Source organism: Chiloscyllium plagiosum, unplaced genomic scaffold (genome assembly GCF_037043375.1).
Source record: "Chiloscyllium plagiosum isolate Xiang-an unplaced genomic scaffold, Cpla_swu_hap1 HiC_scaffold_32, whole genome shotgun sequence".
NCBI lineage: Eukaryota > Metazoa > Chordata > Chondrichthyes > Orectolobiformes > Hemiscylliidae > Chiloscyllium > Chiloscyllium plagiosum.
The window spans coordinates 50819780-50891868 of record NW_028270170.1 but is presented as its reverse complement, the minus strand read 5'-3'; the positions used below and the strand labels follow the sequence as shown (position 1 = coordinate 50891868).

The 72089-nt window shown below is 45.1% G+C and overlaps 1 protein-coding gene across 2 annotated transcripts; it reads right to left on the bottom strand.

The window, feature by feature from the left end:
• Positions 1–25926: 25926 nt before the first annotated feature.
• Positions 25927–57275, bottom strand: cyb561 (cytochrome b561). Of its 2 annotated transcripts, none has more exons than XM_043694650.2 (6): positions 56972–57275; positions 41787–42025; positions 37048–37146; positions 36294–36397; positions 35764–35921; positions 25927–28801 (listed from the first exon to the last, which is right to left on the bottom strand). In XM_043694650.2, the coding sequence occupies exons 2-6, from the start codon at positions 41992–41994 to the stop codon at positions 28600–28602; spliced, it is 771 nt and encodes a 256-aa protein (XP_043550585.1). In that variant the 5' UTR covers positions 41995–42025; positions 56972–57275; the 3' UTR covers positions 25927–28599. The 2 variants fall into 2 exon arrangements, with proteins under 2 accessions (XP_043550585.1, XP_087834118.1); XM_087977992.1 differs by lacking the exon at positions 56972–57275 and adding an exon at positions 42677–42771.
• Positions 57276–72089: the final 14814 nt, after the last annotated feature.

Below are 72089 nucleotides of genomic sequence, written 5' to 3'. Positions count from 1 at the left end.
ATCAAAACAACACACACCGGCAAATATACTAATATCAACACACACAGGCAAATATACTAATATCAGCACTCACCGGCAAGTATACTAATATCAACACACACCGGCAAATATACTAATATCAACACTCACCGGCAAATCCACTAATATCAGCAGTCACCGGCAAAAATAATAATATCAACACACACCGGCAAATATACTAATATCAACACTCAATGACAAATATACTAATATCAACACACACCAGCAAATATACTAATATCAACACACACCAGCAAATATACTAATATCAACTCTCACCGGCAAATGCACTAATATCAGCAGTCACCGGCAAAAATAATAATATCAACACACACCGACAAATATACAAATATCAGCAATCACCGGAAAATATACTAATATCAACACTCACCGGCAAACATACGAATATCAACACTCACCGGCAAATATACTCATATCAACACTCACCGCCAAATATACGAATATCAACACTCACCGCCAAATATACTAATATCAACACACACCGACAAATATACTAATATCAACACTCACCGGCAAATATACTAATATCAACACACACCAGCAAATATACTAATATCAACACACACCGGCTATTATACTAATATCAACGCACACCGGCAAATGCACTAATATCAGCAATCACCGGAAAATATACTAATATCAACACTCACCGGCAAATATACGAATATCAACACTCACCAGCAAATATACAAATATCAACACACACAGGCAAATATACTAATATCAGCACTCACCGGCAAGTATACTAATATCAACACACACCGGGAAATATACTAATATCAACACTCAATGACAAATATACTAATATCAACACACACCAGCAAATATACTAATATCAACACACACCGGCAAATATACTAATATCAACTCTCACCGGCAAATGCACTAATATCAGCAGTCACCGGCAAAAATAATAATATCAACACACACCGACAAATATACTAATATCAGCAATCACCGGAAAATATACTAATATCAACACTCACCGGCAAACATACGAATATCAACACTCACCGGCAAATATACTAATATCAACACTCACCGGCAAATATACGAATATCAACACTCACCGCCAAATATACTAATATCAACATACACCGACAAATATACTAATATCAACACTCACCGGCAAATATACTAATATCAACACACACCAGCAAATATACTAATATCAACACTCACTGGCAAATGCACTAATATCAGCAGTCACCGGCAAAAATAATAATATCAACACACACCGACAAATATACTAATATCAGCAATCACTGGAAAATATACTAATATCAACACTCACCGGCAAATATACGAATATCAACACTCACCAGCAAATATACTAATATCAACACACACCAGCAAATATACTAATATTAACACACACCGGCAAACATAATCAAAACAACACAAACCGGCAAATATAGTAATATCAACATACATAGACAAATATACTAATATCAACGCACACCGGCAAATATACTAATATCAACACACACCGGAAAATATACTCATTCAAACACACACCGGCAAGTATACTAATACCAACACACACCGACAAATGTACTAATATCAACACACACCGGCAAATATACTGATATCAGCACTCACCGGCAAATACACTGATACCAACACACACCGGCAAATATAATAATATCAACACACACCGGCAAATTTACTAATACCAACACACACCGACAAATATACTAATATCAACACTCACCGGCAAATATACGAATATCAACACTCACCAGCAAATATACTAATATCAACACTCACCGCCAAATATACTAATATCAACACACACCGACAAATATACTAATATCAACACTCACCGGCAAATATACTAATATCAACACACACCAGCAAATATACTAATATCAACACACACCGGCTATTATACTAATATCAACGCACACCGGCAAATGCAGTAATATCAGCAGTCACCGGCAAAAATAATAATATCAACACACACCGACAAATATACTAATATCAGCAATCACCGGAAAATATACTAATATCAACACTCACCGGCAAATATACGAATATCAACACTCACCAGCAAATATACTAATATCAACACACACAGGCAAATATACTAATATCAGCACTCACCGGCAAGTATACTAATATCAACACACACCGGGAAATATACTAATATCAACACTCAATGACAAATATACTAATATCAACACACACCAGCAAATATACTAATATCAACACACACCGGCAAATATACTAATATCAACTCTCACCGGCAAATGCACTAATATCAGCAGTCACCGGCAAAAATAATAATATCAACACACACCGACAAATATACTAATATCAGCAATCACCGGAAAATATACTAATATTAACACTCACCGGCAAACATACGAATATCAACACTCACCGGCAAATATACTAATATCAACACTCACCGGCAAATATACGAATATCAACACTCACCGGCAAATATACGAATATCAACACTCACCGCCAAATATACTAATATCAACATACACCGACAAATATACTAATATCAACACTCACCGGCAAATATACTAATATCAACACACACCAGCAAATATACTAATATCAACACACACCGGCAAATATACTAATATCAACACTCATCGGCAAATGCACTAATATCAGCAGTCACCGGCAAAAATAATAATATCAACACACACCGACAAATATACTAATATCAGCAATCACCGGAAAATATACTAATATCAACACTCACCGGCAAACATACGAATATCAACACTCACCGGCAAATATACTAATATCAACACTCACCGGCAAATATACGAATATCAACACTCACCGCCAAATATACTAATATCAACATACACCGACAAATATACTAATATCAACACTCACCGGCAAATATACTAATATCAACACACACCAGCAAATATACTAATATCAACACTCACTGGCAAATGCACTAATATCAGCAGTCACCGGCAAAAATAATAATATCAACACACACCGACAAATATACTAATATCAGCAATCACTGGAAAATATACTAATATCAACACTCACCGGCAAATATACGAATATCAACACTCACCAGCAAATATACTAATATCAACACACACCAGCAAATATACTAATATTAACACACACCGGCAAACATAATCAAAACAACACAAACCGGCAAATATAGTAATATCAACATACATAGACAAATATACTAATATCAACGCACACCGGCAAATATACTAATATCAACACACACCGGAAAATATACTCATTCAAACACACACCGGCAAGTATACTAATACCAACACACACCGACAAATGTACTAATATCAACACACACCGGCAAATATACTGATATCAGCACTCACCGGCAAATACACTGATACCAACACACACCGGCAAATATAATAATATCAACACACACCGGCAAATTTACTAATACCAACACACACCGACAAATATACTAATATCAACACTCACCGGCAAATATACGAATATCAACACTCACCAGCAAATATACTAATATCAACACTCACCGCCAAATATACTAATATCAACACACACCGACAAATATACTAATATCAACACTCACCGGCAAATATACTAATATCAACACACACCAGCAAATATACTAATATCAACACACACCGGCTATTATACTAATATCAACGCACACCGGCAAATGCAGTAATATCAGCAGTCACCGGCAAAAATAATAATATCAACACACACCGACAAATATACTAATATCAGCAATCACCGGAAAATATACTAATATCAACACTCACCGGCAAATATACGAATATCAACACTCACCAGCAAATATACTAATATCAACACACACAGGCAAATATACTAATATCAGCACTCACCGGCAAGTATACTAATATCAACACACACCGGGAAATATACTAATATCAACACTCAATGACAAATATACTAATATCAACACACACCAGCAAATATACTAATATCAACACACACCGGCAAATATACTAATATCAACTCTCACCGGCAAATGCACTAATATCAGCAGTCACCGGCAAAAATAATAATATCAACACACACCGACAAATATACTAATATCAGCAATCACCGGAAAATATACTAATATTAACACTCACCGGCAAACATACGAATATCAACACTCACCGGCAAATATACGAATATCAACACTCACCGGCAAATATACGAATATCAACACTCACCGCCAAATATACTAATATCAACATACACCGACAAATATACTAATATCAACACTCACCGGCAAATATACTAATATCAACACACACCAGCAAATATACTAATATCAACACACACCGGCAAATATACTAATATCAACACTCATCGGCAAATGCACTAATATCAGCAGTCACCGGCAAAAATAATAATATCAACACACACCGACAAATATACTAATATCAGCAATCACCGGAAAATATACTAATATCAACACTCACCGGCAAATATACGAATATCAACACTCACCAGCTAATATACTAATATCAACACACACCAGCAAATATACTAATATTAACACACACCGGCAAACATAATCAAAACAACACAAACCGGCAAATATAGTAATATCAACACACATAGACAAATATACTAATATCAACGCACACCGGCAAATATACTAATATCAACACACACCGGAAAATATACTCATTCAAACACACACCGGCAAGTATACTAATACCAACACACACCGACAAATGTACTAATATCAACACACACCGGCAAATATACTGATATCAGCACTCACCGGCAAATACACTGATACCAACACACACCGGCAAATATACTAATATCAGCACACACCGACAAATATATGAATATCAACACTCACCAGCAAATATACTAATATCAACACACACCAGCAAATATACTAATATTAACACACACCGGCAAACATAATCAAAACAACACACACCGGCAAATTTACTAATATCAGCACTCACCGACAAATAAACTAACATCAACACACACCGACAAATACACTAATACCAACGCACCCCGGCAAATATTCTAATATCAAAACACACTGACAAAAATGCTAATATCAACACTCACCGGCAAATACACTAATATCAACACACACCGGCAAATATACTAAAATCAACACACACGGGCAAATATAATAATATCAACACTCACCGGAAAATATACTAATGTCAACACACACCGACAAATACACTAATATCAACACACAGCAGCAAATATACTAATATCAACACTCACCGGCAAATATATTAATATCAACACACACCAGCAAATGTACTAATATCAAGACACACCGACAAATATACTGATATCAACACACACTGGCAAATATACTAATATCAACTCTCACCGACAAATATACTGATATCAACACACACCGGCAAATACACTACTATCAACACACACCGACAAATGTTCTAATATCAGCACACACCAGCAATTATACTAATATCAACACAAACTGGCAAATATACTAATATCAACACTCACCGGCAAATATACTAATATCAACACTCACCGCCAAATGTTCTAATATCAGCACACACCAGCAATTATACTAATATCAACACACACCGGCAAATATACTAATATCAACACTCACCGACAAATGTTCTAATATCAGCACACACGGGCAATTATACTAATATCAACACACACCGGCAAATATACTAATATCAACACTCACCGGTAAATATACTAATATCAACACACACCGACAAATAACCTAATATCAACACTCACCGGCAATTATACTAATATCAACACATACCGGCAAATGTACTAATATCAACACTCACTGGCAAATATAATAATATCAACACGCACCGACATTTATACTAATATCAACACTCACCGGCAACTATACTAATATCAACACACACCGGCAAATACACTAATATCAGTACACACCGACAAATACACTAATAGCAACACACACCGGCAAATTTAATAATATCGGCACACATACGCAAATATACTAATATCAACACACACCGGCAAATACACTAATATCAACACACACCGGCAAATATAATAATATCAACACTCACCGGTAAATATAATAATATCAACACTCACCAACTAATATAATAATATCAACGCACACCTGCAAATACACTAACATCAACACTCACCGGCAAATACACTAATATCAACACACACCGGCAAATATACTCATCTCAACACACACCGGTAAATAGACTAATATCAACACTCACCGACTAATATACTAATATCAACACACTCCGGCAAATATACTAATATCAACACAAACCGGAAAATACACTAATATAAACACTCACCGGCAAATATACTAATATCAACACTCATCGACAAATGTTCTAATATCAGCACACACCGGCAATTATACTAATATCAACACAAACCGGCAAATATACTAATATCAACACTCATCGACAAATGTTCTCATATCAGCACACATGGGCAACTTTACTAATATCAACACACACCGGCAAATATACTAACATCAACACTCACGGCAAATATACTAATATCAACACACACTGACAAATGTTCTAATATCAGCACACACCGGCAATTATACTAATATCACACACACCGGCAAATATACTAATATCAACACTCACTGGCAAATATAATAATATCAACACACACCGGCACATATACTATTATCAACACACACCGGCAAATATACTAATATCAACTCTCTCCGGCAAATATACTATCAACACTCACCGGCAAATACACAAATATCAACACACACCGACAAATATACTAATATCAGCACACACCGGCAAATATACTAATATCAGCACACACCGGCAAATATACTAATATAAACACGCACCCACCAATATACTAATATCAACACACACTGATAAATATACTAACAGCAACACTCACTGGCAAATACACTAATATCAACACTCACCAGCAAATATACTAATATCAGAACACACCGACAATTATACTAATATCAACACACACCGGCAAAAACACTAATATCAGCACTCTCCGGCAAATATACTAATATCAGCACACACTGGCAAATATATGAATATCAACACACACTGACAAATATACTACTATCAACACACACCGGCAAAAACAGTAAAATCAACACTCTCTGGCAAATAAACTAATACCAACACACACCGGCAGATATAATAATATCAACACACACCGGGAAATATACTAATATCAACACACACCGACAAATATACTAATATCAACACACACCGGCAAATACTCTAATATCAACACACACCGGCAAATATACTAATATCAACACATACCAACAAATACACTAATATCAGCACACACCAGCAAATATACGAATATCAGCACTCACCGGCAAATATACTAATATCAACACACACCGGCAAATACACTAATATCAGCACACGCCGGCAAATATACTAATATCAACACACACCAACAAATATACTAATATCAAAACACACCGGCAAATATACTAATATCAGCACTCACCGGCAAATATACTAATATCAACACACCCCGGCAAATATACTAATATCAGCACTCACCGGCAACTATACTAATATCAACACACACCGGCAAATACACTAATATCAGTACACACCGACAAATACACTAATAGCAACACACACCGGCAAATTTAATAATATCAGCTCACATACGCAAATATACTAATATCAACACTCACCGGCAAATACACTAATATCAACACACACCGGCAAATATAATAATATCAACACTCACCGGTAAATATAATAATATCAACACTCACCAACTAATATAATAATATCAACGCACACCTGCAAATACACTAACATCAACACTCATCGGCAAATACACTAATATCAACACACACCGGCAAATATTCTCATCTCAACACACACCGGTAAATAGACTAATATCAACATTCACCGACTAATATACTAATATCAACACACTCCGGCAAATATACTAATATCAACACAAACCGGCAAATATACTAATATCAACACTCACCGGCAAATATACTAATATCAACACATATCGACAAATGTTCTAATATCAGCACACACCGGCAATTATACGAATATCAACACAAACCGGCAAATATACTAATATCAACACTCATCGACAAATGTTCTCATATCAGCACACACGGGCAACTTTACTAATATCAACACACACCGGCAAATATACTAACATCAACACTCACAGCAAATATACTAATATCAACACACACTGACAAATGTTCTAATATCAGCACACACCGGCAATTATACTAATATCAACACACACCGGCAAATATACTAATATCAACACTCACTGGCAAATATAATAATATCAACACACACCGGCAAATACACTGATATCAATACACACCGGCAAATATACTAATATCAACTCTCTCCGGCAAATATACTATCAACACTCACCGGCAAATACACAAATATCAACACACACCGACAAATATACTAATATCAGCACACACCGGCAAATATACTAATATCAGCACACACCGGCAAATATACTAATATAAACACGCACCCACCAATATACTAATATCAACACACACTGACAAATATACTAACAGCAACACTCACTGGCAAATACACTAATATCAACACTCACCAGCAAATATACTAATATCAGAACACACCGACAAATATACTAATATCAAAACACACCGGCAAATATACTAATATCAGCACTCACCGGCAAATATACTAATATCAACACACCCCGGCAAATATACTAATATCAGCACTCACCGGCAACTATACTAATATCAACACACACCGGCAAATACACTAATATCAGTACACACCGACAAATACACTAATAGCAACACACACCGGCAAATTTAATAATATCAGCTCACATACGCAAATATACTAATATCAACACTCACCGGCAAATACACTAATATCAACACACACCGGCAAATATAATAATATCAACAATCACCGGTAAATATAATAATATCAACACTCACCAACTAATATAATAATATCAACGCACACCTGCAAATACACTAACATCAACACTCATCGGCAAATACACTAATATCAACACACACCGGCAAATATTCTCATCTCAACACACACCGGTAAATAGACTAATATCAACATTCACCGACTAATATACTAATATCAACACTCACGGCAAATATACTAATATCAACACACACTGACAAATGTTCTAATATCAGCACACACCGGCACTTATACGAATATCAACACAAACCGGCAAATATACTAATATCAACACTCATCGACAAATGTTCTCATATCAGCACACACGGGCAACTTTACTAATATCAACACACACCGGCAAATATACTAACATCAACACTCACGGCAAATATACTAATATCAACACACACTGACAAATGTTCTAATATCAGCACACACCGGCAATTATACTAATATCAACACACACCGGCAATTATACTAATATCAACACACACCGGCAAATATACTAATATCAACACTCACTGGCAAATATAATAATATCAACACACACCGGCAAATACACTGATATCAATACACACCGGCAAATATACTAATATCAACTCTCTCCGGCAAATATACTATCAACACTCACCGGCAAATACACAAATATCAACACACACCGACAAATATACTAATATCAGCACACACCGGCAAATATACTAATATCAGCACACACCGGCAAATATACTAATATAAACACGCACCCACCAATATACTAATATCAACACACACTGACAAATATACTAACAGCAACACTCACTGGCAAATACACTAATATCAACACTCACCAGCAAATATACTAATATCAGAACACACCGACAAATATACTAATATCAACACACACTGGCAAAAACACTAATATCAGCACTCTCCGGCAAATATACTAATATCAGCACTCTCCGGCAAATACACTAATATCAGCACACACTGGCAAATATATGAATATCAACACACACTGACAAATATACTACTATCAACACACACCGGCAAAAACAGTAAAATCAACACTCTCTGGCAAATAAACTAATACCAACACACACCGGCAGATATAATAATATCAACACACACCGACAAATATACTAATATCAACACATACCGGCAAATACTCTAATATCAAAACACACCGGCAAATATACTAATATCAACACATACCAACAAATACACTAATATCAGCACACACCAGCAAATATACGAATATCAGCACTCACCGGCAAATATACTAATATCAACGCACACCGGCAAATACACTAATATCAGCACACGCCGGCAAATATACTAATATCAACACACACCAACAAATATACTAATATCAAAACACACCGGCAAATATAATAATATCAGCACTCACCGGCAAATATACTAATATCAACACACCCCAGCAAATATACTAATATCAGCACTCACCGGCAACTATACTAATATCAACACTCACCGGCAAATATACTAATATCACCACACTCCGGCAAATATACTAATATCAACGCACACCGGCAAATACACTAATATCAGCACACGCCGGCAAATATACTAATATCAACACACACCAACAAATATACTAATATCAAAACACACCGGCAACTATACTAATATCAGCACACACCGACATATTTACTAATATCAACACACACCGATAAATATACTAATACCAACACAGACCAACAAATACACTAATATCAGCACACGCCGGCAAATATACTAATATCAACACACACCAGCAAATATACTAATATTAACATATACCGGCAAATATACTAATATCAACACACACCGAAAAATATACTAATATCAACACACCCCAGCAAATATACTAATATCAGCACTCACCGGCAACTATACTAATATCAACACTCACCGGCAAATATACTAATATCACCACACTCCGGCAAATATACTAATATCAACGCACACCGGCAAATACACTAATATCAGCACACGCCGGCAAATATACTAATATCAACACACACCAACAAATATACTAATATCAAAACACACCGGCAACTATACTAATATCAGCACACACCGACATATTTACTAATATCAACACACACCGATAAATATACTAATACCAACACAGACCAACAAATACACTAATATCAGCACACGCCGGCAAATATACTAATATCAACACACACCAGCAAATATACTAATATTAACATATACCGGCAAATATACTAATATCAACACACACCGAAAAATACACTAATATCAACACAAACCGGCAAATATACTAATATCAACACTCATCGACAAATGTTCTCATATCAGCACACACGGGCAACTTTACTAATATCAACACACACCGGCAAATATACTAACATCAACACTCACGGCAAATATACTAATATCAACACACACCGGCAAATATACTAATATCAACACTCACTGGCAAATATAATAATATCAACACACACCGGCACATATACTATTATCAACACACACCGGCAAATATACTAATATCAACTCTCTCCGGCAAATATACTATCAACACTCACCGGCAAATACACAAATATCAACACACACCGACAAATATACTAATATCAGCACACACCGGCAAATATACTAATATCAGCACACACCGGCAAATATACTAATATAAACACGCACCCACCAATATACTAATATCAACACACACTGACAAATATACTAACAGCAACACTCACTGGCAAATACACTAATATCAACACTCACCAGCAAATATACTAATATCAGAACACACCGACAATTATACTAATATCAACACACACCGGCAAAAACACTAATATCAGCACTCTCCGGCAAATATACTAATATCAGCACACACTGGCAAATATATGAATATCAACACACACTGACAAATATACTACTATCAACACACACCGGCAAAAACAGTAAAATCAACACTCTCTGGCAAATAAACTAATACCAACACACACCGGCAGATATAATAATATCAACACACACCGGGAAATATACTAATATCAACACACACCGACAAATATACTAATATCAACACACACCGGCAAATACTCTAATATCAACACACACCGGCAAATATACTAATATCAACACATACCAACAAATACACTAATATCAGCACACACCAGCAAATATACGAATATCAGCACTCACCGGCAAATATACTAATATCAACGCACACCGGCAAATACACTAATATCAGCACACGCCGGCAAATATACTAATATCAACACACACCAACAAATATACTAATATCAAAACACACCGGCAAATATACTAATATCAGCACTCACCGACATATTTACTAATATCAACACACCCCGGCAAATATACTAATATCAGCACTCACCGGCAACTATACTAATATCAACACACACCGGCAAATACACTAATATCAGTACACACCGACAAATACACTAATAGCAACACACACCGGCAAATTTAATAATATCAGCTCACATACGCAAATATACTAATATCAACACACACCGGCAAATTTAATAATATCAGCTCACATACGCAAATATACTAATATCAACACACACCGGCAAATACACTAATATCAACACACACCGGCAAATATACTAATATCAGCACACACCGGCAAATATAATAATATCAGCTCACATACGCAAATATACTAATATCAACACTCACCGGCAAATACACTAATATCAACACACACCGGCAAATATAATAATATCAGCTCACATACGCAAATATACTAATATCAACACTCACCGGCAAATACACTAATATCAACACACACCGGCAAATATAATAATATCAGCTCACATACGCAAATATACTAATATCAACACTCACCGACAAATACACTAATATCAACACACACCGGCAAATTTAATAATATCAGCTCACATACGCAAATATACTAATATCAACACTCACCGGCAAATACACTAATATCAACACACACCGGCAAATATAATAATATCAACACTCACCGGTAAATATAATAATATCAACACTCACCAACTAATATAATAATATCAACGCACACCTGCAAATACACTAACATCAACACTCACCGGCAAATACACTAATATCAACACACACCGGCAAATATTCTCATCTCAACACACACCGGTAAATAGACTAATATCAACATTCACCGACTAATATACTAATATCAACACACACCGGCAAATATACTAATATCAACACAAACCGGCAAATATACTAATATCAACACTCACCGGCAAATATACTAATATCAACACTCATCGACAAATATACTAATATCAACACACACCGGCAAATATACTAATATCAACACAAACCGGCAAATATACTAATATCAACACTCACCGGCAAATATACTAATATCAACACTCACCGGAAAATATACTAATATCAACACTCACCGGCAAATATACTAATATCAACACACACCGGCAAATACACTAATATCAACACACTTCGGGAAATATACTAATATCAACACACACCGGCAAATACACTGATATCAGCACACACCGGCAAATATACTAATATCAACACTCACTGGCAAATATACTAATATCAACACTCACCGGCAAATATACTAATATCAGCACACACCGGCAAATATATTTATATTAACACACACCGGCAAATATACTAATATCAACACTCACCGGAAAATATACTAATATCAACACACACCGGCAAATACACTAATATCAACACACACCGGCAAATACACTAATATCAGCACACACCGGCAAATATACTAATATCAACACACACCGGCAAATATATTAATATCAACACACTCCGGCAAATATACTAATATCAACGCACACTGGCAAATATACTAATATCAGCACTGAAAGGCTGGGTGGAATTCTCTTCCCCAGAAATCTGTGGAAAATGGAGGACAATTTGAGCTTTATTAGATTGGGGTATGAAAATAAACTCATCCCTGCTCATTGACAGAATAAGGGCATAGCTTGGAAGGCCTTTGTACCTCCCTGAGATCCCCCGCACCTCTCCTCCCTGAGATCCCCCGCACCTCTCCTCCCTGAGATCCCACGCACCTCTCCTCCCTCAAATCCCCCGCACCTCTCCTCCCTGAGATCCCCCGCACCTCCCCTCCCTCAGATCCCCCGCACCTCTCCTCCCTGATATCCCCCGCACCTCTCCTCCCTCAGTTCCCCCGCACCTCCCCTCCCTCAGATCCCCCGCACCTCTCCTCCCTGATATCCCCCGCACCTCTCCTCCCTCAGATCCCCCGCACCTCTCCTCCCTGAGATCCCCCGCACCTCTCCTCCCTGATATCCCCCGCACCTCTCCTCCCTGATATCCCCCGCACCTCTCCTCCCTCAGATCCCCCGCACCTCTCCTCCCTCAAATCCCCCGCACCTCTCCTCCCTGAGATCCCCCGCACCTCTCCTCCCTGATATCCCCCGCACCTCTCCTCCCTCAGATCCCCCGCACCTCCCCTCCCTCAGATCCCCCGCACCTCTCCTCCCTCAGATCCCCCGCACCTCCCCTCCCTCAGATCCCCCGCACCTCCCCTCCCTCAGATCCCCCGCACCTCCCCTCCCTCAGATCCCCCGCACCTCTCCTCCCTCAAATCCCCCGCACCTCTCCTCCCTCAGATCCCCCGCACCTCCCCTCCCTCAGATCCCCCGCACCTCCCCTCCCTCAGATCCCCCGCACCTCCCCTCCCTCAGATCCCCCGCACCTCTCCTCCCTGATATCCCCCGCACCTCTCCTCCCTCAGATCCCCCGCACCTCCCCTCCCTCAGATCCCCCGCACCTCTCCTCCCTCAGATCCCCCGCACCTCCCCTCCCTCAGATCCCCCGCACCTCCCCTCCCTCAGATCCCCCGCACCTCCCCTCCCTCAGATCCCCCGCACCTCCCCTCCCTCAGATCCCCCGCACCTCCCCTCCCTCAGATCCCCCGCACCTCTCCTCCCTCAAATCCCCCGCACCTCTCCTCCCTGAGATCCCCCGCACCTCTCCTCCCTGATATCCCCCGCACCTCTCCTCCCTCAGATCCCCCGCACCTCCCCTCCCTCAGATCCCCCGCACCTCTCCTCCCTCAGATCCCCCGCACCTCCCCTCCCTCAGATCCCCCGCACCTCCCCTCCCTCAGATCCCCCGCACCTCCCCTCCCTCAGATCCCCCGCACCTCTCCTCCCTCAGATCCCCCGCACCTCTCCTCCCTCAGATCCCCCGCACCTCTCCTCCCTCAGATCCCCCGCACCTCCCCTCCCTCAGATCCCCCGCACCTCCCCTCCCTCAGATCCCCCGCACCTCCCCTCCCTCAGATCCCCCGCACCTCTCCTCCCTCAGATCCCCCGCACCTCTCCTCCATGAGATCCCCCGCACCTCTCCTCCCTTAGATCCCCTGCACCTTCCCTCCCTCAGATCCCCCGCACCTCCCCTCCCTCAGATCCTCCGCACCTCCCCTCCCTCAGATCCCCCGCACCTCTCCTCCCTCAGATCCCCCGCACCTCCCCTCCCTCAGATCCCCCGCACCTCCCCTCCCTCAGATCCCCTGCACCTCCCCTCCCTCAGATCCCCCGCACCTCCCCTCCCTCAGATCCCCCGCACCTCCCCTCCCTCAGATCCCCTGCACCTCCCCTCTCTCAGATCTGTTACCCATCAGTTATTGCCATTGAACTGAATGTACTGCATGACCATTTCAGACGGCTGCTATGACTCAACCACCTTGCTGTGGTCTGGAGTCACATGTAGGCTAGACCAGGTAAGAATGCAGATTTCCTTCCATAAAGGACATTAGTGAATGAGATATGGGTTTTACAGAGAATTCTACTCATTTCTCTCATCATTCATGTAGACAGTGTCTTTGAAACCCATCCATTGAATTGAGTAAAACTGAGTTATTAGCCAGTGTATATGACCAAGCCTCCTCCCAGCTCTATTAAGAATGAACATTAGTAAGGTCCTGAGATGCATATTTCCCCCAAGTACAGGATAATCAGCTTCGCACTTTTATATATAAACAATCAAATACAAAGGATTAGAAATTAGGCTTTAATTGTACCAAGCCCTGGGTGGACCACATCTTGATCAATGTTTTCTTGATATAATTGTCAAGAAGAAAACTATTTCCATTGATCAAGGTATCATGTTGTTGGGACAAAGTCAAACATCAGAGCTGGACCTCACCATGGGGAAATTGAGAAATATTCGAAACACAGAAGGTGATAGAAGTTCAAAACGTTCTTTTGCAAATGGCATTAGAGGCTGCATTAATTGTTAATTCTAAATCTCAAACTGATTAATACTTATTTTTGAAACACATGAATTTACGTTGCACCTGCTTCATTGTGGGTTTGGAATCCATGTCCCTCTGTCACCCCCCACTAGCACCCTCCCCACCCCCACCCCACAATACCTCTGGATTATTCGCCCAGGGGCAATATCCACAACACCACCTCCCTCCTAAGGCACAGCATTTACATTTGGTGTAGGACAGCCAATGATAACATCATAAAATGAGCAACAAAATGGTACTCCTCGTGTTCTTAACCTTGTAAATCATTGCTCAGCAGCCAAATGGTTTTGCATAGTTCCCCCGTGATCCGAAATGCAGGTGGTGGGTAAGGGTGGTTCAGTGGGCAGGTGCAGGTTGAAAGGGAACCATATCAAACTGGCAAAGCAGAGCAGGGTACACTCTCCGGGTTTGAGGAGGGAGAAAAAGACAAATCAACGCCAGGGGATAGACCTCCTTGTCCTCTCAACACTCACACGCACACACTCACACTCACACTCTCTTGCACACACACTCACACTTACACACTCACACACTCACATACACACTCACACACTCACTCTCTCTTACAGTCTCTCTCATGCACACACACACACACTCACACTCACACACAGTCTCTCTCTCTCTCACACACACAACTTATATATACACACACATACACACACATGCACACACACACACATGCACATAGACACAGACACACATCCCAGTTCAAGTGGCTACTAGAATTAAGGCCTGAGGTTGTTAATCATTTATATTAAGGAGAAGGGACTGCAAAATATTGAGTAATAAGATGAGGTGGTGTTTGAGATGTTGACAATAGTGACAGAGAAACTGGGAGAACTGCTCACAGCGTGATGCAGGTCGCTATGGGACTGGGTGAGGGATGAGAACAGGAGGGTAACATGAGAGGTCAGTCACACAGGGAGAAGAGAAGGAGGCTCAGCTTTCTCATCATTTGAGTGCAGTGTCTTCCAAACCCTTCCACAGTATTGAGTGACGGTGAGTTTATTGGCCAGTTTGTGTGACAGGAGTTCCTCCGAGGTCCACTGAGAACAAAGACCCACAAAGTCATGAGATGCATGAAGCATCTCCGGTTGTAATTAGTGTGAAGGAACTCGAGGGATTAAAGCTGATCTGAAGATGATGAAAGTGCATCCTGCCCTAGAAATCCAGGGTTCAGGGGGTGCGGTCTCAAACCAATGGCCTATCGAGAGCTGGTAACACACAAACGTGGAAGTGAGAAGCTGGGATTGGTTTTGTTGGTGCATGTGTAGAAGTTGAATAAGAAACGTTAGAGGAGGTAATGAAGGGAGGGGTAGCGATTCTGTTGGGATCTCAAGTGTTAGCACTGTCATTCACCTGGCCTTGGCTACACCAATACACTTTAGATTTAGATTACATTACAGTGTGGAAACAGGCCCTTCGGCCCAGCAAATCCACACTGACTCACCGAAGCGCAACCCACCCCTACCCCTACATTTACCCCTTATCTAAAACTACGGACAATTTAGCATGGCCAATTCACCTGAGCAGCACATCTTTGGACTGTGGGAGGAAACTGGAGCACCCGGAGGAAACCCACACAGACACGGGGAGGACGTGCAAACTCCACACAGACACGGGGAGAATGTACAAACCCCACGCAGACACGGGGAGAATGTACAAACCCCACACAGACACGGGGAGAATGTACAAACTCCACACAGACACGGGGAGAATGTACAAACTCCACACAGACACGGGGAGAATGTACAAACCCCACGCAGACACGGGGAGAATGTACAAACCCCACACAGACACGGGGAGAATGTACAAACTCCACACAGACACGGGGAGAATGTACACACTCCACACAGACACGGGGAGAATGTACACACTCCACACAGACACGGGGAGAATGTACAAACTCCACACAGACACAGGGAGAATGTACACACTCCACACAGACACGGGGAGAATGTACAAACTCCACACAGACACGGGGAGAATGTACAAACTCCACACAGACACGGGGAGAATGTACAAACTCCACACAGACACGGGGAGAATGTACAAACTCCACACAGACACGGGGAGAATGTACAAACTCCACACAGACACGGGGAGAATGTACAAACTCCACACAGACACGGGGAGAGTGTACAAACCCCACACAGACACGGGGAGAATGTACAAACCCCACACAGACACAGGGAGAATGTACAAACCCCACACAGACACGGGGAGAATGTACAAACTCCACACAGACACGGGGAGAGTGTACAAACTCCACACAGACGCAGGGAGAATGTACACACCCCACACAGACACGGGGAGAGTGTACAAACTCCACACAGACACAGGGAGAATGTACACACCCCACACAGACACAGGGAGAATGTACAAACCCCACACAGACACGGGGAGAATGTACAAACTCCACACAGACACGGGGAGAGTGTACAAACCCCACACAGACACGGGGAGAATGTACAAACTCCACACAGACACGGGGAGAGTGTACAAACTCCACACAGACACAGGGAGAATGTACACACCCCACACAGACACGGGGAGAGTGTACAAACTCCACACAGACACGGGGAGAATGTGCAAACCCCACACAGACACAGGGAGAATGTACACACCCCACACAGACACGGGGAGAGTGTACAAACTCCACACAGACACGGGGAGAGTGTACAAACCCACACAGACACGGGGAGAATGTACAAAACCCACACAGACACGGGGAGAATGTACAAACCCCACACAGACACGTGGAGAATGTACAAACTCCACACAGACACGGGGAGAATGTGCAAACCCCACACAGACACGGGAAGAATGTACAAACGCCACACAGACACGGGGAGAGTGTACAAACCCCACACAGACACGGGGAGAATGTACAAACTCCACACAGACACGGGGAGAATGTACAAACCCCACACAGACACGGGGTATATGTACAAACTCCACACAGACATGGGGAGAGTGTACAAACTCCACACAGACACAGGGAGAATGGACACACCCCACACAGACACGGGGAGAGTGTACAAACTCCACACAGACACGGGGAGAGTGTACAAACCCCACACAGACACGGGGAGAATGTACAAACCCCACACAGACACGGGGAGAATGTACAAAACCCACACAGACACGGGGAGAATGTACAAACCCCACACATACACGGGGAGAATGTACAAACTCCACACAGACACGTGGAGAATGTGCAAACGCCACACAGACACGGGGAGAATGTACAAACCCCACACAGACACGGGGAGAATGTACAAACCCCACACAGACACGGGGAGAATGTACAAACCCCACACAGACACGGGGAGAATGTACAAACTCCACACAGACACGGGGAGAATGTACAAACCCCACACAGACACGGGGAGAACGTGCAAACTCCACACAGACACAGGGAGAATGTACAAACTCCACACAGACACAGGGAGAATGTACACACCCCACACAGACACGGGGAGAGTGTACAAACCCCACACTGACACGGGGAGAGTGTACAAACCCCACACTGACACGGGGAGAATGTACAAACCCCACACAGACACGGGGAGAATGTGCAAACCCCACACAGACACGGGGAGAGTGTACAAACCCCACACTGACACGGGGAGAACGTACAAACCCAACACAGACATGGGGAGAATGTGCAAACCCCACACAGACACGGGGAGAATGTACAAACCCCACACAGACACGGGGAGAATGTACAAACCCACACAGACACGGGGAGAATGTACAAACTCCACACAGACACGGGGAGAATGTACAAACTCCACACAGACACGGGGAGAATGTACAAACTCCACACAGACACGGGGAGAATGTGCAAACCCCACACAGACACGGGGAGAATGTACAAACCCACACAGACACGGGGAGAATGTACAAACCCCACACAGACACGGGGAGAATGTACAAACCCCACACAGACACGGGGAGAACGTGCAAACCCCACACAGACACGGGGAGAGTGTACAAACTCCACACAGACACGGGGAGAATGTGCAAACTCCACACAGACACGGGGAGAATGTACACACCCCACACAGACACGGGGAGAGTGTACAAACCCCACACAGACACGGGGAGAGTGTACAAACCCACACAGACACGGGGAGAGTGTACAAACCCCACACAGACACAGGGAGGATGTACAAACTCCACACAGACACGGGGAGAATGTACACACCCCACACAGACACGGGGAGAATGTGCAAACTCCACACAGACACGGGGAGAGTGTACAAACCCACACAGACACTGGGAGAGTGTACAAACCCACACAGACACGGGGAGAGTGTACAAACCCCACACAGACACAGGGAGAGTGTACAAACTCCACACAGACACGGGGAGAATGTACAAACTCCACACAGACACGGGGAGAATGTACACACCCCACACAGACACAGGGAGAGTGTACAAACCCACACAGACACGGGGAGAGTGTACAAACCCACACAGACACGGGGAGAGTGTACAAACCCCACACAGACACAGGGAGAATGTACAAACTCCACACAGACACGGGGAGAATGTGCAAACCCCACACAGACACGGGGAGAATGTACAAACCCCACACAGACACGGGGAGAGTGTACAAACCCCACACAGACACGGGGAGAATGTGCAAACCCCACAGAGACACGGGGAGAACGTACAAACCCAACACAGACATGGGGAGAGTGTACAAACCCCACACAGACACAGGAAGAATGTGCAAACCCCACACAGACATGGGGAGAATGTACAAAACCCACACAGACACGGGGAGAATGTACAAACCCACACAGACACAGGGAGAACGTACAAACCCCACACAGACACGGGGAGAATGTACACACCCCACACAGACACGGGGAGAATGTGCAAACCCCACACAGACACGGGGAGAACGTACAAACCCCACACAGACACGGGGAGAGTGTACAAACCCCACATTGACACGGGGAGAATGTACAAACCCACACAGACACGGGGAGAGTGTACAAACCCCACACAGACACGGGGAGAGTGTACAAACCCAACACAGACACAGGGAGAATGTACAAACCCCACACAGACACGGGGAGAATGTACAAACCCCACACAGACACGGGGAGAATGTACAAAACCCACACAGACACGGGGAGAGTGTACAAACCCCACACTGACACGGGGAGAGTGTACAAACCCCACACTGACACGGGGAGAATGTACAAACCCCACACAGACACGGGGAGAATGTGCAAACCCCACACAGACACGGGGAGAGTGTACAAACCCCACACTGACACGGGGAGAACGTACAAACCCAACACAGACATGGGGAGAATGTGCAAACCCCACACAGACACGGGGAGAATGTACAAACCCCACACAGACACGGGGAGAATGTACAAACCCACACAGACACGGGGAGAATGTACAAACTCCACACAGACACGGGGAGAATGTACAAACTCCACACAGACACGGGGAGAATGTACAAACTCCACACAGACACGGGGAGAATGTGCAAACCCCACACAGACACGGGGAGAATGTACAAACCCACACAGACACGGGGAGAATGTGCAAACCCCACACAGACACGGGGAGAATGTACAAACCCCACACAGACACGGGGAGAGTGTACAAACCCCACACAGACACGGGGAGAACGTACAAACCCCACACAGACACGGGGAGTGTGTACAAACCCCACACAGACACGGGGAGAATGTGCAAACTCCACACAGACACGGGGAGGATGTGCAAACACCACACAGACACAGGGAGAATGTGCAAACTCCACACAGACACGGGGAGAATGTGCAAACCCCACACAGACACAGGGAGAATGTGCAAACCCCACACAGACACGGGGAGAATGTACAAACTCCACACAGACACAGGGAGAATGTGCAAACCCCACACAGACACGGGGAGAATGTGCAAACCCCACACAGACACGGGGAGAATGTACAAACTCCACACAGACACGGGGAGAATGTGCAAACCCCACACAGACACGGGGAGAATGTACAAACTCCACACAGACACGGGGAGAATGTGCAATCCCCACACAGACACGGGGAGAATGTACAAACTCCACACAGACACGGGGAGAATGTGCAAACCCCACACAGACACGGGGAGAATGTACAAACTCCACACAGATACGGGGAGAATGTGCAATCCCCACACAGACACGGGGAGAGTGTACAAACCCACACAGACACGGGGAGAGTGTACAAACCCCACACAGACACAGGGAGAGTGTACAAACTCCACACAGACACGGGGAGAATGTACAAACCCCACACAGACACGGGGAGAATGTACAAACTCCACACAGACACGGGGAGAATGTACACACCCCACACAGACACAGGGAGAGTGTACAAACCCCACACAGACACAGGGAGAATGTACAAACTCCACACAGACACGGGGAGAATGTGCAGACACGGGGAGAACGTGCAGACACGGGGAGAGCGTGCAGAAACGGGGAGAACGTGCAGACATGGGGAGAACATGCAGACACGGGGAGAGCGTGCAGACACGGGGAGAACGTGCCGACACGGGGAGAGCGTGCCGACACGGGGAGAGCGTGCAGAAACGGGGAGAATGTGCAAACACGGGGAGAAAGTGCAGACACGGGGAGAACGTGCAGACACTGGGAGAACGCGCAGACACGGGGAGAACGTGCAGACACGGGGAGAACATGCAGACATGGGGAGAACGTGCAGACACGGGGAGAGCGTGCAGACACGGGGAGAACGTGCAGACACGGGGAGAACGTGCAGACACGGAAAGAACGCGCAGACACGGGGAGAACATGCAGACACGGGTAGAGCGTGCAGACACGGGGAGTACGTGCAGACACAGGGAGAGTGTGCAGACACGGGGAGTATGTGCAGACATGGGGAGTACGTGCAGACACAGGGAGAGCGTGCAGACACGGGGAGAACGTGCAGACACGGGGAGAGCGTGCAGACACGGAGAGAACGTGCACAGTCCACTTGTCAGAACTATATGCAATGCAAATTCTGTTTTGTGTCGACAGTTTGTGTACTTGTATATTTTAAATCATTTGGGTATTTCAAAAATACCAATGATGCTGACGGGAGTGTCGAGGCATGGCCAGTAAAGTTTGCGGATGTTGTAAAGATTGGCTGAGTGGTTGACAGAGAGGAGGAAGGTGTTAGGTTATGGAAGGATATATACAAGTTGGTCAGATGGACAGACAACGGCAAATTCAATGCAACCCTGACAAGTGAGGTGATGCAATATGGAAGAAGGGAAAAAGATAACAATGAATGGCAGGTCACTCGGAAGCTCAGAGGAACAGAGGGATCTCAGGGAGTTTCTCCACTGATCCCTGAAGGTAGCAGGACTGTTTAGTGGTGTAGTTAAGGAGGTATGTGAGACATTTCTCTTTATCCGTTGTGGTATTGATTATAAAAGCAGGGAGGTAATGTTGGAGCTGAACAGAGCTTGGTTAGACCATAGTTGGAGTATTGGTCTGGTCACCAGACTGCAGGAAGGATGTGATTGTAATGGAGGGGACGCAGAGGTGATTCACTAGTGTTGCTTGAGATGGAGCAGTTCAGTGATGGAGGGAGGCTGGGTAAGTTGTTTCTTTAGAACAAAGACAGCTCAGAAGCAGCCTGACCGAGATGTGTGTGATTATGAGAGGTATGGTCAGGGTAAATAGAAAGCAGCTGTTCCCCTAGTTCAAGGCCCTGTAACAAGCAGCCAACATTTTAAAGGAAAAGGCAAGAGGTTTCGGGGGGATTTGAAGAAAATGTGTCTACCTAGAGGATGGTAGGGGTCTGGAATGCACTGCAGGGGACAGAGGTTGAAGTGGGAAACCTTGCAACCTCAAAAAGGACCCAGATAAACACTTAAAATGAGTTGAGAGTGTGGTGCTGGAAAAGCACAGCAGGCCTAGCAGCATCTGAGGAGCAGGAAAAATCGATGTTTCAGGCCGTAGCCCTTCATCAGGAATCCAAAGCTCTGAGCCTGGTGCTGGGAAGTATGATCAGTGCCAGTAGTAGGGTACTGAGGGCAGTGTGGATGTGACGGGTTTAATGGCCTGTACTGTACAGTTGGATGATTGGACGCTGGAATCTGGTCACACCCACAAAGCAAATGAATCATCATGGTCATGTTTATGCGAATTATGGCCATTTACAGGACTTTGGGGAGGTTCTTACACTTCAACTTGTTAAAGGTGAAAGGTCATGAAACAGACATACTGTCAAATGTTTCGAAGTATGAATGTACTTTAATTACTCAGAAAGGCTGTGCTGGATGGGTTCATTCCTAAGTCATTTTCAGTAAATATTTCAAAGATATTTTTGAATGGAAAAGGAGAAACAGATAACAATTATTTCCCCAATGCTGCTAGTTCGACTGGCTCCTGATTTGACTTTGGAAAATGTATGCATTTTCAATTTAGATTGTTAAATAAGGGCAGAGTGCAAACTTGATCCCAAGATCTGTGTTGACCCAGGTAAGCTGTGGCAGCCCTTGGTGAACACTGCAATGTAGACTCCAGCGACTATCGACACCAAAACCAGCCACCTTGTTTCAGAACGTCAGTCCTTTCACATGCCAACTCCTCCTGTCTTTAGCCCTGCCTCCTCTTCCCCAATCGTGCATCACACTTCCTGCAAAACATTGCTCATAAAATCCAAGAGAACAGCGGATGCTGTAAACCAGAAATAAAAACCGAAGGTGCTGGAAAAGCTCAGCAGGTCTGGCAGCATCTGTGAAGAGAGATCAGAGTGAATGTTTCAAATCCGGTCACCCTTCCTCAGAATTCCCCTCATTTCTCCTCTTTAGCATTTTCTTTTCAGTTTTTGAAATCTGAAGCTCTTCTCCACTGACCCCCCCCCCCCACCCCCATCCCCCGCCAAAGTTCACATGCTTTTACTCTCATCACTCTTTCACACTGTATTGGCCAGCAGCATGTTTTGCCCATCCCTCAGATGCCCTGAACTTTGCCCTTACAAAGGACAGTTCAGAGTCATTGACATCACTGTGGTCCCAGGGTCAAATGTCAACTGGTTAAGGATGGGAATGTCCTTCATCAATGAACCAATGAGCTTTTCACAGCAATTGATGTTGGTTTTCATTGTCATTTTCACTGAGACTAGCTTCATATTCCAGACTGATTTATTGCATTTAAATTTCTCAGCTACTGAGGTGGGAACTGAACTGATATCCCCAGAGCATTGGCCTGGGCCTGTCGATTGCCCCATTAGGGTTTAACCAAAGGCAACACTAATGGGTAACCCCAGCTATTTCAGCTTTGGGTACTCGGAGAAATGGAAGGACAGAGTGAGAGGGATGGTGGCTCGCTGGTTAGCACTGCAGCCTCACAGTGCCAGGGACCTGGGTTCAATTCCAGCCTCATGTGACTTTCTGTATGATGTTTACACACTCTCCCTGTGTCTGCCTGGAGTTCCTCCAGTTTCCTCCCACAATCCAAAGATGTGCAGGTTCGGGTGAATTGGCCGTGGGAAGTTGCCCATGGTCTGTAGGTTGGTAGATTAGCCATGAGCGGTGCAGGGATAGGTGAGAGGGTCAAGCCTGGGTGGGATGCTCTTCAGAGGGTTGGAATGGACTCAATGGGCCAAATGGCCTGTCTCCCATAGTGTAGGGATTCAATGACCCTGCGGGAATATCTGAATCAACCGAACCAGCAGGATAGGACCATACAGCACACACACAAAATCAATTTTGGCTGCAACATTTATTTAAAATCTTACAATATAATACAGAGCAAAGTAATAAACAAATACTTAACTGACAGACACACATTCTGACTGAAATCATTCACAAGTGAACAAATAGATGCTGATTTCCCTCTTCCATCTCCTTCTGTTTCAGTGTAAACTGTCGATATCATCTTGGCTTTGACCTAATTCTAATAGGTGACATTCAGTAACATAATGAACAAACTTCATGAGGTATCCTTCAGTCTGCAATACAGGGATCTGTGAGTGGCCTCACTGGTGAAGAACACTGGTCAGAGAGGTTAGGTCATACTGTGGAAGCAAGCTTGCTATTATCATTCACTATCTGCTCACAAAGCCCTGGTCCTGCAGTCACATGAAAATAGCCCAGGGTTTTCTAGAAGTGTTAAACACAGACGGGAATTGTCCTATCAATCCAAATAAGAACTCAGGAAATGCAACAACTTCCCAGCAGGTCAGGGAACATCTCTCTGGGGAGGACAGACAATTTCAGGATCAGGAATGAGCTCTTTGCAACCAGATCCTACGGTGGATCTGTTCTTTAAACATTCACTTCTCCGTTCTGTCCACAGATGCTAACGGACCCAGGTGATTATTGTTGCACTTACTGGCAGATATCCTGGCAGGACGATATTATCCTTACACTTATTCCATAACAATACTTTAACTAGACACTGCCTGAATCCCAATTGCTGTCTCTGACATGAACTAAATCCTGTGCTTTCACTAGCAATACAACATTTTCAGCTTATTCATTCATCAGGACAGGGACAGCACAGGGTTAGACACAGAGTGAAGCTCCCTCTACACTGTCCCCATCACATACTCCCAGGATAGAGACAGCACAGGGTTAGACACAGAGTGAAGCTCCCTCTACACTGTCCCCATCACATACTCCCAGGATAGAGACAGCACAGGGTTAGACACAGGAGTGAAGCTCCCTCTACTTTCTTAAACTGTAAGTTAACTAGATGTTAAGCTCCCTTGACACTGTCCCTAACAAACACACTCAGTACAGGCACAGCATGGAGTTAGACGCAGAGTAAAACTCTTTCTACTGTAAGCCTAACTAACATTTGTGTTCAAGCAAAAATGAACAAAGCCCCCCCCAAACAACAGAGGCAGATTTGAGCTACAGAAAGTTCCAGAGTCATACTCAAGCAGAGCGGTTTCCTGGCCCATGCCCATTTTCCATTCTCCCCCTGGCCATTGGTCATGCTGTAGATCAGGACGATCGGAGGTGTATACTGGGCTGTTCCACTCTCCCTTACCGTTACAGCCAAGGCCGAATCTCCTCCCCTCACCCCAGAGGAAGGCTAGTGCAAGGTGGACAACAGCAATGATGGGATAGAAATATATTATCCAAGAGTTCTCAAAATACCAGCTGCTTGGTTGTTGTCCTGATTTCCAGGAATGAAAGTTTAATCTCCAGTTTAAGCCAGAAATAAATCAAGGGAATTGTTTTGTGAGAAAGGGTCTTTTTAACTCTCTGAAAAGATCAAGGTATTGGGGATGGAAAATAAAGCTAATTAATAACAGTCAGCTTTCATTCCATCAGTTACTGATCCTTTTCCAAGTGATCATGGAGAGAAGATCATTTTGTCATGGAGCCAAAAACAAGACAGTAAGGGCATGGTGGCCGGGGACAGGAAGTCACATTCTCTCAAAGCTGGAAATTAGAGGAGGAAGAAGAATTTCACAGTCTTGACATTTTGGAATAGAAAGAGTGGAAATAAATCCTCAGGAGGAAGGGGAGATGAGAATAAAAGAAGATTTCTAGCATACCGACGTCCTGGGTAACAAAGAGGAAGTTAGACAGGAATGTGGGTACAGGATGTCTTGCTGCTAAATTGATGCGAATTGTGTACATTTTAGACTCAATAAAAGGCAGTTTGTACAGATTTCGATTCCCTGGAGTGTGGAGATGAGAACACTCTGAAATGGTTACCCTCATGTTATATATAACCAATTCTCTCTCAACACTGGGGTATTATATATGGCAACCGGTCACAGAATGGAAGTGGGCTAATAATAAATCCTACTGATTTATTTCAAAACTTTTTATAGTCTAACCTATTATTTAATAACAAAGATTTAATTTGACACTTGTGAAGTTAACGGGTGATGGTGTCAGAGAACCTTGTGCCAACAAGAAGTAGGCCAGGTTTGGCAGCGTAAACTTCACGCCACACTGATCCTACCCCTTGCCATAGCATCAATCTGGACAGAGAGTCTGGATTGTTCGGGACGGCACTGATTCGAGGTTCCTTCACCTGCCTTCCAGCTGATCGGGGGTTACCATCATCCCATGGTCCAATGGGAATTGGGCTGAACTTACTCAAGCTCATTCCACACAAGGTCAACCTAACAGACTGGTATCTGTGGCTCCCTGAGGTAAAATCTTAATTGTTATCCTTTAATTCATCCAGTTTTCAATTCTTACTTTTCTGGGATGTGATAACTGCTGATACACCCCCAAGTAGAGTTTACTGGGGACTTGAGACAGCTTTGCATTATTAGGGAAAATAAGCAACATGGGTTTTATTGATCAAAAGGAGACAGTGAGACATCAAGAAAGCACGTGTCATTTACACTCACTCACTCACACAGCATGACCAGGCTGCTACTTGTAGGTGCTGGGTTTGACCATTTATGATCCCTGTGGTGAATCAGGGCTGTCCCTCTCAGTCAGGGTTTTGAAATGCATGGAGAGAGCTTCCTCCTCTGGGCTTGCTGCCCGCTTCCACTCGCTGCGAGTCACGATATAACCAACCGTTAACCCGAAGCCGACCAACACCAGGCCCAACACGTTCGCCATGACTCCTGCTGCTGCGAATTTCGAGTAGGTGTCACTGCAAGGGAAAGGATTGGTTCAGGCAAAATCCTCCACAATCTGAACCTCCACGGGGTTGTCAACATCAGTTTGTCATGTTCCTCAAGGTATCTATTACATGACGTCCTGCCCCAAATGACTCCCACGTTTCGGCCTGACACATCGCACACACTAGTGACAGGCAATGAACATCTCCAGGAAGAGAGAATCCAACCATCTCCCCTTGACATTCAGTGGCGTTACCATCATTAAACCCCCCACAGTCAACAACTTGGGAGGTACCATTGACCAGAAATGGAACTGGATCAGTCAAATCAATACTGTGGCTACAAGACCAAGTCAGAGGCTTGGAACTTTGGGACACATAACTTACTCCTAAATGTGGTTCATCATCTATAACACACAAGTCAAGGGTTTGGCCCAACGTTCTCTATATTCCTGGATGAACCACAGCTCCTAGAACACTTGAGGAGCTTGACACCATTCAGGACAAAGCAGTTCATTTGTTTGCAGTCCATCCATCACAGACCCATCTTGGCTGCACAGTGTATACCTTCTACAAGATACACTGCTGCGACTCACCAAGGGTCCTTCGTCAACACCTGCCAAACCCATGACTGCTACCACATAGAAGGAGAGATGGGAACACTATCACCTGCACGTTCCCCTCCAAGTCGCACATCATTTCAATGTGGAAATGCACATTCATTGATTCATTGACAGTCCTGGAATTCCTTCCTGAGAAGCACTGTGGGTGTAGCTGCACCAACACGGACTGCAGCCGTTCAGGAAGGAAGCTGATAATTACCATCTCAAGGCTCTCAAGGTGAGGCACATCATGTTGGCCTTGTCTCACAACCCATAAACAAATGGGAGGAAAATAGCAGGATATCCAGAAAGCACCTTATAAAGTCCTCCAGTAGAAATAAACTGTCATCGGAAGGTGAAGCTGATAGAATTTAAGACAAATTATTTACCTTGTTAAGAAATTAGTTGAAATCTTGCAGAACGGAGTAGGGATAAAGAATGGTGCTCTAATTGCAAATGCTACAAGTTGTGCCCCACAACGATCTGCAAAATCACTTCCTACTTGTTCATGGTTTAGATAATAGAATCGACAGCCACATCACAAGTTTTATTGATTGTAACAGTGGAAGCATTAGGCAAATGGAATCCTAATAAAGAGATACTTACGGATTAAGAGTTTTGGACAAAACTGTGACAATTTAATTTCTCTGGGACGTTGTCTACTTCAGAGAAATAGCACAGAGCACTGTTGAAATGATGAAAAGTCAGAAATAGTCAGGAACAAATGGACTCAGGGAGGACGGAGGGGTGGGGGGGGGGCATTGTTTTTCGCATGGAGTCTTTCAGAGGGTGTGGGCATTGCAAACGCTTGTAGCCCATCCCTACTTACCCCTGAAGCAAGTGGCTTGCTCAGAGGACAGTTTAGAATCCATCACTATTTCTGTGGGTCTGGAGTTACATGTAGGCCAGACCAGGTAAGGATGAAAAATGTCCTTCCCTAAATGATATCAGTAAACTAGATAACTTTTCTCCATCATTTGAGACTAGATTTATGTTTCAGATTTGTTCATTGAATTGAAGTCCCGGTAAATCCTGGTGCGATTTGATCCCATGTTTCCAGAACGATGAGCTGGGTCTCTGGATTACTAGGCCACTACACCAGCACCTCCCTGCAATACACACCCTACAGGTCAGCACAATAGGATGTTCAGGCACAGAAGAAGCTGAATGGGATGCTCGCCTTTATATCTGGCAATTCAAAGCAAGAAGTTGGAGGTCCTGCTTCATCTGTACCAAGTCCTGGTTGGACTGCACCAGAATCATTTTTTTTCATAATATGAGGGGGAACAGACATGGGAGACAAAGAAAAACTATTTCCATTGACAGAGGAATCATGTTGGTGGATAGTCACAAATCACAGCCATAGAACATAGAACATAACAGTGCAGTCCAGGCCCTTCGGCCCTCTATGTTGCACCGCTCTGTGAAACCAATCTGAGGCCCATCTAACCCACACTATTCCATTTTCATCCATATGTTTATCCAATGACCATTTAAATGCCTTTAAAGTTGGCGAGTCAACTACAATTGCAGGCAGTGCGTTCCATGCCCCAACTACACACTGAGTAAAGAAATTACATCTGATGTCTGTCCTACATTTATCACCCCTCATGCTAGCCATCACCATCTGAGGAAAAAGGCTCTCACTGTCAACCCTATCTAACCCTCTGATTACCTTGTATGGCTTTATTAAGTCTCCTCTAAACCTTCTTCTCTCTAACAAAAACAGCCTCAAGTCCCTCAGCCTTTCCTCATAAGACCTTCCCTCCATACCCGGCAACATCCTAATAAATCTCCTCTGAACCCTTTCCAAAGCTTCCACATTCTTCCTATAATGCGGTGACCAGAACTGTACACAATACTCCAAGTACAGCCGCACCAGAGTTTTGTACAGCTGCAGCATGACCACATGGCTCTGAAACTCAATCCCTCTACCAATAAAAGCTAACACATTGTATGCCTTCTTAACAACCTATCAACCTGGGTGGCAACTTTCAGGGATCTACGTATCAGGACAGTGAGATCTCTCTGCTCATCTACACCACCAAAAATCTTACCATTAGCCCAGTACTCTGCATTCCTGTTACTCCTTCCAAAGTGATTCACCTCACACTTTTGTGCATTACACTCTATTTGCTGCATATCAGCCCAGCTCTGCAGCTTATCTTTATCCTTCTGTAACCTGCAACATCCTTCAGCACTGCCCACAACTCTAATGACCTTAGTGTCATGCACAAATTGACTAACCCATCCTTCTACGCCCTCATCCAGGTCATTTATAAAAATTCCTGAAGAAGGGCTTATGCCCGAAACGCGATTCACCTGCTCCTCGGATGCTGCCTGGCCTGCTGTGTTTTTCCAGCACCACATTTTCCAACATTTATAAAAATTACAAACAACAGTGACCCCAAAGCAGATCCTTGTGGTACCCCACTCGTAACTGAATAAAAGCCAATTACTGCGGATGCTGGAATCTGAAACCAAAAGAGAAAATGCTGGAAAATCTCAGCAGGTTTGGCAGCATCTGTAAGGAGAGAAAAGAGCTGACGTTTCGAGTCTAACTGACCCTTTGTCAAAGCTAAAAAAGAGGAGAAATAGGGAGGTATTTATATACGAGGCTGAGAGAAGGTGAGTCATGGTTCCAGAAGCAAAGGTAGCAATAACGAGGTGATAATGACAGTGCAGAGAGAGATGACAGGGAGAGGAGCTGTGGCTTCCCACCTACAGTAGTTGACAGGGCTCTCGACAGCGTGCGGTCCATCTCCCGCGCCACGACCCTCACCCCCTCCCAGAACAAGGATAGGGTCCCTCTTGTTCTCACCTTTCACCCCACCAGCCTTCACATGCAAAGAATAATCCTCCGCCATTTTTGCCAACTCCAACACAACACCACCACTAAACACATCTTCCCTACCGTCCCCTGTCTGCATTCCGCAGGGATCATTCCCTCTGGGACAACCTAGTCCACTCCTCCAACACACCGAACACCTCTCCCATCACACACGGCACCTTCCCATCACACCGAACACCTCTCCCATCACACACGGCATCTTCCCATCACACCGAACACCTCTCCCATCACACACGGCACCTTCCCATCACACACGGCACCTTCCCATCACACACGGCACCTTCCCATCACACCGAACACCTCTCCCATCACACACAGCACCTTCCCATCACACACGGCACCTTCCCATCACACCGAACACCTTTCCCATTACACACAGCACCTTCCCATCACACCGAACACCTCTCCCATCACACACGGCACCTTCCCATCACACACGGCACCTTCCCATCACACCGAACACCTCTCCCATCACACACGGCACCTTCCCATCACACACGGCACCTTCCCATCACACCGAACACCTCTCCCATCACACACGGCACCTTCCCATCACACACGGCACCTTCCCATCACACCGAACACCTCTCCCATCACACACGGCACCTTCCCATCACACACGGCACCTTCCCATCACACCGAACACCTCTCCCATCACACACGGCACCTTCCCATCACACCGAACACCTCTCCCATCACACACGGCACCTTCCCATGCAATCACAGAAGGTGCAACACCTGCCCCTTTACCTCTTCCATGCTCACCATCCAAGGCCCCAGACACTCATTTCAGATTAAGCAGCGTTTCACTTGTACCTCTTTCCATTTGGTCTATTGCATTTGTTGCTCCCAATGCGGTCTCCTCTGTATCGGAGAGACAAAACACCGACTGGGTGATCGCTTTGCTGAGCATCTTCGGTCTGTACGCAATCAGGTCCCGGACCTCCCTGTGGCTTGCCACTTCACCCAATCCTGCTCCCATGCCCACATGTCTGTCCTTGGCCTGCTGCAATGTTCCAGTGAAGCTCAACGCAAACTGGAGGGACAGCATCTCATCTTCCGACTAGGCCCGTTACAGCCTGCCTGTCTCAACACTGAATTCAACAACTTCAGATGATTATCCCATCTCGACCCCCCTGTTTTCATTCTGCTCCGTAATTTTATTTCATTTATTTTATTTCCTTTTTTTAAATATATTTTTTTCACTGTTCTGTACCTGTTATTTCTTGATCGTCTCTCTTTCTCTCGCTCCCCACTCTCTCATCACCTTTTTCCTCTCCTCGTCCCCCTTTGCTACCCTTCTCCCCTGTTTTCAATTTTGCCTCTGCTTCACCCCTCCCCCCATCCCCCACATATTTTGTCACATAGCACTGGCTTCAGTCTTGGTCATTCACAGCTCCTAATCTCCCTATAATCTCTCTATGTACTGTCATTATCACCTCGTTATTGCTACCTTTGCTTCTGGAACCATGACTCACCTTCTCTCAACCCAGTATAAATACCTCCCTATTTCTCCCTTTTTTTAGCTTTGACAAAGGGTCAGTTAGACTTGAAACGTCAGCCCTTTCCTCTCCTTACAGATGCTGCCAGACCTGCTGAGATTTTCCAGCATTTTCTCTTTTGGCCACTACAAACTGAACTCGAGGATGAACATATCCCATCAACCACCACCCTCTGTCTTCTTACAGCTAGCCAATTTCTGATCCAAACCGCTAAATCACTCTCAATCCCATGCCTCCATATTTTCTGCAATAGCTACTGTGGGGAACCTTATCAAACGCCTTACTGAAATCCATATACACCACATCAACTGCTTTACCCCCATCTACCTGTTTGGTCACCTTTTCGAAGAACTCAATAAGGTTTGTGAGGCACGACCTACCCTTCACAAAACCATGTTGACGATCCCTAATCAAATTATTCCTTTCTCGATGATTATAAATCCTATCTCTTATAACCTTTTCCAATACTAACCCACAACCAAAGTAAGGCTCACTGGTCTATAATTCCCAGGGTTGTCTCTACTCCCCTTCTTGAACAAGGGAACAACATGTGCTATCTTCCAGTCTTCTGACACTATTCCTGTAGACAATTATGACATAAAGATCAAAGCCAAAGCATCTGCAATCTCCTCCATAGCTTCCCAGAGAATCCTAGGATAAATCCCATCTGGCCCAGGCGACTTTTCTATTTTCACACTTTTCAGAATTGCTAACACCTCCTCCTTATGAACCTCAATCACATCTAGTCTAGTAACCTGTATCTCAGTACTGTATTCTCCTCAACAACATTGTCTTTTCCCTGTGTGAAAACTGACAAAAAATATTCATTTAGCGCCTCTCCTATCTCTTCGGAACTCCATGCACAACTTCCCACGACTGTCCTTACTCTAGACATTCTTTTATTCCTGATATACCTACAGAAAGCTTTAAGGTTTTCCTTGATCCTATCTGCCATCGACTTCTCATGTCCCCTTCTGGCTCTTGTTAGCTCTCTCTTTAGGTCTTTCCTGGCTAACTTGTAACTCTCAAACGCCCTAACTGAGCCTTCACATCTCATCCTAACATAAGCCGCCTTCTTCCTCTTGACAAGAGATTCAACTTCTTTCATAAACCACGGTTCCCTCACTTGACCACTTCCTCCCTGTCTGACCGGTACACACTTATCAAGGACACACAGTAGCTGTTCCTTGAATAAGCTCCACATTTCAAGTGTGTCCATCCCCTGCAGTTTCCTTCCCCATCCTATGCATCCCAAATCTTGTCTAATCACATCATAATCATCCAGACCTGATTGTAGGGAGTTAAGAATCACACAACACCAAGTTATAGTCCAACAGGTTTAATTGGAAGCACACTAGCTTTCGGAGCGACGCTCCTTCATCAGGTGAGTGTCCAATTAAACCTGTTGGACTATAACCGGGTGTTGTGTGATTCTTAACTTTGTACACCCCAGTCCAACACCGGCATCTCCAAATCATGATTGTAGGGAAATTGGGAAACATTGAAGGTGACAAAAGTGCAGAATTCCCTTCTGCAAATGCCAATAGATGCTCCATCCATTATTAATGTGAGATCTCCAATTGATTGGCATTTGTTATTGGAATGTGTCCAGGGTAAAGGGGTTTGGGTCACAAATCCAACATGACACAACTGCAAGGGGCTCTTGTTCCATGGTCTAATTGGCAATGACCAATTGGCCAGCATATGGCAGAGGACCATTTGGAGAGATCTGAGCCGAGACTGGAGAGGAGTTAATCTCATGGAGGTCTCATCCAACATCTATCTGCACAAGCTCTGCAGCAAGATGCCACTGAGAATCCAGCAATCCAGGCTCATCCTACTGGCCCTCACCCATTTTGCCCAGACTCTATGGTACAGACGCCAACTGTGGCACTGAGCTCAGCAGCTTGGCACAAGCTAGGGATCCACCATGTGACTTTCCGTAGCACTGGGCCACTGCATCCGCAAGGTAAGCCCCACATCCTGTTTGAGGACTTCACAAATGTCCTCTCCTCCCTGCAGTGTCCCAGTGATCCTCACCTGATGGAGAAGAGCAGTTTCTCAGTGATCCCGAGCAGGCAAGTCCCGATAGCCAGAACAAAGAGTGCAAGGCCAAAGAAGACATGTAGAGGCCGGTATGAGGCTCGGAGAGAGTAGGCCACACCAGGAAACAGGAAGAACACCAGTCCCAGCACCCACTGTGAAGGAGAGCCAAAACAAAACACACACTTTAACCTTCAACACTGACACAGCACGTGACAGGTAATGATATTGAAAAAGCAGGTCAACCAGGGAGTGGGTACAAGTCGCTCCAACTGGATCTACAGGACCATGGGAGATTTTATCATCCCCACTCCCTGAAGCCCAAACCCGTCTCATCCACCCAATTCCTTCATATTTCAGCTTCACCCCTTTCGATGCCATTTCCAAACAATTTAACATAGTCTGCATTTTTCCAAATAATCCACCTTTCCCTCGTTAGTTTAAGGGACAGGGAGGGAGAGTTCTGGGTAAATTGGCACTGGTCCTGGGCGACCCTTCCTGGAAGTGACACAGTGACGGGCACTAACCTGTGTGCAGAAGAGAATGACAGTTATGAGGCCGCACCAGCTGTGTAGACTGTACATGTTGGGTATATTCTGTGCTGAGTGGAACTGAAACACCGCAACCAAACCTAGGAGTTGGAAAAAATTGCACAATCAGAATCCACACATTTTAACCTCAGACGGTTGCTCATTCCCAGCCCCCGATCATGCACAAAGTCCGAGGGAGGTGCAACTCTCTCACAATGTCACCACCACCCTCATGTTGTTGGTCATCACATGCTGATTCCAGTAAACAACCAATGTTTGTCTGGGTCATTCAACCCAGCACATCCATGCTGACTCTCCGAACAGCATCCCACCCCATCCCTATAACCGTGCATTCCCCATGGCTAACCCACCCTGCCTGCACACCATGGCTAATTCATCTGCACATCTTTGTGACTGTGGGAGGAAACCCATACAGACACAGGGAGAACATACAAACTCCAAACAGACAGTTGCCCAAGATTGAAATCGAACCCAGGTTCCTGGTGCTGTGAGGCAGCAGTGCTAACCACTGAGCCACTGTGCTGCACCAGTCTCTATCCCCCTCATCCAACTCTCTCGCTCTCTCTCTTTCTGGCTCTTGCACTCTCTCTCACACACACTCTCTCTTGCTCGTGTCTCTTACATCTCTCCCAATTTTCATTTTGTTTGACTCCTTGTCATCCTACTCCCATTCAGACACCCCCCTCACAAGATGACACTGCCATTCCCACTGAACCCACATCAGGCCTACCAACAATGGTGGCTATCAATCCAATCAGGTGGATGGCTGTGTGTAGGATCTTCACGGTAGTTTTGTTCTCATGTTTGAACACTCGGTACACCAGGATTGCTGCAGGAGAAATACATTTAGTTATCAGTAACCGTCAGGAAGTGAGGATACGTCTTTGGTGATGTTCATCTCAGTCTCTTAGAGAAGGAGATTCTGAGTAAAGCACAGGATTTAGTTATGAAGACATTAGATTACCAAGAGATTACAGTGTTAGCAAGGGAGAGTCTGAGTCCCTTAAAACGTCACTTTTGAAAATTGAAAAACACACTTGAACATACAGGCTGATCAGGTGAAGCAACACCAGATAATCAGCAGCTCTGATTATAGCCTCCTTTATTCCACTCAACGTCCAGATATCATGGAATCATAGATCCCGACAGCAGGCCATTCGGCCCATCAAGTCCACACCAACTCACTGAAGAGCATGACACCCAGACCCAATCCACTAGCCTATCTCTGTAACTCTACATTTCCCATGGCTAACCAACCTGGACTACACATCCCTGAACACTGCGGGCAATTTAGCCAAGCCACTGAGCTGCATATCTTTGGACATAGAGAAAGCTATTATTGTAACGTAGGCTCTGGGAGATTGCCTGAGACATGATGAAACTAGAGAATGGGTGGTGAAGAGGTGTGAGAATGAGGTGTGCAAATAGGGCAAGCACATTAACAGTGTTCTGGGAGAACTTAACTGTGCTACAGACATATACCACAGCATTCCGTCAGTCTGCATTTTTATATCTGGCATTTAACCCTTTCAGCAGGAGCAGCCTCTGGACAGGTACATGGAGAGGTAAGGTTTAGATGGATATAGACTAAATATGGACAAATGGGAAGTGTTCAGTTTAGGAAACCCGGTCTGCATAGATGAGATGGAGCAAAGGGCCTGTGTCTGTGCTGTATAATTCTATGATTCTGGTCAATTCCAGCATCCCTCCTGTATTATAATGGAGGTGGGATTGGGGAACATTCTTGTGTATAATTTTTCTCTGTAACTTTAGATATACAGTCCTTCTTACCTCCCAATCCGTCTCCTTTTCCTTCAATTTCAAACACACCCACCCCATCCTGCCTTGCAATCGTGGTGTCAACTGGGATTGAGTCCATTCCTGGAGGATTCAGCTCACGATTTTCTGCCTATGCTCCAGCTATTGGCTGGACACCACATCCAACCCAGTGACATATTGACATCCTACACCAACCTGAAAACAGAACCATCCGCCAAACGGTCATCTCCTCCCACCCCATCGCACAACATTTTAACTTTCTTTATATCTGGTCAAGAGGAATGTTCAAAGAGGCATTTGTGCTGACAGAAATGATGACCATCTAGACCCCAAAAGGAGAATGAGACTCACAGAATGTTATGGTGCAAGACAAGGCCATTCACCTATCATGTCTGCACCAATTAGGCTGCCAATTTGCTGATGCTTCCCAAACATTGTTTCGTTCCCGGGAAATCTCTATTTTTTCCGCAACTGGGAATTTCCATTAACCAGAAACTGAACTGGACTAGCTAAATAAACACAGTGACTACAAGAGCAAGTCAGAGGCTAGGAATACTGCGGCGAGTAACTCACCTCTTGACTCCCCAAAGCCTTTCCACCATCTACAAGGTACAAATCAGGAGTCTGATGGAATCCTCCCCATGTGCCCTGGATGGGGACAGCTCTAACAACACTCAAGAAGCTCGACACCATCCAGGACAAAGCAGCCCGCATAATTGGCACCACATCCACAAGCACCCACTCCCTTCACCACTGACGCTGAGTAGCAGCAGTGTGTACTATCTACAAGATGCACTGTAGCAACTCACCAAGGCTCCTTAGACAGCACCTTCCAAGCTCAGGAACTCTAACCCATAAAATGACAAGGCCAGCAGATACATAGGAACACCACCACCTGTAAATACCCCTCTAAGTCATTCACCATCCTAATTTAGAAGAATAATACCAATCCTTCACTGTCAATTGACCAAAATCCTGGAACTTGGAGCCCAACAGCATTGTGGGTGTCCCTGCACCACATGGGCTGCAGAGTTCAAAGAGGTGGCGATAAGGGATAAGCAATAACTGTTGGTCTCGTCTGTGACAATCACACCCTATGGACATTTCTTTTAAACCTTGGGTACCCATTTTGTGTGCGTAGATCAAGAAACAGGAACAGGAGGAGATGACAGCACAGCTTTAGTTTCTGTGCCATTCAATTAGATCATTAGTGATTATTAATGACCTCTAATTACTTTCCATTGCCCCATGTTCTCATTTTGTTATTCTATGCTACACCCCTCCAATATCAAGGCTTTGGTGTCCTGAGCGATGTGTATCCCAGATGGAGTCTGCCCATGACTTGATAAAACTAGAGCCTGGCTTCCAGACTCTTACACTTAGGGCAAGGTTGAGTCTTCATGAGCCTCTACTTTTCCTGATTTGCTCTGTATTCCCGTGTTTTAATATGGCACTGACCTTCAATGTAGAAGGAGGTAGTTTCCTCCTGGTCCTTGGCTTTTCTGGCAGGGGTCAAGGGTAAATGTCTGAGGCTCCTGGTGAGACAATCCCAGGAACCAGGGCTTGTGATGGTCTGTTGTGTCACACTGCGTTTTGCCTGTATATGTGGAGCCATGCTGTGAGGCAGCTGGCTGTGGTAAACTGATGAAGAAGTAGGCTTGGTGGTAGAATTGTACAGCAGAAACTTGGGCCTTTGGCCCACTGTGTCTGAGACAGCCACCAAATACCTATCCTGTCCAAACCCATTTTCCAGGACTTGACCCATAACCTGGTATGCTGTGGCATTTCAAGTATTCATCTAAATAGCTCTTAAACAAACTAATGTTTGCTGCCTCTACCACCCTTCCAGATATACACCACCCGCTGAGTGAAATAATTCTACCTTAAATCTGCTCTAAACCTTGTGCCGCTTAACTTAAATCTATACCTTCTGATTACTGATCTGTCTACCAAGGGGAAAAGTATATGCATATCATGTCTATGTGACTCATAATTTAGTAGACCTCAATCAGGACCCTACTCACCTTCTCTATTCTAAAGAAAACAATCCCAGCCCATCGAAACTCTCCAGCCCTGGTGAGCTTCCTCTGCTGGAGAAATTATCAGATTATGAGACCTGCAGTTTCAGAGTAAGGTTTTGTTGTTGACTTGGGTATTACTATGTTTGGATGTAGCCTGGTGTTTGACTTCAACTCATGCTGGACACCACAGAATGGATTATAGAAATTAAATAGGGCCCCTCACAGTCAACTGGTCAATAACCATCAAGGAAGTGGAACGAGTCAGGGATGATTTGATTTAAATTAACCTGAGGGTGTAATTGAGTAAGCACAATTACGTTAACTGCACAGCTAGATAATTTTCCCCTTCCACAGTCAAAGAGTTTGAAATTGAATTCATCAAGCCCAAGGCCACAAACTGATCTGATTTTCTATGCCAAAGATCTCTGTTTGATTTGCAGTCAGCAGCTTATCTGTTTAGGAGCACATTTGCCATTCTCATTGTACCTGGAAATTTCATTAAAAGCACCAGTCTTCAGCAAATTGTCAGCTCTGGGATAGGTAAATGAATCCTTCATGTGACAGCCACTAGACACTGCTCAGGCATATTCCTGGGCCTGTTTGCAGAGACTGGATGCATGTCTGTTCAAATTAGAGTAATGGCAATGACCCTAGCTATTATTTGACCAAATGGTTTTCGTCTATGAATGATCAGCTTCACGTACTGCTCAGGGTTACTTAAGGACGTTCTCCCCCAGTTTTATTAACAGAGTGTAGCAGATGCTGCGAGGTTTGTAATTCTCAAATTTGCTGGTTTATAGCTTGTATTTCTATGGTATATTTAACCTATCGAAACATTCCAAGGTGCATTCTTACATTGCATTCACAAAGTAACATTAGGACAGGTGACCATAGTCAAAGCTTTAGGTTTTGAAGGGGTATGTTAAAGGGGGATGGAGAGGCACATACAGACATCTGGGGGGGGGGGGGGGGGTAATTCCAGAGCCTAGCATCTAGATGGTATCAGAATCAAAATCTTCCAAGGTCTCTGCTTGTTTCTCTGATCCCAACGTTTAATGGCTCCAGCCTGTCATTATTCTGTATTCTCAATGTACCTCCATGGTGTACTAACACAGCTTTAATGGGGATTAGGGAATGGTGGGGCACGGTGGCTCAGTGGTTAGCACTGCTGCCTCACTGCGCCAGGGACCCGGGTTTGATTCCAGCCTTGGGCGACTGTCTGTGTGGAGTTTGTACATTCTCCCCCTGTCTGTGTGGGCTTCCTCCCACAGTCCAAAGATGTGCAGGTTAGATGAACTGGCCAGGCTAAAATTGTCCATAGCGTTCAGAGATGTGTAGGTTAGGTGCATTAGTCAGGGGTAAACTTTGGAGAATGGGTCTGGGTAGATTACTCTTCGGAGGGTGGGGCGGACTTGTTAGGTCAAAGGGCCTGTTTCCACACTGTAGGGGTTTTATGAAGGCAAAATAGAAAGACTGGAAATTGATTTCTTGCTATATTATTCATATTTAATCAATAAATTGTGATGCAGACTCTGGTATATACACAAACACCTCTCACCAGCACTTGGGCGAGGGTGGGGCATTTTTTCACTTGCGACACAATCGTCTATTTAACAAAGTGTAATTTTTCAAACTGAAGAATCCAATGGAGAGTTTCTCCAGTACTCACAGTCTCCATAGAGGAAGATCATTCCAACCACCATACAGAGAGGGTGCACATTGAACTGGAGCGCACCTCCATCCCACGCAAACCCCCCTTCGTAGTGACCCATCCACACACCAGTCATGACCACAGCAGCTAGGCCAAGGATCTGAGTTGCTGCAATAAACCATGGCAGTAGGCCAGGCCTGTGCTCTTCCAAGGGGTTGCTTTCCATTGCAAGTTAGGTTTCCTCAGTCCACAGGGACCTGTCAAGGGAAGAAGATCAGTTCTTTAAGAAGCATTTCTAGAATAGCTGAAGGGTTTCTGTAATGTGTACAGGGAGCACAGCCTGACGCCTTATTGCCAGTGCCCCAAGCTTAAGAACATCATGTGACCCAATAAAGGAAGTGTTTGCCATGACTTGCTATTGAGGGTAGATACTGAGTACAAGCCATACTGCAACGGACTACTCTCCACTTGACCATTCACACTAAAGTACTCACGTGATTGGCATCCCATCCATCACCTTCAGCATTCATTCTTTCTTCATTACCAATGTAGAGCCAGTATTGTATACCATCTATCAGCTGCGCTGCAGCAACTCACCAAGGCTCCTTTGACCGCACCTTCCAAACCCAGGACCACTTCCATCGCCAAGGACAGCAGGTACATGGGAACACCACCACATGCAAGCTTCCCTCCAAGTGATGGCCTAGTGGCATTATCACTGGACTGATAATCCTGAGACCCATATAATGTTCTAGGGACCAGGGTTCAAATCCCACCACAGCACATGGTGGAATTTAATTAAAAACATAAACCTGGAATTAAGAGTCGACTGATGACCATGAGTCCATTGTTGGAAAAACCCATTTGGTTCACCAATGTCCTTTAGAGAAGGAAGCTGCCATCCTTACCTGGTCCGGCCTGTGACTGCAGGCTCACAGCAATTGGTTGACCTGTAATTACCCTCTGGGCTATAAATGCTGGTCTAGACAGCGATGCCCTCATCCCATATATGAACAGCAAAAAAGCCATTTACCATCCTGACTCAGAATTATATCACCATCCCTTCACTGTTGCTATGGGAACATTCTCCTGCAAACAGCACTGAGTCTACCAACACCACATGAATATCAACTGCACATCACCAACATCCCCAAGGGCAATTCAAAATGAAGGGAAATGAGAAATCTGAGCTGCAGTTAGCCCCCCAAACCTAGCCTACTGAATAATAAGATCATGACTGAAACAAAAAGAGAGAATGCTGGAGAAACTCAGCAGATCTGGCAGCACCTGTGGAGAGAGAAAGAGTTAAACTTTTGAGTCTGGTATGACCTTTTTTTCAGAACTGGCTGGTCTGGTTGTGAGCTTACCTGCATGCATCCCATAACTCCTGACTCCATTGTTAAACAAAAAATAAAGTTGTCTAAGGCAGCATTGAATGTATTTAAAGAGTCAGCCTCCACTGCTCTGCACTGCTCTCAGGCAAGGAGAATTCCCAAGATGATTAACCCTCTCTGTCTTAAGTGGGAGGCCCATTATTTCAAAACTGTGTCCTGCGGTTTCAGATTTCCCCACAAAAGAAAATGTCCTCTCAGCATTCACCCTGTCAAGTCCCCTCAGGATCTGTTATGTTTCAGAAAGATCACCCCACCACTGCGTACAGGCCCGACCTACTCCACCTTGCCTCATAAAATAATCTGTTACTCCAGAAGAAGGGCTTATGCCCGAAACATCGATTCTCCTTCTCCTTTGATGCTGCCTGACCTGCTGCGCTTTTTCAGCAACACATTTTTAAACTCCAGAAACCAGTCAAACGATCCTTCTCTGAATTGCTTTCAATGCAATCCTATCCCTTCCGAAGTAAGGAGATTAAATCCAATCACGGTATTCCACATGTGACCTCACCAATATTCTGCTTTTAACTCCATACCTTTTGCAAGAAAAATCCGCATTCTATTTGCCTTCTTGGTTTCTTGCTGTATTTGTGTGATGACATTTTGTGATTTATGAATCACAACATTCTGCTCTTTCTGCTTAAATAATACTGGTTTCCTGTCCTTCCTGCCAAATATTCTTGCATTATTTTCTATCGGCAAAATTCCGTGTACCAAATGTATGCCCACACACATCACCAATTTAATTTCCTTTGTATCCTCCCCACAACTTGGTTTTCTACTTAACTTCACATTGTCAGTATGTCTGGCTACAATGTCACTGCTCCCTTCACACAAAACATTGTTGTGGATTTTAAACAGTTAAGGTCTCAGTACTGATTTCTGTGCAGTTTATCAATCTGAGAGTGTCACATCAGTCCCAAATACCTTTCCTGTAAGTTAATCATTCTCCAGTAAAGCTAATTATATCACCCTCACACCATTCACCTTCTTTGCCTAGTTACCTTTTTATAAGGCATCTTATCAAATTACGTTTGGAAATTGAAATAAACAACAGCTGCTGGGGTCACTTGACCCGAAACATTAAACACAAAAGAACAAAAGGGAACTGCAACACAGGCCCTCCAAGCCTGTGCCGATCATTGTGCCCTAACCCAACCAAAAACAAACCTTCTATCCCTCTATTCCTTCCCTATTCCTGTAACCATCCAGATGCCTCTAAAACGTTGTGATTGTGCCGGCTTCCACCACCTCTTCTGGCACTGTGTTCCAGGCTCCTACCACTCTCTGCACGAAAAACTTCCCCCGGCACATCTCCCTTAACCTGACCCCTCTCCCCTTGAACCTGTGACCCCTTTTAATAGAACAAGAACAATACAGCACAGAACAGGCCCTTCGGCCCACGATGTTGTGCCGAACATTTGTCCTAGCTTAAGCACCCATCCATGTACCTATCCAATTGCCGCTTAAAGGTCACCAAAGATTCTGACTCTGCCACTCCCACAGGCAGCGCATTCCATGCCCCCACCACTCTCTGGGTAAAGAACCCACCCCTGACATCTCCCCTATACCTTCCACCCTTCACCTTAAATTTATGTCCCCTTGTAACACTCTGTTGTACCCGGGGAAAAAGTTTCTGACTGTCAACTCTATCTATTCCCCTGATTATCTTATAAACCTCGATCAAGTCACCCCTCATCCTTCACCATTCCAATGAGAAAAGGCCTAGCACTCTCAACCTATCCTCGTACGACCTATTCTCCATTCCAGGCAACATCCTGGTAAATCTTCTCTGCACCCTCTCCAAAGCTTCCACATCTTTCCTAAAGTGAGACGACCAGAACTGCACACAGTACTCCAAATGTGGCCTAACCAAGGTCCTATACAGCTGCAACATCACCTCATGACTCTTGAATTCTATCCCTCTGCTAATGAACGCTAATACACCATAAGCCTTCTTACAAGCTCTATCCACCTGAGTGGCAACTTTCAAAGATCTATGAACATAGACCCCAAGATCCCTCTGCTCCTCCACCTCACTAAGAACCCTACCGTTAACCCTGTAATTGAAACTTCAATCCTGGTACGAAGCCTCGGACTATCCACCCTGTTTATGTTTCTCTTCATTGTGGAGACCTCTATCAGGTCTCCTCTCAGCCGCCATCTTTCCAATGTGAAAACAATCCTGGTCTGTTTAACCTTTCCTCAGAGTCAATGCCCTCGAGACCAGGCGACACCCTGGTGAACCTTCTCTGCACTCTCTCCAAAGCTTCCACATCCTTCTGGTAATGTGGCGACCAAACCTGCACCCAATACTCCAGATGCAGCCTAACAAAAGTTTTACCGAGCTGTAAAATGGTTTGTTGACTCTTGTACTCCATGCCCTGGCCAATGAGGGTGAGCATGCCATCTGCTTGCTTCATCACCTTGGTCACTTGTAGGGAACCGTGGACCTGCGCACACAGATCCGTTTTTATGGTAATGTTCCTAAGGGTTCTGCCATTTACAGTTCAATCATAGTAAATTTGATCCTCCAAAATGCATCACCTCACATTTGTCTGGATTGAACTCCATTTGCCATTTCTGTGCCCAAGTCGCCACTCTATCTATATCCTTTCAGAATCACCTGCACTATCGGCAACTCTACCAAGCTTTGTGTCATCTGCAAACTTACTAATCAGACCACCCACATTTTCCTCCAGGTCATTTATATATGCTACAGACAACAGAGGGCCTAAGACTGGTCCCTGTGGAACACCACGAGTTACTGGTCTTCATTCTGAAAAATATCCTTCCACCATTACCCTCTGTCTGCTATGGCCAAGCCAGTTTTGTCCCCATGACTTGTCTTACCTGCCTATCTTCTTCTCCACCTAGCCACTCCACCCTCCACCCTCCACCCCCCCCCCCCCCCCCCCCAGCACCGACATATCACCTTCATCCCCACCCCCACTCACCTATGGTACTCTATGCTACTTTCTCCCCACCCCCACCCTCCTCTCACTTATCTCTCTACCCTTCAGGCTCTCTGCCTGTATTCCTGATGAAGGGCTTTTGCCTGCGATTTTCCTGCTCCTCGGATGCTACCTGAACAGCTGTGCTCTTCCAGCACCACTGATCCAGAATCTGGTTTCCAGCATCTGCAGTCTATTGTTTTTACCGTGTATCCATCTAGCCAGCCTACCCCAAATCCCATGTGATTTAAATCTTTGTAACACTGATTTCTCTCCACAGATGCTGCCAGACCTGCTGAGCTTTTCCAGCAATTTCTGTTTATGTTTCACATCTACCAGTTCCCCTTTACCCACCTAATTCCCAATCACAAAACCATATTGACTCTGTCTGATTATATCATGACTTTCTAAATGTCAAATAACTCTTGAATATTTAGATCTCAACCTTGGTCACTGTGCAACCATGTTTTTGGAACTGCTAATACATCATACACTTTTTGCCTATTTGTGATATTGATTCATTCATTATGTTGCAAATGTTGAGAGAATTCAGATATAAAGGGTGGCATAGTGTCTCAGTAGTTAGCACTGCTGCCTCACAGCACCGGAGACCCAGGTTCAATTCTAGCCTCGGGTGACTGTCTGTGTGGAGTTTGCACATTCTCCCTGTGGCTGCATGGGTTTGCACCAGTTTCCTCCCACTGTCCAAAGATGTGATGATCAGGTTACTTGGCCATGCAAAATTGTCCATCGTGTTAGATGCATTAGTCAGGGGTAAGTGTAGAGAAATGGGTCTGGGTGGGTTACTCATCGGAGGGTTGGTGTAGACTTGTTGGGCCAAATGGCCTGTTTCCACAGCTTTTAATTCTGTTTTTTTAACCGTTTTTTGTCAACTTTGACATCATCTGTTGGCATGGTGTTATTTTTGTACACTCTAGCGTTTCCTCATATACTCTGGTTTCAGTATCCAAATCGCTATCCTTCTCTTTAATCTTCCAAATTACATCTGATGTGAACTCTCCCCTGTACCCCGCACCCACCCCCACCTCAACTGTTTACCCTAATTAAGTAATTTGTCAAGGCACTGGTCTCAATGAAAACACTCTCTCATGTGGTTACTGTTAATGGGCCTGTACATCACTCTCACAATGACATCTTGCCTTTAAAGCCACTTCCACATTTTGTTTTTTCTGAGCTTAATCATCCTTCTCTATTGTACTAATACCATCATTCCCATCTATCATTTAAAAATGCTGTGCACTCCCCAATATTTAGGTCTCAGTCGATGTCATCCTTCAGTCCTTGCGTCTGATACCATCCTTATTAGATTACACTTATTTTTATTAATTGCAATTAGTTTATCTACTTCATGTCGAATGATTTTACTACTTTTGTAATCTCTAACTGTTTCTGTTCAGTTGCAATGAAATCTGCATTATCTACCCCTCCTGCCATGATCTGATCATCATTTCACATATAAATATCTTCCTTTCTTGACTTGTCTCTCTTTGATTTACCACAACTTCCCGGGCTCCCACTATTTAGTTTAAAATCTTTCATATTTCCCCAGCTTATATTTCCTCAGTTATGTTACACCTGGAATGGTTCAGGTGGAGATTATCCGAATGGGGACCGATCCCACTTTCCTCAGTACTGGTGTCAGTGCTCCACTAATCTCTGACCCATGTATTCCCTTCTCTAACCTTGTTTGCCCTCTGCTAAATTGCACTGGCTTAGTAATAATTCAGAGATTATTAAATTTGACATTCCACTTCTTGATGGAGTCCCCCACATTTGACTGTGTCAAATCTCCCTTTTTGTCCTGTTGGTGTGGCACCTATGTGGACCATGATAACTAGATCCATTCCCTGCCACTGTAAGCTCCTCTCCAGGTGTGAGCAGGTGTCTGACCCCTGCCATTGGGGAGATAACACAGCTGTCTCTACTCTGTTTCAAGCCAATCGTGTCAATCATAGAATCCTTACGATGTGGAAACAGGCCATTTGGCCCATCCTGTCCACATTGACCCACACCCTCATCCCTACCCTATCCGTGTAAACCTGCATTTCTGATGACTAATCCACTCTGGACACAATGGGCAATTTAGCACGGCTAACCCAGCTAACCTGACTATGGCAGCAAACCCGAACATGTGTAGGAAACCCACGCAGACATGGGGAGAGTGTGCAAGCTCCATACAGACAGCCGCCTGAGGGGAGAATCACACCTAGGTCACTGGTGCTGTTAGGCAGCGGCGCTAACCCTCTCACTCACCGTGCCCTCTTACCCTTGTTGTTGGCATCACCCCACTTTGCCAACCAACCATTCAGCCAACTGAGTAAAAGTGACCCCCATTCTCCGTCCAACAACACATTTTCTTTGTACCTTCCAATTTGAATGCCTTCCTGGACCATGGTGCTATGGCCACTTCACTCATCACACACACAGCCCCCACTCTATTCAAACACACAGCCCCCACTCTAGTTAAACACACAGCCCTCACTCTATTTAAACACCCAGCCCCCACTCTGTTTAAACACACAGCCCCCACTCTGTTTAAACACCCAGCCCCCACTCTGTTTAAACACACAGCCCCCACTCTAGTTAAACACACAGCCCACACTCTGTTTAAACACACTGCCCACACTCTAGTTAAACACACAGCCCCCACTCTAGTTAAACACACAGCCCCCACTCTGTTTAAACACACAGCCCCCACTCTGTTTAAACACCCAGCCCCCACTCTGTTTAAACACACAGCCCCCACTCTAGTTAAACACACAGCCCCCACTCTGGTTAAACACACAGCCCCCACTCTAGTTAAACACACAGCCCCCACTCTGTTTAAACACACAGCCCCCACTCTAGTTAAACACACAGCCCCCACTCTGTTTAAACACACAGCCCCCACTCTAGTTAAACACACAGCCCCCACTCTGTTTAAACACCCAGCCCCCACTCTGTTTAAACACACTGCCCCCACTCTAGTTAAACACACAGCCCCCACTCTGTTTAAACACACAGCCCCCACTCTAGTTAAACACACAGCCCCCACTCTGGTTAAACACACAGCCCCCACTCTAGTTAAACACACAGCCCCCACTCTGTTTAAACACACAGCCCCCACTCTGGTTAAACACACAGCCCCCACTCTAGTTAAACACACAGCCCCCACTCTGGTTAAACACACAGCCCCCACTCTAGTTAAACACACAGCCCCCACTCTGTTTAAACACACAGCCCCCACTCTAGTTAAACACACAGCCCCCACTCTGGTTAAACACACAGCCCCCACTCTGTTTAAACACACAGCCCCCACTCTGTTTAAACACACTGCCCCCACTCTGTTTAAACACACAGCCCCCACTCTAGTTAAACACACAGCCCCCACTCTGTTTAAACACACAGCCCCCACTCTAGTTAAACACACAGCCCCCACTCTGTTTAAACACACAGCCCCCACTCTGTTTAAACACACAGCCCCCACTCTAGTTAAACACACAGCCCCCACTCTATTTAAACACACAGCCCCCACTCTGTTTAAACACCCAGCCCCCACTCTGTTTAAACACCCAGCCCCCACTCTGTTTAAACACACAGCCCCCACTCTGTTTAAACACCCAGCCCCCACTCTGTTTAAACACACAGCCCCCACTCTAGTTAAACACCCAGCCCCCACTCTGTTTAAACACCCAGCCCCCACTCTGTTTAAACACACAGCCCCCACTCTAGTTAAACACCCAGCCCCCACTCTGTTTAAACACCCAGCCCCCACTCTGTTTAAACACACAGCCCCCACTCTGTTTAAACACCCAGCCCCCACTCTGTTTAAACACACAGCCCCCACTCTAGTTAAACACCCAGCCCCCACTCTGTTTAAACACCCAGCCCCCACTCTGTTTAAACACCCAGCCCCCACTCTGTTTAAACACACAGCCCCCACTCTAGTTAAACACACAGCCCCCACTCTGTTTAAACACACAGCCCCCACTCTAGTTAAACACCCTACAAGAACCTCAAACCTGTTGTACAGTCCAAGAGTCCTGCAGATTTTTTCCTTGGTCTCCTTTCCCCATCTCACCTGCTGTCATAGTTACCTGTTCCTGACCAGTGACCAAGTCCCTCAGCGCAGGACAGGGACTGCCTTCTTTCTTTGGCTAATTCCGCCCTCCGTGATTTTCCTCAGTGTTTGTGCTTCAGCCTCCAGCTTTGAGTCAAAGCTGCATATTTTGCAAACACTTACTACAAACATGTTCACCCTGGGTCACACTGGCATCACAAAACTCCCACAATGTGCAATTGCACCGGCATCCTTCATCTGTTTTCATGAGCTATTTAATTATTTGGTTGACTTACCTATATTTTTCCTTTTTCTCCATTTTACTAACCTTACCCGTACTATTAACCTCCTGAACTATTATGAAACTTACTACTAGAATAGGCCTTGTTCACTTCCCACACGCTCACCGAGCAGCTAGTTTCAGCATGCACTGCACAGCAAGAACTAATTCTCATGGGACAAAGGAGCATTTCCATCCCCTTCTAACCCCCTCACTCAACAAACTCCCAGCATTAGGTGCAGAAGGCCTGCTCACTGAATGTGGGTATGGGTGCTAAATGACCATAGAACATACACAGAACATAGAACATTACAGTGCAGTACAGGCCCTTCGGCCCTTAATGTTGTGCCAAACTGTGGAACCAATCTGAGACCCATCTAACCTACACTATTCCATTTTCATCCATATGTTTATCCAATGACCATTTAAATGCCCTTAAAGTTGGTGAGTCTACTACTGTTGCAGGCTGTGCCTTCCATGCCATTACCATTCTCTGAGTAAAGAAACTACCTCTGACATCTGTCCTATATCACCCTCAATTTAAAGCTTTGTACTCTCGTGCTAGCCATCACCGTCTGAGGAAAAAGGCTCTCCCTGTCCACCCTATCTAACCCTCTGATTATCTTATATGTCTCTATTAAGTCACCCCTCAACCTTCTTCTCTCTAACGAAAACAGCCTCATGTCCCTCAGCCTTTCCTCATAAGACCTTCCCTCCATACCAGGCAACATCTTAGTAAATCTCCCCTGAACCTTTTCCAAAGCTTCTACATCCTCCCTATAATGCAGAGACAAGAACTGTACACAATACTCCAAGTGCAGCCGCACCAGAGTTTTGTACAGCTGCAGCATAACCTCATGGCTCCGAAACTCAGTCCCTCTACCAATAAAAGTGAACATACCATCTGCCTTCTTAACAACCCTATTAACCTGGGTGGCACCTTTCAGGGATCTATGCACATGGACACCGAGATCTCTCTGCTGATTTACATGACCAAGAATCTTACCATTAGCCCAGTACTCTTCATTCATGTTATTCCTTCCAAAGTGAATCACCTCACACTTTTCCTCATTAAACTCCATTTGCCACCTCTCAGCCCAGCTCTGCAGCTTATCTTTATCCCTCTGTAACCTGCAACATCCTTCAGCACTGCCCACAAATCTGCCTACCTTAGTGTCACTCGCAAATTTACTAACTCATCCTTCTATGCCCTCAACCAGGTCTTTTATAAAATGACAAACAGCAATGCCCCCAAAACAGATCCTTGTGGTATCCCACTAATGACTGAACTCCAGGATGAACATTTCCCATTAACCACCACCCTCTGTCTTCTTTCAGCTAGCCAATTTCTGATCCAAACAACAAAGTCACCCTCAATCCCATTCCTCTGTATTTAGTGCAATAGCCCACCGTGGGGAACCTTATCAAACGCCTTACTGAAATCCATATACAGCACATCAACCGCTTTACCCTCATCCACCAATTTGGTCATCTTCTGAAAGAACTCAATAAGGTTTGTGAGGCATGACCTACCCTTTGCAAAACCGTGAAGTAACTTATTTAAGATCGATAGATCACGAGAAGCAAAAATCTGTGAGATGATCTGGTCAAGAAACCATGGGCTGAATTTTATGTATTTTGGCTAAGTCTGAGTTCCGGCATGAGGCCTAGCAAGTTTACACATGACATCTGACCAGATTTGTCTCTTTAAGCCGGAGCTCCGCTGTAAGTAAGTACTGGGTTACAGACACTAAGAATACAAGGAGAAAAAGCCCAGGAAAAGAAAAGGTGAAACCTGCAGACCCTGAGCAGGGGCACAGGGTCATCACAAATCAGCAAACGTGACCTTTGTGAAGTTTGAATGAGATTTGGTGAGCCTCAATGTCACTAACTCCAGGAGGATTACTGAGAAATCCATTGGATCCTCAGGGATATGGGCCAAGTGCGAGCAAATGGGACTACTTTGGTTTGGGAAACTGGATCAGTCTGGATAAGTTTAACTGAAGAATCTGTTTCTGTGCTGCATGATTCTATGAACCCATCCTATGCCAGCTGTCACATCCAATTCCAACCCCACCCAGTCATGTGTCTTTCCCAGAATGACTTGCATATATCCCAGAATGCATGAGCATCCCTTGCTCATAACCCCATTGTTTGAGAGTGTGGCGCTGCAAAAACACAAGCAGGTCAGGCAGCATCCCAGGAGTAGGAGAATCGATGTTTCGGACAGAAGCCCTTCATCAGGATGCTGCCTGACCTGCTGTGCTTTTCCAGCACCACAGTCTCAACTCTGATCTCCAGTATCTGCATTCCCCCCTTCGTCCATTGTTTAAAGACTGCTGTGCAGCCAGAGAAATACTGCTCGTCTGGTGCTGCCTAGCACTGTTGCTGCTGTTTCCTCTGGGCTCCTGTGCTCTGTGACAGGGACCTGGAGGCCTTTGCTGTGCTGATGCACTGCCAACGCTCCTATTCCAGGAGACGCAGTAGAGGCTGTGACATCTGCGTGGGCGCCATATTGGAGGATTAGATTACTGACAGTGTGGAAACAGGCCCTTCAGCCCAATAAGGTAAAAACAATGACTGCAGATGCTGGAAACCAGATTGTGGATCAGTGGTGCTGGAAGGGCACAGCAATTCAGGCAGCATCCAACGAGCAGTGAAATCGACGTTTCAGGCAAAAGGAATCCTGTGGGAGGAAACCCACGCAGACACGGGGAGAATGTATAAACTCCACACAGTCAGTCGCCTGAGGCGGGAATTGAACCCAGGTCCCTAGCGCTGGGAGGCAGCAGTGCTAACCACTGTGCCACCGTGCTGCCAAGGATGGGCCCGTATTGCAATAAAAAGATCAATGACCTTCTCCACTCCCCCAGGGTAAGTGCCACCATCTTCTCCCTGTCCATCTCTGTGACTGTATCCACACCCCACCATCTTCTCTTCAGGAAATTGCATTTTGTCCATTATGGGAGGAAGTGTAAGGGAGAATATTTCATGCCCAGGGCTTTCTTTACTTTCTAATGGTCTGTGCATCGGTGATTACACTGAGCTCACATGGTGGGGGTGAGTGATTAATTTCCTTGAATGTTTCTCACTGGTTTAAACTCCAACAGGACATCCAGGTGAGATCCAAGAAACTACCTTCTCCAAGCAATGGAATTCCATCAATGTGTCTCAACTGGGGGCATGGGACAGGAACACAGAATTGACAGCTCAGTTTACACTTTGTAAAAGCAGCAAGTGTAATCCCTCCACAGCAGGCAAAAACAGCACTGTGTTGTTCTAAAGTGTTATGTAAATAGCCACTAATTCATGCACTCCCCAGGATCATTAAATTTGGGTAGAAATATGACTGGCAAATGAATCCAAACATCACATGGTCAAATCTCCAGGAATCTTCTCAACTGCGGTTAGCAACCCTGACAGAAAGGCACTGCAGCAAGTTGGCCACAGGTTTCCCAAGATGATGTTGAGCTGAGATGTAAACTGATTGGGAATATCCTGCCTGTGGAACAAACCAAAATGTGGGGAGCTATAAACCACAGACCGTCATTCCAAAGTGGAATTCAGGGCAAGTTCTTTACTCAACAATACAATTGTGGAATTGTGGTCAGGTAGGGCAAACACTTCAGTTAAAGTGTTCATTCCCTCCATTTGGCAGGAACCAAGTGATTTTCTTTAATTGCATGCCCTGGCCCTGGGTGTGTTTGTCGGGCAGTTAAAGACATGCTGACTGCTGTCAGAACCTTCCGGATTGTAATTGTCTGCTGTCAGATCGAAAGGCCGATTGCACACCGCAAGCAGGAAGCTGGCCCTCATACTGGTCTGCTCAGGCCTATGCGAATTTTCCAAGAAGCCAAAACCTTGGCTGGAGTTTTACGCAGTGTCTGGAACACTCTGACACTGGCACTAACTGTGAGCTCGAGGTGGAGCCTAGAGGGCTCCTCACTGACCTCGTTGGTGATCCAGCAAATATAAATGGATTAAATCCAAACATGGTACCATTGACTAAACAACATCTCACCGCGTCACCTGACCATGCACCATTATCCACATAACTTCAACATGTCCCCCCTCCCCATCAATACACAACTAATCCATCCCCAAACCTCATGGGCTTCCTGTGCCAATCACCTCCACCCCAGGCAACCAGACAAGCCCCGAACCTGACCTACTCAGCCCTCAAATTTGCTAACTTTTCACTGGATCCCTCTCATCTACCTGCCACTCTCTGTCACACCTGTCACCTACTTACTCACCCTCCTAGCATACTCACCCCCACCTACCATCACCCTCCCCTTCTCCTGAAGCCTCCACCACCTCACCCAGCTTCGTCCGTAGCTCACATCCAGCTACTTCTCTCCTGAAGCAACCACCCACCAATATAACCCTTCACCCTCTGTCCCTCTCCCCTCTATCCACCTGCCACCTTACACACATCTGTAAGGAGCTATCAAAAGAAGCTTTGGGGCCTTTAGACATGGAATACTATAGCTATCGCCATAATAATGGGTACACTTTCTGGAACAATGAACTCCAATTTGGTCTGTATGGTCTATAGTTTCTGTAGTGATTAACTCCAGTTTGGTCTGTATGGTTTTCCACACTGTTTACGTGAAGCAGAGATCCCTGTTTCTCTGGAATGATCCTACTTTCCCTCATGTATTCCTGGAGAGACACAGCTATAAACCTGTCCCCCTACCTCCCCTGTATTTCCCAGGTCTCTGTTTAATCGACCACACGGAGAAGGTTGGAAACAAGTTCACAAATGATTTTGCAGCATTAGATGGTGACAATATGGGGGGGGGGGGCAGATGGAGCTCACTAACACCCAGGGACAGGTTGTCAAATTATGCTATTGGTATGTACCTTATGTCCAAAACACTATTCTTAAAAGTGTATCATTAGTAAAATACCTATGAGGTGGAGGTGAAGAGACATGTTTTACACAGTGAGTTCTAATGACCAAAACTTTGGTAAGGGTTGTCGTGGTACTGAGCTGAAAATGTGTTGCTGGAAAACATTTTCTTTAGGCTCATTCCTAAAGAAGGGCTCATGCCCGAAACATCGATTCTCCTGCTCCTTGGATGCTGCCTGACCTGCTGCGCTTTTCCAGCAACACATTTTCAGCTCTGATCTCCAGCATCTGCAGTCCTCACTTTCTCCTTGTCGTGGTAGTGATCCTATCTCTGAGACAGAAGGCTGGGGTTTGAGTCCTGGTGGTGTGTCATAACACATCATATGAGGGTGATTAAAAATATAGAGAATACACAGTCTGAAAAAATAGTGGAAGCAGATTGAGCAGTAAGAGAATTGGTACTCATGGTAAAAACATAAGAACTAATGGGTGGAAAAGGCCATTCAGCCCCTCAGGCAACTGTCTGTGTGGTGTTTGCACATTCTCCCCGTGTCTGCATGGGTTTCCTCTGGGTGCTCCGGTTTCCTCCCACAGTGCAAAGATGTGCAGGTCAGGGTGGATTAGCCATGGGAAATGCAGGCTGACCGGGATAGGTTAGGGAGTGTGTCTGGGTAGGATGCTGTTTGGAGGGTGGTTGCGGACTTGATGAGCTGGATGGCCTGTTTCTACACTGTAGGGATTCTATGACCGATTCTGTGAGCTAATTGAATCAATGTTAGAAGAAAAGTAATTGCAGGACTACAGGAAAAGAGTGTACAAAGTTAAAAATCACACAACACCAGGTTATAGTCCAACAGGTTTAATTGGAAGCACACTAGCTTTCGGAGCGACATTCCTTCATCAGGTGATTGTCGCTCCGAAAGCTAGTGTGCTTCCAATTAAACCTGTTGGACTATAACCTGGTGTTGTGTGATTTTTAACTTTGTACACCCCAGTCCAACACCGGCATCTCCGAATCATGGAAAAGAGTGGGATGCAAGGCCTGGAATGATGGGCTGAGTAGTCTCCTTCCTTGCTGTAAGTTTCAAAGACATTTGGAAATGTTTTAAGTTTCCAGAAGTTATTATCCTTTGTGCTTGTCAGGCCAGGAGAGCTGTCTGAACTCAGTAATTGGACGAATGTTCACTAAGAGAGTAAACTCTACAGCACTCTGAGCTTATCAGGGATATCCAGACAGACCAATATCTCAGGACCTTGACCTAACCAAGTCGAGACTGCACTGACATGTAGCTCATTTCTCTGGAGCACCTGATGATCTTGTTTTGTGTAAACTGCAGAGGGTAGGCTGTGTGGAGGAGACCTTTGAACCTTCAGGTCAATATACACTCCTTAAATGTTTTACATTCAGGAACGAAAGTAAACAGAGCTAACAATAACAGAACAAAGTGCAGACACCAGAACCTGTTGTTTGCTGCACAATTCACAGTTTGAAGGTGACTGTTCTGTCCCTATGTATCGACAAACTCTACCTGATGCCCTTACAATAGATTTTAATCCTCTCAAAAGTCCCACAAAACACCCATGTTTCTCGGTGTCTGTGCTGAAGCTATAGGCTTTGACTGCAACACTTTGACAGCATGGAATTCAACTCTTAAGTGCTTACCTGGTGATTCAAAGCTCAGGTTTCACCTCCTGCTGTCCACCGGTCCCCTGTCACAGATTGGCAAACTTCAACGTCACAAAGAGGGATGGATGGTGAACACCTGCTGGCTCCTTGCTCCTATGAAGAACAAGCTGAGGGAATTATTTGTCCAGTAAATTCAGTAACTTGAGATCAAATCTCTGCCATGCTGTACTGGGAGTCAAAGAGGTTGCTCCTGTGCGTGTTCCCTTGTTGTGAGGCAGGAAGACACTGTGCTGTCAAACCTCTTTATGTAAGGCAGTGCTGTCTGACCTGTACTGAACAAGGAAGCATACCAGCTCACAAGATACTGCCTCAGGGCCTAGCCAGTTGCCATGGTGATGCAGTAGGCTGACTAATGCTGTTTCTGCATCTGCTGATTTCAATGAGGAGCTCTGAGTCATACCTTCTCAGAGCTGAATTTTTAATCTTTATTGAAACAAGTCGGTCTCTTTACCATTGTTTGTGTTTAACTAATGTAATAGCACACCACGCACATTAAGTTAAAAATCACACAACACCTGGTTATAGTCCAACAGGTTTATTTGGAAGCACTAGCTTTCAGAGCGCTACCCCTTCATCAGGTGATAGTGGACAACCAACTAATGAAGGAGCGTCGCTCCGAAAGCTAGTGCTTCCAATTAAACCTGTTGGACTATAACCGGGTGTTGTGTGATTTTTAACTTTGCCCATCCCAGTCCAACACCAGCATCTCCAAATCACACACATTAACACTGCCTTCAGATCCACACTGAAGGAAAACAGAGGGCTGAAAATCTCGGAAATACTCAGCAGGTCAGACAGCGTCCGTGAAGAGGGTTATAACATTTCTTGATATGATGTGGAGGTGTCAGTGTTGGACTGGGGTGGACAAAGTTAAAATTCACACTGCACCAGGTTATAGTCCAACAGGTTTATTTGGAAGCACTAGCTTTCGGAGCGACGCTCCTTCATCAGGTAGCTAGTGGGGCAGGATCATAAAACACAGAATGTATAGCAAAAGATCAAACTGATGTATAACACTTTGATCTTTAAATATAATTTCTGTGTCCTATGTTCCTGCTGGTAGAAAGTGAGGACTGAGATGCTGGAGAGCAGAGCTGAAAAATGTGTTGCTGGAAAAGCGCAGCAGGTCAGGCAACATCCCAGGAGCAGGAGAATCGACATTTCGGGCATAAGCCCTTCTTCCGTCCCAACTAGCCCCAACTAGCTACCTGATGAAGGAGCAGTGCTCCGAAAGCTAGTGCTTCCAATTAAACCTGTTGGACTATATAACCTGGTGTTGTGTGCTTTTTAACTTTGTCCATCCCAGTTCAACACTGGCATCTCCACATCTATATTAAGGAAAATATGAATAGAATCATTACAGTGTGGAAACAGGCCATTTGGCCCATCGAGGCTACAGAGGAGTATCCTACCCAGACCTACCCAGCCATCCTATAACATCTCCCATGACCAAGCACACCAAACTGTACACCTTCGGACTGTAGGAGGAAAACCCACGCAGACAGTCACCCGAGGCTGGAATCAAACCCAGGTCCCTGGCGCTGTGAGGCAGCAGTGCTCGCCACTGAGCCACCCTGCCACCCCCAAACAGAATGCATTCCCATGTGTTAAACAGGGCACTCACAGGAGAGCACATAGAAGTACCACCAACAAACACTTACTTCAGCAGAGAGCTCATTTCTGGGCTGGTAATGGTGGTTGAGACACCCACACCTCCCTCTACAAGGGAACCTTTATTTGGGGGTGAACTTTGCTGATTGGTGGTAAAACCAGCCAGATGTCCAGAATAATCTGGAGAGTTTGTAAAAGCTGCAGAGAGTTAGGAAAGGTTCAGGATTCCTATGGGTGACCATAAGGGTAGAAATGGCTAAAATAATACAATACAAAGTCAAGGGCCCAGTTAGTATCCACAAAGTTCAAAAAGAATAGAAATGAATCTGACCAAATTAAAAAAGAGGCCAGAATGCAAATCACAAAAGTATAAAGGGTCCGACACAGAGTCTGTAAATATTAAGGGGATTATTGGAAAACCTACAAAATTAAATAGAGTAACGAGACCACTAGTGATTTGAGAGGTGGCTGAGACAGGGCCTGAGGGAAATTAATTTGTTAAAACAGAAAAGGTAAAACTTGAAGATTTGTCTGAATTTGCTGAAACCGTTTTCTCCGTATTGAAAGAGGGAGGTCAGTTCTGAGCTCAGCAGGCAATGGGTTCTGGGTAATTTATTTATCAAAGTGACTATAAGATGGCTCCCTGCAGTGTGTGCCTCATATCTGAGGTCTCATGACTACAGCAGACCAGGAAGGACATATGTACATGATTGCAATTCAATCCAAACATCAGCCTGTGAAAAAAATAAAATGCATGCTTTGTTGTGGACATTTTAAGTTACATAACTTACCCAACAGACACGCAAGTGTTCTCATGCACTAGCAGTTCACTATTCTCATTACTCTTTTTTTTAAGATTACTTACAGTGGGGAAACAGGCCCTTCAGCCCAACAAGTCCACACCAACCCTCCCAGACCCATTCCCCTACACCTAAGACTACGGGCAATTTACCAATGCCAATTCACCTGACCTGCACAGACACGGGGAGAATGTGCAAACTCCACACAGACAGTTGCCTGAGGTGGGAATTGAACCCGGGTCCCTGGCACTGTGAGGCAGCAGTGCTATCAACTGTGCCACCGTGCCGCAATTCTCTGCCTGCGTGTTCCATATGTCATCTTTAAATTATTCTGGCTATTTAATGGTACACATGTTGTTGTTGGCTGTTCATCTACGTCATATTCCTTCACCAGACAATGTCATTCCCACGTCACAAACAAATGCAGAAATTGCTGGAAAAGCTCAGCAGGTCTGGCAGCATCTGTGGAGAGAAACAGAGTGAATGTTTCAGGTTGAGTGACCCTTTTTCAAAACTGCTCATTCCCTCCTTCCCATGTCATTTGTTGTTTATCGTGATTTCAAACAGTATGGGAGCTCTAGATTTGGATTTACAACAGAGATTGGTTTACAAGAGGAAGGAGAAAGACATTTCTGAGAGGGCATTCTGACCAGGGTGTCCTACAAAAGTGAGGAGCCATATATCCATTCTGATGGCTCCCCCATAACCCACAACCACTGAGGGTCTGAAATGTGACGGTCCGGAATCATAGACAGCCACTTGGACAGCTCCTGTCAAACAATACTCACAAAGTAGGGGTTTGGTTGGGGATGCTGACAGGGTAATGTGCCACGTGGGTGTGTGGGGGTAGAGTGCTGGGTGGGATAATATGCCAAGTGGGTGGTAGGGGGTAGAGTGCAAGGTGGCATGTAGGTCCGGTATGTGAGGTAGTCATAGGGAGTCACAGAGTCCTACCGCACGGAAACAGGCCCTTTGGCCCACACTGGTCCATGCTGACCAAAATGTCTGTCCACTCTAACCCCATTTCCCTGCACATGGCCCATATCCTTCTAATCCTTCCCTATCCATGTATTTATCCAAATGCCTTTTAAATGTTGTTAATTACCCACCTCAACCACTTCCACTGACACCTCAATCCATCTGCGTACCACCCCCTGGGTAAATAACATTGCTCCTCAGGTTCCCTTTTATATTTTCCCCTCGAACCTGAAACTGACCCCCTCTAGTCCTCGATTCCCCAACCCTGGGAAAAAGACTGAGTGCATTCACCCTATCCATGCCTCTCATGATCTTATACACCTCCATAAGGTTCCCTCCGAGGAGAAAGTGAGGACTGCAGATGCTGGAGATCAGAGCCGAAAATGTGCCACCGGAAAAACGCAGCAGGTCAGGCAGCATCCAAGGAGCAGGAGAATCGATGTTTCGGGCATAAACCCTTCTTCAGGAATCCTCATTCCTGAAGAAGGGCTCATGCCCGAAACGTCGATTCTCCTGCTCCTTGGATGCTGCCTGACCTGCTGCGTTTTTCCAGCAACACATTTTCACCTCTATAAGGTTCCCCCCTCAGTCTCCTATGCTCTAAAAAAAAGTCAAAGACTGTGTTGCTGGAAAAGCACAGAAGGTCAGGCAGCATCCGAGGAGCAGGAGAATCGATGTTTCAGATATAAGTCTGTTATCAGGAACGTGGAGTGGGGGGGGGGGGGGGGGGGGGGGAAGCAGTGTGTGTGTAGGGGGAAGGGGGCTGAGAGATAAATAAGAGGGTGGGGGTGGGGTTGGGGGTAAGATTAGTGGGAAGGTGATAGGTAGGTGGAGGTGGGGGTGATGGTGTTGTAGAGGAGGGTGGAGCAGATAGATGGGAAGGAAGATGGATAGGTAGGACAGTTCAAGAAGGCGGTGCTGATTGGAGGGTTGGGTCTGGGATGAGGTGAGGGGAGGGGAGATGAGGAAACTGGTGAAGTTAGTGTTGATCTCATGTGTTTGGAGTGTCATCGATAAACTTACTAACCACGCCTTGTACATTCACACCCAGACTATTGATACTGATAACAAACAGCAATGGCCCCAGCACCAACCCCTGAGGAACTCCACTAGTCTCAGGCCTCCAGTCCAACAAGTGTCTGTTTCAGGCAGTTTGAGGTAGCTGAGAGACATTGGGCAGATGGGATTAGGTTCTGTTGGAAGAATCAAGTCAGATCAGGGGGGAGGGGCATGGTGGGTCCTGGGGATGGGGAGCACAGAGGCAGGTCCAGTGTAGAGGAGGGGAGATGGGGGTCCTTGGAGGGTGAAGAGTGGGGGAAGGATGTAGTGCCAGGTTTGGAGCAGGGGCTGGGGTTATAGGTCCAGAGAAAGTGGAGGGGACATGTTAGTTGAGAGCAGACTATGTTGGGTAAGGATAGGGTCTGGAGTATGTAAAAAGCCTGGGGCAGGTGTGTGAGGTAAATATGGGGTCTGTTGAAAAGTTACTTCGAAATTAGACAATGTATTTAATCATCTAAATGGGTTTCGAGTAGGGGAGATGAGGCTTAGTGGCATTGTCACGATTAATCCAGACTGAGGTAATATTTTGGGGAACCAGGTTCAAATTTGAATTCAACGTATTAGAAAGAAATCTGGCATTGAGCCCATGAGCATCTACACTGCAGAATAATGACCGGCTGGCGAGCGGAAAATCTAGGCCGTAATATTTTTCTCTATACACAACGTTCTTCTCTGAGGGACCTCAATACATTTTGAATGATCTCAATTCACAGCAGAAAAACTGTCACATCCATGGCAACGTGCTGTCACCTGCCTTTGTACGATTTGTCAGTGTGAACTCCTCAAACATGATTTCTGTTCAGAGTCTACTGACTTCACCAATCCTGAAAGTTAATCCAAGACAACTCTGGGGAAACTCCTTCAAACTGTTTGTGACGCTCTTCAGAACTGTTCTGATGTTAGGCTTAATCAAAGCTCACTCGGCTAAATGTTACAAAAACTCCACTAGTTGACACAGGCCATCCAATCAGTTGTGGTGTCCTTTCTGTTCCTTGTGTTAAGTAATTTTGCATTCACTAGCTCACCGCTGAGTAATCCAAGGCGGAGTTCAGGATGTGCATCAAATTAAAGTGGCTGAGCAGAGGCTGATAGCCAAGTTCAGTATCCCTGAGAATGGCCTCAACTGGACCTTGGGTTCATGGATGTAGGTTTGCTCACAGAGCTGGAAGGTTTATTTTCAGATGTTTTGTCATCATGTTAGGTAACAGCATCAGTGAGCCTCTGGTTTAGCGCTGCTGTTCTGTCCTGTTTTCTATTTATGTGTTTAGGTTTCCTTGGGTTGGTGATGTCACTTCCTGTTCTTTTTCTCAGGGGGTGGTAGATGGAGTCTAACCCGATGTGTTTGTTGATAGAGTTCCGTATGGAATGCCATACTTCTAGGAATTCTCGTGCATGTCTTTGTTTGGCTTGTCCTAGGATTGATGTGTTGTCCCAGTCAAAGTGGTGTCCTTCCTTATCTATATGTGAGGATACTAGTGAGAGAGGGTCATGTCTTTTTGTGGCTAGTTGGTGTTCATGTATCCTGGTGGCTTGTTTTCTGCCTGTTTGTCCAATGTAGTGTTTGTTACAGTCCTTGCACGGTATTTTGTGAATGACATTAGTTTTGCTTGTTGTCTGTATAGGGTCTTTCAAGTTCATTAGCTGCTGTTTTAATGTGTTAGTGGGTTTGTGCGCTCCCATGATGCCAAGGGGTCTGTGTCGTCTGGCAGTCATTTCCGAGATCTCTTTGATGTAGGGCAGAGTGGCTAGGGTTTTGTCTGCTTGTTGGGATTTATTGCTGAGAAATCGGCGGACTGTGTTCATTGGGTACCCATTCTTTTTGAATACCCTGTATAGGTGATTTTCCTCTGCTCTGTGTAGTTCCTCTGAGCTGCAGTGTGTGTTGGCTTATTGAAATAACGTTCTAATGCAGCTTCATTTGTGGGTGTTGGGGTGATAGCTTCTGTAGTTCAATATTTGGTCCGTATGTGTTGTTTTCCTGTATGTGCTGGTTTGAAGTTCCCCATTGGCTGTTTGTTCTACTGCGACATCAAGGAATGGCAGTTTGTTGTTGTTTTCCTCCTCTTTAGTGAATTTTATGTCAGTAAGGGTATTATTGATGGAGGTTTCTTCTAGTTTGTTTTGTTTAGTGAGGACAAAGGTGTCATCCACGTAACAGGATCAAAGTTTGGGTTGGATGGTTGGCAGAGCTGTTTGTTCGAGTCTCTGTATTACTGCCTCTGCTAAGAACCCTGATATCGGAGATCCCATGGGTGTTCCATTGGTTTGTCTGTAGGTTTTGTTGTTGAAGGTGAAATGGGTGGTAAGGCATAGGTCCACTAGCTTGACGATGCTATCCTTGTTGATGAAGTTGATGGTGTTTAGTGGATGTGTCTCTGGGTCTTCTAATAGTGTAGTCAGTGTTTCCTTGGCCAGGTTGATGTTGATGGATGTGAACAGGGCTGTTACATCAAGGGAGACCATTATTTCATTCTCTTCTATCTTGATTGATTAGGACCCCCTCTGAGAAAAAGAACAGGAAATGACATCACCAACCCGGAGCAGAAATGAAGGATGTTCCTGGGGAGCTGCTGGGTGACCCATCTTCCCTCCCCGTCCCCACCAACGTCATTTGCCCTTAACCCAACTCCAAACCCGGATTAAAAACCACTTAGGCGGCATCTTTTACTCACCTTGGAAGATCTCTATGTGATTCTTGAGTAATGAAGTGGAGTGACCGTTACCTTATAGAAAATAGTCAATATACATGAAACAAGCTCCCACATGACAGCAGTGGGATCATCTCCAGATAATCTGCTTGATCAATTTTGATTTGAGGTTCAGAACATAAGGAATAACACCGTTGCTCGAAGGGCTCTTGTGTTACAGTGACAATGTCCCAACCTCTGTGCAAGGATTAGGAGAAAGTGAGAACTGCAGATCCTGAAGAAGGGCTCATGCCCGAAACATTAATTCTCCTGTTCCTTTGATGCTGCCTGACCTGCTGCACTTTTCCAGCAACACATTTTTAAGCTCTGTGCAAGGATGTCCAAGTCCAACACACCACAGATGTGTCCCGGGTCTGAACCCAGGTTCCCAAAACAGGGAGTATAGAGATTACATGACAGTGTGGAAACAGGCCCTTCGGCCCAACAAGTCCACACCGACCCGCCGAAGCGTAACCCACCCATACCTCTACATTTACCCCTTACCTAACACTACGGGCAATTTCCCATGGCCAATTCACCTGACCTGCACATCTTTTGTGACTGTGGGAGGAAACTGGAGCACCCGGAGGGAACCCACACAGACACAGGGAGAACATGCAAACTCCACACAGTCAGTCGCCTGAGGCGGGAATTGAACCTGGGTCTCTGGCGCTGTGAGGCAGCAGTGCTAACCACTGTGCCACCGTGCCACCCACAAAGATCAGGGATGCATTTCAGTTGTAATTTTCCAAAAACAATCCTTGGATTCTGGAGAAGTATCAGAGGATTGGAAAACTGTCAATGCGATACCCCTATTCCAATGTGACCCACGCCCCCCACCCCCCCCACCATTCCAAGAGAGAGCGAAGTTAAAAAGCAGGTAACCATAGACAATTAGCTTAACTTGGAAAAGTATTGGAATCAATCATTAAGGAAGTATAACATCGGGAATAATCACACAGAGTCAGTACGGCTTCATGAAAGGGAAATTATGTCTGACTAATTTATGAGGGATTTTCCTGGAAGCCTCAACCAGTGTGGAGAGAGGGTAACCAGTAGGTGTGTTAGATTTGGACATCCACAAGGTATTCAACCAAGTACCACACAAAAGGTTAAGTCATAAGATAAAGTGTTGGAAACCGTAAATTGGCTGGGATGGAGAGTTGGTTAATGGGCAGGAAACAGCGAGTGGAGGAAACCCCTGAGACCTTCCGCAGGTATGAGTGTTGGGATTGTAACTGTTTACAATATATCTTAATGACTTGGAGGAAAGACATGAGGGTGCTGTAGCCACATTTGCAAATAACACTAAAATAGGTGGAGCAGCTGGTTGCAAGAGGAATACAAGCAATTTGTATGAAACAGTGGCTCAGTGGCTATCACAGTGTGCTACCTCACAGCGCCAGGGAGCCAGGTTCGATCCCACCCTCGGGTGACTGTCTGTGTGGAGTTTGCACATTCTCCCCGTGTCTGCGTGGGTTTCCTCCCACAGACCAAAAATGTACAGGTTAGGTGGATTGGCCATGGGAAATGCAGGATTACAGGTTTAGCGTATGGGACTGAGTCTAGATGGGATGCTGTTCAGAGGGTTGGTGTGGATGTGATGGGCCAAATGGCCTCTTTCCACACAATAGGATCCTGTGAGGAAATATTGATAGGTTAAGTAAGCCATGGGAAATGCGGGATTACAGGGATATGGATGAGGGATGAGTCTGGGTGTGGGTGAGTTGATGTGGACTTGTTGGGCCAAATGGCCTGTTTCCACTCTGTCGGGATTCTACAAAAAATTCTTTAAAAAGTAACTACACAACAAGTTGGAAAATGGAGTATAGTTTGGAAAATGGAGTATAGTTTGGAAAAATGTGAAGTTGTCAATTTTGGAAGGGAGAACAAAAACAGAATATTATTTAATGGAGAAAAACTGCAGAAAGCTGCAACACAAAGACACCCGGGAGGGAACGTGTACATGAAACACAGAAAACCAGCACACAGGGACAGCAGGGAATCAGGAAGGGTCATAGAATGGTGGCCCTTATTTTCAGGTGGTTGGGGTTTCAGAGTAAGGAAATCTTACTGCAACTGTACAAGATGTTGGGGAGATCACATCTGGACTAATGGGAGCAGTTTTGGTCCCTTTATTTTAGGAAAGATAATAATTCACTGGGGGCAGGTCAGAGATGATTCTTTTTTTATTTTTTATTGACACTTGATTATTCAAGATGGTGGCGGTGAGGCAGCATCCTTTCGGCTTCTGAGTCCACTTCCAAATGATTTTCGAGTCATCGAATCACAGAGTCCTACTGCACGGAGACAGGCCCTTCAGCCCACATTGGTCCATGCCGACCAAAACATCTGTCCACTCTAACCCCATTTCCCTGCACTTGGCCCATATCCTTCTAATCCTTTCCTAGCCATGTATTTGTTCAAGTGCCTCTTAAATGTTGTTAATGTTCCTGCCTCAACCACTTCACGGCAACTCATTCCATATGCGTACCACCCTCTGTGTAAAAACTTTGCCCCTCAGATTCCCTTTTATTCTTTCCCCTCTCACCTTAAACTGATCCCCTCTAGACCTTGATTCCCCAATCCTGGGAAAAAAGACTGAGTGCATTCACCCGATCCATGCCTCTCATGATCTTATACACCTCTATAAGGTTTCCCCTCAGTCTCCTACGCTCTACAGAAAACAGTCCCAACTTGTCCAACCTCTCCCTATAACTCAGATCATTGAGTCCTGGCAACATCCTTGTAAATTTCTTCTGCACTGTTTCCAGTTTAATAAAATCCTTCCAATAACAAGGTGACCAAAACTGAACACAATATTCCAAGTGCCGCATCACCAATCACCTGTAAAACTGCAACATAAGTTTCCAACTTCTATACTCAATGCCCTGACCGATGAAGGCCAGTGGGCCAAAAGCTTTCTTCACTGCCCTGTCTACCTGGGACTCCACTTTCAGAGAACCATGTACCTGAACTCCAAGGTCCCTCTGTTCCACTGCACTCCTTATGGCCCTACCATTCACCATGAAACCCCTTCCTTGATTTCACTTTCCACAGTGCAAAACCTCACACTTATCTTTTCTTTTTTCTTTAGTCTTTTCCCATATCTTTTCACCTCAGTGACAGTGGCATCATTCTGCCCTGTGTGACATTGTGAACAGGGATGGCAGAGTGGGCCAGAGGACCAGTGAGACTGGGCCAATGTTGAAGGAGGAGGTGTCTGACAGCAGCGACTGTAGCAATGCTAGGGTGAGGTGGACATGGCTCCAGCCCAGCCCGAGGTCTCCCTACAGCGGTGTACAGGTCCCAGGCTTCATCCCCTCGACCAGCCCTGCAGGCTGAGCCAAGGCTCTGGGTCTTAAGCTAGGCCCGAGCATCAGCTAGCAGAGATGGGGATGGACCTGAGTTAGGTACCAGTGCAGGACCCTGCAGCACCAGCTGGCAGCTGCAATGGCATGGTTGGCCAAGCATCAACTCATGACGATGGCCACATAGGGTGAAGGCGAGATGGCACTGGAGAGTGACACCTCTGTGTTCCAGCGGCAGTGTAACTGGTTTAGCTGCAGGGACAAGGTTCCCCATGGGAGACTGATTAGCCTGGTTAGGTCTCATGGAATAAAGGGGGAACTAGCCATTTGGATACAGAACTGGCTCAAAGGTAGAAGACAGAGAATGGTGGTGGAGGGTTGTTTTTCAGACTGGAGGCCTGTGACCAGTAGAGTGCCACAAGGATCGGTGCTGGGCCCTCTACTTTTTGTCATTTACATAAATGATTTGGATGTGAGCATAAAAGGTATAGTTAGTAAGTTTGCAGATGACACCAAAATTGGAGGTGTAGTGGACAGCAAAGAGGGTTACCTCAGATTACAACAGGATCTGGACCAGATGGGCCAATGGGCTGAGAAGTGGCAGATGGAGTTTAATGCAGATAAATTTGAGGTGCTGCATTTTGGGAAAGCAAATCTTAGCAGGACTTATCCACTTAATGGTAAGGTCCTAGGGAGTGTTGCTGAACAAAGAGACCTTGGAGTACAGGTTCATAGCTCCTTGAAAGTGGAGTTGCAGGTAGATAGGATAGTGAAGAAGGCGTTTGGTATGCTTTCCTTTATTGGAGGAGAAAGTGAGGACTGCAGATGCTGGAGATCGGAGCTGAAAATGTGTTGCTGGAAAAACGCAGCAGGTCAGGCAGCATCCAAGGAGCAGGAGAATCGACGTTTCAGGCATGAGCCCTTTTTCAGGAATTTATTGGTCAGAGTATTAAGTACAGGAGTTGGGAGGTCATGTTGCAGCTGTACAGGACATTGGTTAGGCCACTGTTGGAATATTGCGTGCAATTCTGGTCTCCTTCCTATCGGAAAGATGTTGTGAAACTTGAAAGGGTTCAGAAAAGATTTACAAGGATGTTGCCAGGGTTGGAGGATCTGAGCTACATGGAGAGGCTGAACAGGCTGGGGCTGTTTTCCCTGGAGTCTGAGGGGTGACCTTATAGAGGTTTACAAAATTATGAGGGACATGGATAGGATAAATAGACAAAGTCTTTTCCCTGGGGTCAGGGAGTTCAGAACTAGACGGCATAGGTTTAGGGTGAGAGGGGAAAGATATAAAAGAGACCTACGGGGCAACTTTTTCACACAAAGGATGGTACGTGTATGGAATGAGCTGCCAGAGGAAGTGGTGGAGGCTGGTACAATTGCAACATTTAAGAGGCATTTGGACGGGTATATGAATAGGAAGGGTTTGGAGGGATAAGGGCCGGGTGCTGGCAGGTGGGACTAGATTGGGTTGGGATATCTGGTCGGCATGGACGGATTGGACTGAAGGGTCTGTTTCTATGCTGTACATCTCTATGACTCTATGACTTGGAGCATCGAGGAGGAGGAGGCCAGACTTTGGCCCAGCGCTGAGCTAGATGTGGGAGCTGTTCCAATCACCACCTCATTTTGTTTGGCTAATACGATAAGCTGAACTTTATTGTTTTATTTTCCTGGCTTTACATTCTGCGTTTTGGTTTATTTTCTGTGTTTTACGATGGTGCAACTAAGCAGTATTTCTAATAAACACATGTGACAATAAATCAATGAAATCCAATCACTTGGATGTCCCCGGTATGGAGGTTTAACCACTTTGTAGTCTGCTCCCTGGAGTTTCAAAGAATGAGGGTGATCTCATTGAAACATGGAGAATTCTTCAGGGGCTTGACAGGGTGAACAGTGAGGGGGTGTTGCCCCTCATGGGAGAGGCTAGGACCAGAGGACATTGTCTCAGAACAAAGGGCTTGCTGATTTAAAACAAAGAGGAATTTCTTCTCTCTGAGGGTTGTGAGAGTTGTGGAAGTCCTTGCCTCAGAGGCTGAGATCGATGCTTGATTATTCGGGAAATCAAGGGTCACGGGGAATGAGAGAAGAAAGAAGATGTGAGGAGTGTCAGATCAACCATGGTCCCATTGACTAGCACAGCAGACTTGAGGGGCTGAATAGCCTTTATGGTCGTATAAGCATTTTGATTAAAAATATGTAAGACTCTGCTCCTCTTCAAAATAATGAAATAATATTTCATATTCTCCTGAGACAGTCGACAAGGGCCTCATTGAAGAACTCAGCTGAAAGAGTACAGTAAGGCCCTCCCTCAGCACTGTACGGGGATCTCAGTCCAGATTCCACCCTCAAATCTCCACAGGGGGACTCAAACTCACAGTTTTCCGACCCAGGGGAAGATCCTGCTACTCATGAGCTACAATTGACTCAATTAAGTAATAGTTAAAAAGTTAAGATACTCATTTGGCAGTGGGCCTGAATGTGTGAGAGGTGTTTGCTGAGGTTTCCCATCTCCCAGCTCATCATTCCCTGTGAGCTCATTCAACAAGATCCAGTTTCTCTGACCGGCCATCCAAGGTTAGTTTTACTCAGGAAGATCTCTGCCTGTGCTTCCCGAATACCAGCCTATAGCAACAACACCACCATACTCACACAGAGTCAGAGAGTCACACAACACAGAAACAGACCCTTTAGAGTTGTTAAAGTGTGGTGCTGGAAAAGCACAGCAGGTCATGCAGCATCCAAGAAGCAGGAGAGACAATGTTTTGGGCAGGACTCATTTTCTGCAAACAGACCCTTCAGTTCAACGTGTCAACGCTGACCAGCCGTCCCAATCTGATTAAGTCCTATTTGTCAGCATTAGGCCAGTATCCCTTTAAATCCTTCCTATTCATATACCCATCCAGATGCTCATCCCATACACACATCACCCACTGCGTAAAAAAAAGATGCCCCTCGGGTCTCTTTTAAATCTTTCCCCTCTCACCTTAAACCTATGCCCTTGAATTTTGGACCTCAAGAAAAAAACCTTGTCTATTTACCCTATCCATGTCTCCCCTGATTTTATAAACCTCTATAAGGTGAACAAAGTTAAAAATCACACAACACCAGGTTATAGTCTAACAGGTTTAATTGGAAGCACTAGCTTTCGGAGTGAATACTAGCTAACAGCTAACCCGAGAATGCAACTTTAAAAAAAAGGTTTTGTGATTTACACATAAAAGAAGTGAAACTATCACTGTATTCTAACAGATGAAAGGCTTAACAGACAATCAATGTTTCAATGTATAATTTCAGTTACATCACACTGTAAATTTTTGCTATAAATTCTGTGTTACGATCGAGCCCTCCACTATCACCTGATGAAGGAGCGTCGCTCCGAAAGCTAGTGCTTCCAATTAAACCTGTTGGACTATAACCTGGTGTTGTGTGATTTTTAACTTTGTACACCCCAGTCCAACACCGGCATCTCCGAATCATGTCTATAAGGTGATGTACTGTTTGATAGGAAACAACCCAGGTGGCATGGTGGCTCAGTGGTTAGCACTGCCGTCTCACAGCACAAGGGATCCTGGTTTGATTCCAGCCTCGGGGGTCTGCCTGTGTGGAGTTTGCACATTTTCCCCGTGTCTGCGTGGGATTCCTCCCACAGTCCAAAGGTGTGCAGATTTGGGTGAATTGACCATGCTAAATTACCCAGTGTGATAGGGAAGTGTAAGATAAGTGCATTAATCTGGAGTAAATGTAGAGGAATGGGCCTGGATGGGTTAATCTTCTGAGGTATTTCTGATGAAGGGCTTTTGCCTGGAACATCGATTTTCCTGCTGCTCGGCTGCTGCCTGACCTGATGTGCTTTTCCAGCACCTTTCTAATCCAGAATCTGGTTTCCAGCATCTGCAGTCATTGTTTTTACCTAATCTTCTGAGGGCCAGTGTGGATGTGTTGGGCCAAACGGCCTATTTCCATACTGTAGGGATTCTAAGAAACTGTACACATAGTGCAGGTAAATGCACTTCACAGGTATATTCACTTAAAAAATATCTAACACCTCTCATCAACTAAGGCCCTCCGAGCAGTCAGACCAACACTCTCACTCTGCTGGCTGTCCTTATATTTCACTGTCAGCTGCGTGGAGATGTTTGAGCTCACAACACTAAGTATATGAGCATTGGTACATTTCAGGGTCGACAGTAAGTTTTTGCAGATTCAGCTCAGAGTTAATGAGCTGGAGACTGAATGACAGACTGTGAGGGGGAGTCTTACTGGGATAGTATATTCTAGGAGACTGTCACACCCCTTCGGATACAAAGTTCTGATTTGATGATGGGAAACAGAAAGGGGGGTGTGACTACCAGTTAAACCAGTCAGGGCACTCCAGAGGGCAGGAATGCAGCAGCCTTTGTTTTTGTAATGTCACCAAGTGCCCTGTTTGTAGTGCTAGCTCCCGGGGTGAGGGGGGCTGAGCTAGCTGACCATAGTGTTGTGGGACAGGAAGCCATTCAAGTGGGGAGGGAGCAAACATGAGCATGAAAAGGGCATTAGGGGACAGTAAAGTCAGAGGGAATGACAGCATTACTTTTCCGCAAAGGGTGGGAATCCAGAAAGGCCAGGTTGCTCATGTATTCAAGAAAGAAACAGAAAG

Excerpts from the sequence above, each read along its gene's own strand:
- cyb561 (XM_043694650.2), bottom strand. The coding sequence starts at position 41,994 with ATGGAAAGCAACCCCTTGGAAGAGCACAGGCCTGGCCTACTGCCATGG. Across the intron at positions 36,398-37,047 it reads ATTGATAGCCACCATTGTTG|GTTTGGTTGCGGTGTTTCAG; the intron begins GTAGGCCTGATG and ends TCCAACTCCTAG. Across the intron at positions 35,922-36,293 it reads TCATTCTCTTCTGCACACAG|TGGGTGCTGGGACTGGTGTT; the intron begins GTTAGTGCCCGT and ends TCTCCTTCACAG.